Raw genomic sequence first — 72,089 nt, forward strand, 5'->3', positions numbered from 1 at the left:
ATTCCTAAAACCACAAAAGGAATAAAATCATTCCTTGGACTCTGCGGATTCTACCGTAAGTTCATTCCCAATTTTGCAAAAATAGCAAAACCTATGACGTCCAAATTAAAGAAAGGAACAGTAATTAACACAAAAGATAATGATTACATGTCCGCCTTCGAGAAACTAAAAGTACTCATCACATCCGACCCAATTCTAATATACCCCAACTTCGAAAAGAAATTTTCACTGACAACAGACGCTAGTAATATAGCCATAGGTGCTGTATTATCCCAAGAACATAAACCCATCTGCTATGCAAGCAGAACTCTAAACGAACATGAACTTAACTATTCGGCTATAGAAAAAGAACTATTAGCTATAGTATGGGCAACAAAATATTTAGATCCTACCTATTCGGTAGAAAGTTTGACATATTAAGTGATAGCCACTTGTATGGCTAAATAACATAAAAGATCCCAATATGAAATTACAGAGATGGAAGATAAAACTTAACGAATACGATTATAATATTCAATATCTACCCGGTAAAGAAAATCATGTAGCTGACGCTCTATCTAGAGTTCAAATTAAGGAAAACTTCCTAGGAGAAGATGACCCAGCTTCCCTGCTCACAACAGCTACTGTGCATAGTGCACAAGAAGACAACCAAAATCACATTTCAATAACAGAAAGACCTCTTAATTATTATAACAGACAATTCGAATTCATAAAAGACAATTTTGACGACGTCCAAATAATAAAATATTTCCATAAAACCAGAATTAAAATCAGTTATAAAGAAATGACTGATACCCTTGCTAAAAATATCATTAAAGAATATATTTGCACTAAGAAAAGTGTTATTTACTTTCCTGATGAGATCGACTTTCAAATATTTCAAAATGCGTATATTCAAATCATAAGTCCCGACAGTTTCACTAAAACTATGAAAACCAGCATAAAACTAATAGACATTCAAACATACGCCCAATTCAAGGAAATCATTCTCAAAACACATAAAGAATTATTACACCCGGTATAGAAAAACTCACACTTCAGTTCAAAGAACTTTACTATTACCCTGATTACCAAAAACTTATCCAAAACATCATAAACGAATGTGAAATCTGTAACATCGCTAAAACTGAACATAGAAACACAAAATTAATCCTTGAAACAACCCCAGAATCTTTTAGTCCCAGAGAAAAGTACGTCATGGATTTTTACTTAGTAAACAATAAACAATTCCTATCATGCATTGACATTTATTCTAAATACGCCTCCCTGATAGAAGTAAATAGTAGAGATTGGCTTGAAACTAAAAGAGCTATTTTACGCATATTCAACGATATGGGTAAACCCATAGAAATAAAAGCCGACAAAGACTCCGCCTTCATGTGCATTGCACTTAAAATTTGGTTAGAATCAGAAGGAGTAACTTTAAGTATAACAACAAGTAAAAATGGAATCTCTGACGTTGAGCGATTTCATAAAACCGTTAATGAAAAATTAAGAATAATAACAAGCGAAAATGAACCTGAAAACCAATTCACAAAATTTGAAAAAATACTTTACATTTACAATCACAAAACAAAACACAACACAACTGGTCGAACCCCAGCAGACATCTTCATTTTTGCAGGAACCCCGGCCTATAACACTCAACAAAATAAAGTAAACAAAATTGACAAACTCAATGAAAATAGACACGACTTTAACATAGACACAAACTTCAAAGAATCCCCTCTAGTTAGATCAAAAACGACTAACCCATTCAAAAAGACAGGAAACGTAAGACAAATAGATGATAAACATTTCGAAGAAACAAATAGAGGTAGAAATATAACACATTATAAGTCTAAGTTTAAAAAGAAAAAGAAAATTAATAAAAGTAAATATAATAACGATAATTCCAGGCTTACTCCCGAGCATGATATTCATGTTATGCCTCCTATCGACAATTAACACACAATACCTAGAAGTAACCCCTATCCAGGCCAAAAACGGTTACCTAATCTTTCAAACCGGATCAATAGATTTACCGATAAACCACGAATATCATCACTTATCTATTAACTTAACTAAAACAGAAAATACTTATGAAGAACTTATTAAACAAGCTCAACATTTTAATAACTCACCACAAATACAGTATCTAGTAGAAAAACTTAACAGAGAAATGAACGGTATACGAATTGTAAAACGTAGTAAACGCGGTCTTGTTAACTTTATGGGAACAATTTACAAATACTTATTCGGTACCTTAGATCAAGAAGATAAAGAAGAATTACAACAAAAAATAGCCGACATCTCTAAAAATAATGTACAAATAAGCGAACTTAACCACGTAATAGAAGTCATTAACCAAGGAATCGAATTGACCAACCATTTAAATAATAACTTTGAAGGAGAACAAATGATAAATCTAATAATTTTCAATTTACAACAATTCACTGAATACATTGAAGACATAGAGCTTGGTTTGCAACTGACACGCTTAGGTATCTTTAATCCAAAACTTTTAAAACACGACTCATTAATCCACGTCAATTCTGAAAAACTTCTTAATATTAAAACTTCAGCTTGGCTTAAATCTGATACGAACGAAATCCTGATAATATCCCACATTCCAAGAGAAATAACCAAAACACCCGTTTTTAAAATAATACCCTACCCAGACGGAAAAAGTTACATATTAACCGAAACAATACATGACAAATATTTTTCACACAATAATCAAACATACACGGCAAGTTCTCAAAGCTTAGTTGTAAATAAGTGTATAATTGGTATATTAAACCAGGTCCCAACACAATGTAGATTCAGTAAAACACATTCTGATTTTGAAATAAAATATGTAGAACCTAATATAATCACAACTTGGAACCTTCCCAAGACTATCCTAAACCAAAACTGTATCAATAGGGAAACTATAATAGAAGGCAATAACATGATAAAAGCATTTAATTGTTCGGTCCAATTAGAAGAAATATTAATTACCAACACAATGTTAGACTATACTCAAACTATCTATGTAAACAATAATGTAACAAAACTTGAACCACTCGAATACATCCAGGCAAAAGAAATAATCAAACAACACAATCAGACGAATAATATCTTTCAAATAATAACACTTGCAACATTAATCATGATAGTTATTATTGTAATATTGTACTTTATCTATAAATATAAAACTATACCTCAAAAGTTAATTGTAAAATTTAAAAATCAAACGCAAAAAAATGAAAATATTATAAGTCCTGAAAAAGACAATACTGCACCCCCCAATACCCCTGTATTGTACCCTACTCTAAACGCCTGAGGACAGGCTTTTTTCTTAAGGATGGGGAAGTAACATATCTACACCCACAACTCCCCAATCACAACCACACACACTATTGTAAACAATCACACACACACATTAATCTCTAAGTACGAAATGTATTCAAAGATCGAGAGCCCTTCGATTATGCTTAGCTTTCATCTACGCGCAGCAAAGTGCAAAAGTCCGAAGTCCAAAGTCTAGACTCTGGGGCGAGCCAATGTCCACGTCCCCTAAACATTCGATCACTTGGCGAGCCAACTGAAATAACAAAAACTTCCGCCCACACAATCGTCTCAGGATTCTCAAATTACTCCTATTTTTCGGGGCTCCTCTCTTAACGGGAGAATAGACACCTCTCTTTCCGGGAGAATAAACGTTGATAACCTTATTCTCTTAAACTTCGCTCTTAAGCTATCCCAATCCGCCTATATAAACCCAATCATGTCCCCATACATCAGTTCAGTTCTGAGTACGTTATCAATCGCGATAACACTGCTAAGCCCACTTCAACCTCGAAGTCCATTATCCAACCTAGTGATAATCCAAAGGCTCTAGTTCTTCCTTTACTGAAATAATAAAACGTTTAAAATAAATAAAATAACCTCCTGTGTTCTTTTTTTATTAAACACTCGGTCTGAATTCGTAAATATATATATATACATAAATCGTAAAACCCTTTATGAAATTTGAAAAAATTTGATTTAGTGTATTGAATAAGCCTCAAACAAATTTTTTCGTTAACAGTCTTTTTGCAGTTTTTTTTTTTATCTTTTTTATTTAATTTATTGCAGTAACGAAAAACCTAAAAGAAAGAAATAGATGTAAATGAAGTAAGTCAGCTATGCATAGTATATTAAAATGCTTTAACCCTACTTTGAAAAGAAATCAACGAATTTAAATTTAAATTTAATTTTAATTCGTATATTAAGGAAATCATCTGTTAATTTACATTAACTTATACCCTAGTTCTAATTGAAATTACTAAACGTTTTCTTACACATTTGAATATAATAGTATACTATTGTATATAATTTATCCAGATACTATCCCTTTATTAAATTTGTAATTTTTGCATACAATATAAACATTTATCTATTAACGCGAATAAGTGATTAAACAATAAAATTCTAAAACAGCAATAACATTATTTAGCTGATGTTACCGCGGTCGAAGGGTGTTTAAAGGGAAGGGAAGCCATGCTCTATCGGCAGGTGATCGTAGGTAGGGTGGGCTATAGGCGAACTCAACAGCATCTGTGTGCTTTACCGCCGAAGTGTGAAGACGTTTTTATCGAGCTCCGCACAAAATCGGTTGTTTTGAGTGAAGTAAACGCCAAATAAAGTAAACTAAATAAAAAATCCGAAAGCGAAAGAGACGCTCTATGCGATGCAAGATCGCTTAAATATATAGTGATTTGTTATCTTAAATTATAAAACTATGAGTCAGAACGACACTCGCGCTCAGCGACAGCGCGAGCAAGACGAACGTCGGCTCTCAATTCAACGCAACAACGCGTACTTCTCCTACGTCTCACCGACAATCCCAAACGCAGACATCGAGCGGTCAATAACCCATAGCCCAAGAAACCTTCTTCTACCAACAAATCAAGAAAGGGCGCGCTCCTGCTCCCCCGCTCTCTTAGCTCCGACAGAAGCCCCGCTACCTCCAACAACAACAGCTGGAGATAGACCGACAGCCCGCTCTACCTCGTCATCGGCTGCACCCGCTCACGCTCAGACTGAGTCAGCGAAAGCAAAACCGCAAGCAATAAACGGTACTGCTGCACTACCAAGACAAAACGAAAACGTAAACAAAAAAGCTGGGTCGACCTGGCAGACTGGAATGGACCGCTACATTACAATAAAGCGAAAGCTCAGCCCGGAAAATTCATTTGTTGAAAACAAGCCGAAAAATACACGCAACAACTCTACCTTGATCAAAAATGTAGCCCCTGCAAATACCAACAGATTTGCCTTGCTGGTAGATACCGCTGAGGACGTACCGCTGGGATCCGTTGATATCGAACCGAAGAAAACAAAACCTCCGCCAATATACATCCGCGAGAAGAGCACAAGCGGTTTTGTAAATACTTTGATTGGCCTTATTGGAAAAGATAGCTTTCATATAATTCCCCTCGTAAGAGGTACTATCAATGAAATCAAACTTCAGACGACAACTACAGAAAAGTCACAAACTATTTTACCGCACAAAAAATAGGCTTCTACACCTACCAGCTTAAAAGCAGCAAGGGCCTGCAAGTAGTACTGAAGGGCATTGAGTCTGATGTTACGCCCGAAGAGATAACTGAGGCGCTAAAGGAAAAGGGATTTTACGCCAAAAGCGTGTTCAATATCAAAAACAGAAACAGGCAGCCCCAACCACTCTTCAAGATTGAGCTTGAACCAAAAACAAGCCTCCTAGAAAAAACGAGGTTCACCCAATTTACAAACTCCAGCTCCTTCTGCACCGTAGGATCACGGTAGAAGAGCCGCACAAACGTAACGCCCCTGTACAATGTACAAACTGCCAAGAGTATGGCCACACGAGGTCGTATTGTACACTTCGCCCGGTGTGCGTAGTCTGTGGAGATCTCCACGACTCCAAACAGTGTCAAACTAACAAAAAAAATGCATGCGAGAAAAAATGCAATAACTGTGGGGGCAATCACACAGCAAACTACAGAGGCTGTCCAATCTACAAAGAGCTGAAAATCCGTCTTCACAAAAGAATGAACACGGCGCGGGCATACCAAGGAACAGCTACGCTGATACCATCAGAGACAAATCCTGAAGTAATTTTCTCGAAAGCAGCAAGTTTCGCTCCCTGGCCTACATCCAACACTAACAAGACAACATTTGCAAACGTTTTAAAATAAGGTATGACGCCTCCAACCCAAAATTCCCGAACTCCACATGAAGTGCACACAAAATTAGACACACAACAAAACTATAAACAAAAACTGAAGCTATGATGCAAGCCTTACAACAGAGCATGATGGAATTTATGACATTTATGAAGACCACCATTCAAGACATGATGCGTAATCAAAACCTTTTGATACAAATGCTTGTAGCCCAACAATCAAATAAATACGGGCTACCTTACGCATAGCTACGTGGAACGCCAAGGGCGTTTCACAGCGAAAACTTGAGCTAGCTCAATTCCTACATGAGAAGCATATCGACGAAATGCTTCTTTCGGAAACTCATCTCACAAGCAAATACAATTTTCAAATAAGAGACTACCATTTCTACGGTACAAATCATCCCGACGGAAAAGCACACGGTGGCACCGCCATACTCATAAGGAACCGTATGAAGCACCACTTTTACAAAGAATTTGCGGAAAATCATCTTCAGGCCACATCTATCAACATTCAGCTGGATGACAACACTCTCCTTACACTAGCGGCCGTATACTGTATATATACGGCCGTATATATACATCCAAAGAGACTTAAATATCCCATCAGTTACCAGCGCAATCACGGAACTTAAGGAAAAATACCATAGCAAGCTTTAAACGCACCCCAACCACCTAGCGCGAGGTCTAATCCAGCTCAGCAGCCGTTCCCGTCTCTGGCGGAAGGACCTACCAACCCAGCGAATAAATTATTAGGGCCGTTTAATCATAGAACAGTTGGAAAAATAATACAACTGTTCAAAAATACTTGTTATAGTTAAGATTCTTAAACTTATTGTTAGTTCTTATACAAGAAGATTCAATAAATAAAAAAAAGCAAAGTACAAAAAAAAAAAAAAAAACAGCATTTGTGGCTCTCCAAAAATTTTCCGCTGTTCTCTTTTCTTCTTATCCATTTCCTTGATCTTAATTCTGCACCCTATAATTTTTTAAATGCACTTTCTTTGAATGTATGTACGATTTCTTCCAGTTACGATAACTAGCACTCAAGTTTTGTCGAATGCACACTAAAATCTTAGTCTATTTTCATAGTAGTAGTTAGTTAGTGTAGTTAGTGTTAGGGCCAGCGAGCAAGACCTCCACCCCTTCAAGCAGTCGACCTTGGATTTGGATAGTGAAGACATCGAGGAATATCGGTTTAGGGAAGCCTATATAAGCAGTCTGAGCGCTGGAAGCAAAGTTGAGGATAATAAGAATGCATGTAAACGACTCGAAGCAACGTAAGCAGCTAGGGAGCTTAAGTCGCGAAAGCCAACAAGAAGCAAGATCGCTACGTCGAGACGTTAGTGTCGAGGCAAGTGACCGGATTTAGAAATAGGCAGATGAGGTCCATTAGGACAAAGCACGGTCAGGTTTAGACGCCTTGCTACACCATCCGTTAGTATTTGAACATTCGGTTCCAATTCTAGCAAGGAACAGGATGCGTGTTGGGATTCATCGGGCATTTGCCTAAAGAGTTCGTAAGAACCGAGCAGGCGTGGTTCCGGCCCGATCAGTCAAAGCAGTCGTGAGGCTAACGCGGTGTCGTTTCGCCTGACGATTACATAAAAGACGCAGCCGTTGGCTACCGTGAGTCCGCGTACGGTAGATATTCCTAGCCCAACAGCGCACACCTCACCGTACAGGACAACGAGAGCGGCAGGACTGTGAAAACACAGCCTTCGAGCAATTCATCTACTGATGCGTAAACCGGGTGAACACACGCCTTAGTGGTAACTTAGTGGAATGAGGTAATGTTGCATATGTTTGAAATACCTTTGCAAGTGGATCGGCAAAAGCCCTGATCTGATAATAATAATATTTGCTAAAAATAGGGAGGAAGGGTAGGACATTGTTTTGCGCTTAGTGTTAACGAAATTATAAAACTGATTCGGATCCTGTGCGAACTGGAACTTGCATCGGTTTAAATAGTTATTGTAACACTAAGCTGCACGGCCAAATTTAACCGAAGAAATCGGACTCATGCGAGACGGAATTCGCGGACAAAAAAAATCACCCGAAGTGAAAAGAAAAAAAAGTGAAAAAATTAAAATCACAAAAATAAAGATAGATCGAATCAAAAAAATCACCCGAAAGGAAAAAACACAAGTCCCAACTTTCAACAAAGTGGAAAAATCTAAATAACCACATATATAGGCAGCAGCGACATCGGCAGCGACGACAGCGGCAGTACTGGTGGCGAAAGAAAGCCGTCCGCAAAACACCTCGACAATAAAATGAATTTATTAACATGTGAGTAGGCTTTTTGTCCAAAAGTTCGCCAATAAGTAAAAAATATTTAACAAATTGTGAGCTTAAAACTTAATAAATAGAATAAATTCTCATGTGCTAGAAAATGCAAAATAAAAAAAAAATACTCCAAATAAATGATATCCAGCAAGTTGTGGAGTTGAAATTTTAGCAAATCACAAATTAATTTGATATTTAACTCTCGCTAGGAAATACAACAAATACTTATAATTAATATTCTACAAACTCTTGATTTAATTCTATAACACCTGCAAAATTGTTGTATCCTCTTATGCAATTAAAACATAAACGCAGGATTTAGCCTCTTCAGTTTATTCTGTACTTTACATTTCCAGCTTTAGCATTCGACTGACTCCCTCTCCGTTAGCGATCTGCATCTATGCTTGTTGCTACAGAGCCGATGTTGCTAAACAGAGAGAATGCCAACCGAAAGCGAACCATGACTTAATGTTTATACACTTAATGTTTATATACTATGTTGCTATACTAATCTTATGTATGCGTACCTCTAGCCTTTACATAAAAACTGTCTCATGTATAGGGATACTGGGAACATTTCCTGAGACGAAGAAGTCCTAGAACTTTTACACGGAAAAGTGCCAGTAAAAAATAGAACTGCGCACTTCAAAGGCAGGAAGAACTATTCGAAGCATAATTAACCACAATTATGGGGGAGTTAAGCTTACTTAAAGATAAAAACCCGAGTATCCGGACATAACAGGAAATCGAATTGAATCCAAAAATTAAGTGTAGTGAGCCTCTTGATATGGTCAAGTCTGTTCCAGAATGTGACGGTAAACATGAAAATTACTTTTCCTGGAGACAGGCCGCCACTGCAGCCTACAAAATATTTGCGCCTTTCGAAGGTAGCAGCCGACATTATCAGGCCGTCGGAATCCTTAAAAATAAAGTAAGACGGTATTTAATTTTCACGCCATAATAGCGCGATTAGACTTTACGTATGCGGACAAAACTCCGGCTGACGTAATAAAACAAGAATTATGTTTGTCGAGGCAGGAAGAATTACCCCTACTCAAATACTATGATGAGATAGAACGGAAGATAACGCTTCTTACAAACAAAACAGTAATGACACACGACGCAGCCGCAGCGGACGTCCTTAATGAGCACCACAGGGATGACGCTTTACATGCGTTCATATCTGGCTTAAAAAAAATCATTAAAAATTGCCGTTTTTCCGGCACAACCGCGGGACTTGCCATCAGCATTGGCGTTAGCTCAAGAAGCTGAGTCAAGTAACGACAGAAGTATTTTCGCGGCCACATTCTATATGCAACTTCATGCCGGAAGAAAACACCGACGAAGAAGATTATGACTCCGTTGCCCAGGCAAGCGCCATAGAAATACAGGACGAGCTGGATGCAGAGGACTCCTGCAATTTTTCCATCCAAGAAAGCAGTAGCGGAAACACCGATACCTTCCTTTGTGGGGGAAATCCTCCACATTGACATTTTTTCAACGGTTGGAACCCTTTTTCTGACGTGCATTGACAAATTCTCGAAGTTTGCCACGGTGCAGGCCATTGCATCGTGGACATAAAATCTCCTCTATTACACATAGTAAATTTTTTTCCAAAAATAAAAAGAATTTATTGCGATAACGAAAAATCATTTAATTTCGAAACCATTAAGACAATTTTGCTAAATCACTTCAATATTACCATTTCCAACGCCCCCCCTCTACACAGCACCTCAAACGGTCAAGTAGGGAGGTTTCATAGTACTCTGGCAGAAATAGCCAGATGCCTGAAACTAGAAACCAATTTAAACGACACTACCGAATGAATTCTTTTAGCAACTAACAAGTACAACAACTCAATCCACCCAGTAACGAATGAAAAACCAATAGAAATCGTACACTTAAAACCCGCGGAATTTGAAAGAGGAATTAGCAGAAAAATTAAACGGGCCCAGAGAAAACCTTTGATACCGTAAACAAAAATAGGGATTATAAAGACTACCAGGTTGGCGAAAAAATTTTTAAAAACCAACAAACGACTAGGAATCAAGCTTTCCCCATTTGCTCAGAAGAAACCATAGAGGCAGACCTTGGGACAACGGTCCTAATAAAGGGAGGGTGGTCCACAAGGACAATCTACGATAAACATCTTCGCAAGAGTCCTGACCCCGTTTCCAATCTTTTATTATATCTTTTTAGGTTACAGTTTCCCATTCTAATTTTTATACTAATAGCTGTTAAGACAGACGCGACGGTACGGCTTAACGACTATACGAACGCAGACTACATCCCAATAGAGGACAATGAAATAGTCATCTGGGAATCGTACGGATACTTGCAACACTCGACAAACATAACAACGTACGAGGACTACGCCGATCAGACAGCGACAATGACAAGGACATATACAGACGACCACCGGACACCAGTAATTATGACGGACTTGACACACATTCGCAAATTAGTAGCCACTCTAAGATTCCACCATAGGACTGATAGGAGTTTAAATTTGATCGGAACGGCACTTAAGGTCATTGCCGGTACCCCCGACTTTAACGATTGGGAAGAAATAAAATTCAATCAAGAGCAGTTAATAAGAACAGAAGAAAGCCAAACAGAATTAAATATCAAATTCCAAACACGATTGAATGAACTTGCAACAGCAATGAATCAAATTTCCAAAACTGAAACAGATAAAGAAACACACTTACTAGAGATCATTTTAGCTAAAAATAGAATTGTTATTACAGATTTAGAAAATATTCTTATGGGCTTAACCCTAGCAAAACTAAACATTGTAAGGACATCAATTTTAGACGAAACCGATATTGGCGAATTTAGAGACAGACAGCCTATTGACATTAGTCTAATAGAGCTTCTAGCTCTACTTTAGAAGTATCTAGCATAAGCGTATTCCAAAACTCAGAAATTTTACATTTTTAATTAAATTCCCTAACCCTAAGATTAAATGTAAGAAAATTACAATCTTCCCGGTCCAGCACAACAACAAGATCTTGAACTTCGACGACGGAAATCTGGTGGCGGAATGCAGATCCCGGAACATCAACATCGGGAACTGCAAGACGACGGTCGGCGCCACTTTCTGCAAAGAACTGCAGAATGGCACTTGCGCTCAGCAGATAATCTCCAGGGCCTTTGCACACTGTTCTACACTTCCCGGCCACCTGGATTCGGTGACCATTGTGTATCACGGCACTCTCATTGTGAATGATGCCAACGTGACCATAACCGACAGCCGAGGGAAAGACCAGAAAGTTTCGTGTACCTACCTGGTAACATACATCGAAAAGGTAGCCCTCAATGGGACTTGGTACATTAATCAGCTATGAAATTCACATAAAAAACCTGCTGTATCGGTCATCGCCGTTGTAAACGTCACGACTCATCAGAATAGGTTAAGCCTTCCACTTCTCCACGAACTAAGTCTGAGGACTCTTAGAGAGAAACTCACTTCGGGGTCCCTCCTCAGCAATTCCTTCGCCATACTTGCTGCCTTCCTATTGTGCTCCACCATTTGGTTGAGCTACCACCACCTAAAGACCAGGAGCCACACAAAGCCAGGAGCTAACAGTGATGTGGAGCAAGTGGTTCACCGGGACGGCGACCTGTTAAAAGGCGGAAAAGTTAACACAATGCAGTTCTCACGGAGTGAAACTGCTGAATTGCAGGCCATATCCGGTTGTCTGCACGCGCACTAAACAAACTGCTGATCGCGTACTCCAGGGGCATTTGCCCGGAGCCCGCACGGATCGCCCTGATGCAGAACTGCTGACCTGGCCTTCTGCCAGCAGTTCTGCTGCGGACCAGAGGCCTGGAGTTGAACCGGGACCGAATTCTTAAGTTAGTTTTTAATCATACTCAGAGTGCGCGTTCCAAAAAGTTTATTGGCAAGTCTATAGAAATTTACAAGACTAAGAAATATATAAAAAACTATCAAAAAAGGGTCAAAAATGTGGCCGTGGCAGTTTTGGTCGCTTTGTGGGCATAGTGTTGTGCGTGGCAAAATTGTTTTTTGGCAGATCGATAAAAATTGACAAGATTTATATAAATTTAAAAAAAAAAAATAACACAACATTTGCAAAGGTGTGAGCGATGCAAATCTGTATGGTTTGTAGGCGGTAGAGTGGGCGTGACAACACTTGAAAACAAACTTGAATCGATGCCTCTGGAAGATGCATGCTTAATCTAAAATGCATAGCTGTTATAGCTCCTGAGAATAGGGCGTTCGTACAGGCAAATCTCGCCGAAATGCCATCCAGGACCGGATGTGCCAACAATAACATCGACGACGCTGCGCCAGCCCAGTAACGCATTTCGCTTTAGCGAAAGCGGCGTGCAAGGGTCAGCGTAATGCGAGGCGGGCATGTGCGTGCTGGGTGACCGTTGAGGGCATGAAACTCCAGTTGGCAGTCAGAGCAGTTGGCTCTAATAAAAGAACCATTTAATAATACAAACGTATTCGGTTTAATTTACATACTTTTTATGGTCGGAAACGCTTCCTTCTCTTTGTTAGTATACCCTTTTACTCTACGAGTGACGGCTATAAAAAAGGTCTAATAAAGGGATCGTTGGGGAAACGGTCTTATATCGTTGATCTTCGTGTCGAACACGATTAAAAAAAAAAATATTCCAAATAATTGAAATTTATATCTTATTTATCCAATGTTGACCAATTGCATGAATTTCCTACATTTTCATTATTTTCTTTTTTAACAATGTAAATTGAAACGTACCGTCCTCTCTGTTTATCATGCTGTTGATGTGTCCACTTTCTAAAGCGATATTAGAATTTTCACTGTTAGTGAACTTTAACAAATCAAGCCCTTCGTTATGTTCTTCGTTCTCCTGTTGAATTTGATTTGCGAAATGCGTTTCCTGAAATCGTAACACTTCGTTTAGGCCCTTCTTGTGACTTGCTGGGTGCTTCCGCCGCGATTTTCCTGTTGTTTGCATGTAAGGTGTTGGTGTCGTAGTCAACTTTGGGGGCAGCCGTAGCTCTGCAAGACATTATGGAATGATTATTATAGGATGCAATAAAACAGCAAAGGTCATAGATATTGGGATTGGATCTCTTTGGTTATAGCTGACTAAATTTTTCGTAACAATGTGTAATACGTTTATTTTTTTGTTTTATTTTTTATTTCTGCTCGGATCTTATACACCGTTTAACTCACCATATTGGCTTTTGTAAATGAATTTTTTAATATTTTGGAATTTTCATATATATTATACTGTTATTATAAATTTCAAAATATTAAAGCCCCAAAAACACTTGAAAAGCGATCTATAATATATGACAAAATACCTGTTTACTGGAAAGACAGCCAATAAGTCACTTATGCTATGGTTTATTCCAAGATGCAGACTACCTAAGCAAAAGCTTGTCTACAAAATAAAATACAAGAGAGTATGATATAGTCGATTTCGATTTCTAGGACTATCAGATATCCGTTACTCAGCTGGTGAAAATACGACCGTTAAGTTTCAAAATTTTTTCTGTGATATCGATAGATATTGGGGAATAAAAAGGAGGGGCGTGACCAAACTGGTTTTGGTAAACTGATAGAAATTGGTAAGACAAACAATAAATCGAAGAAAAACCAAAACATTTTTCAAAAGTGTGGGCATGGTAGTTTTGGGCGGTTTCTGGTTGGTGGGCCTGCAGGAAGTAAGTTGTTTAGAGAGCTGCCAGAAGTCGTTTTGACAGAGCCATCAAACACGACCAGAAGCTTTGTGCTTGTGCTCTTCTACTTATGTACGCAATGGTAGCAAAAGATAATTGTGCTACCGATAGTTCCTTTTTTACAAGAGACATGTGGCCTAAATCTATATACTCCAGTTCAAGCGATATTAAGCACTAACACTCCGATAAAAGTTGCGACCGCGTGGGGTCACCAAATGTTTATGGGGAAGAAAAACAATATACGGGATATAACATAATGCATTTGTGATTTCTTCTACCAAGCAAAAGCAAGAAAAAACATCATTAAATTAAGTTTTACCACGAAGTCAACAAAACAGTGAACAAATAAAATACGCACGCACTTAACAAAACAAAATTTGGTGACTAAAACAGTAACAAAACAAATTGAATAAACCACCACAAAACTTAAAAAGAAATGAGAGAATTCTATAGTCGAGATCCCCGACTATCAGATACCCTTTACTCAGCTCACTTTTCTAGGATATCCGATAGATGTTGGGGAATAAAATAAGCAAAAAGTTTTTTGGCAAATCGATAGAAATTTAAACGACTAATATAATTAGAAAAAATATCCAATAATTAAAATATTCATACGGACAGACGGACATGGCCCGATCAAAGACACTAGAATAACAAGATGCGTAGCGGCCATACATTGGTTTGGCACTATGCAGCCACTTTTTTGGTTATGGTCAAAATTGCTCTTTGTCCGCTTGCTTATGCTGAGAGCGTAAGAAATCTAAAAATAGAATTTGCCTGCTTGTGTGAGTAAAAACAATGGACCAGAGCGTGTATATGTGTGCGTACTTGTGCTAGAAGACGATTTTCGGGCCGAAATAAATTCTGATCGAAGAAACGAATTTACATGTTTGGAGTTTTGGCAAATTTCGTAGCAATATATTGAAAGAAAATAATAAATAACAATTTATGCTGTGACTATTATAATTTTAAAGTTTTTTTAATTCGTTTGTTAAAATCGCCGCTCGAATCAGCTACCGTTTACATATTTATGTTGATAATTAATTATGTGTAATATATATAACATTCATTATTTACATAAAACTATAATGAGAAAGCACTACTTTCATTTGTGCACTTAATGCATTGTTAACTGTCTAAATATGTGTTTAGACATGATAAGTCGGCAAACTATAAATATGTTCTATTTATGGGCCGCAATAAACATGTCACTGGACAGCATAAGTGGCAACTACAGACAAGTACGATTGCAGCGGCCTTATGCCGAAGTGTTAAGAGATATGACCACGCGGGAGGTGACTAGCGCGGTCATAGGCCACAGACATAAATTTAAGAATAAAACTCAGCTGCATTTACCAACGCAGACTGTGTCGTCTTACAAGCGCTGCATTATATAATTAGATGATAAGAACCTATGTAAGAACGAATAAAAGGCGAAGCACTCGCAGCAGCGAGTCAGTTAGATTCAAACACCCGAATTAAACTCATTAAGTGTACGCAGAAGTTTAAAGTGTGAAAATTTTGGTCCTTCGAGAAGTTCTGTTGTTTTCCCCCACCAGTGGTAAGAAACACAGAAGAAAAAACCAGCGCTTCAAAGTAAAAAGAGCAAGGTTATTCGAGTGATTCTGTTGTTTCCCCACCAGAGGTAAGAAACACAGAATAAAAGACCACGCCTTAAAGTACTAGGACTATACGCTGCAACATTGTGTTTTTGCTTTTCCTTGCTGATCAATCAGCTGTGAGTCGAGGCACAGCTAGGTCAACTGGGCGACCAATCAAAAAATCCTCCAACGGATCACGCCATAGAATAAAGCAGAAAGCACAAAAAAGTCAAGTGATTGTTTCCAAGATGTGTCGGAAAGATCTGTGAAATTGATGCAAGAAAAGGAGAGCTGCAGAAAAATTACTGCAAGCCATCAAGGAAAAGCATCTATATCAGCAATAGATGTATTGGTAGTCCGATTTACTATAACAACAATGCGCTGGTAAAATTGGGAGTTGAGATCATCAATATTTAATGATAAAATATATTTTGAAAAATGGATGCTATCAAGGCCTACAAGAGTCACTATTAAGGTAGAACACCTTGAAGAAATAAATATACCAGCGGATCCAAATATTGATACCGCATCAGCTCGGAGCTCCAGTCAGTGATAATCTGGTTCAACTGGTGGATAGAAGAGCGGACAGGGTGAGGCAACAGATAGCACACAACCTAGATAGTTCAAGTGAGATTGAACTAGTCAAGCAGCTGGCAATATGAAAAGTCATTGGTCCAACGTGACGGACACACTGAAACTGCTAAAACAAGTATGACAGAACTGCCTTTGATCAAGATGAGGCCAGACATTCTGCAATCTGAAGTTGCCGGCCTAGAGATGGTACTTCAAAGAAGTTGGAACAGTCAAAGTTCCAACTACGACGTGCCAGAATCCCAAAATGGACCTCCAACGTTCAATGGAAATGCGAAGGAATGGCCAACATTTACGAGCTGTTCTCTGAGCTAATAGACAGCAGGAAGGATCTCAGCAACACAAGGAAGCTGGATATTTAAGAGCCTGCTTAAAAGGAGAAGCTCAAATGGTGGTTAGCCATTTGATAACGGGATCAGCGGCTAGCTATACAGCAGCGTGGGAGCTTATCTGCAAACGCTATGAGAATAGCAGAAAAATATTCTCCCAACACTTCAACATATTAATGGAACTGCAGTGCTGCCCCATGATGAGAAAAACTTAAGGAAGTTTTTGGATACTGCGACTGAGAGCATATTCATCATAAAGGAAAAAGGAAAAATAGAAAGCTCTGCTGACGTAATTTTAGCAGAAATTCTACTGCGGAAATTTTCGCCAGAAGCCTTACAGCTCTATGAACAGCACGTAAAAAAGGCAAGAGCTATACAGTCCTTGCAAGACGTACTGGAGTTTATTGAGCAACAAAACAACTCAGTAAATGCCATTACGAAAAATACCGCTCAGCTTGCTACAAGAAAAGTGCAAGCTAGATCGTGTGCCTTTTGCTCTAAGGATGGCCACGATATGATAAAGTGTCTCATATTCAGAGCACAATCAATCAAAAAGAAAAGAATTCGTTCAAAAGAACAGCATGTGCTTTAGATGCTTTGGAAAGCATAATGCTACCGACTGCAGAAAGGAAATTACATGCAATCGATGCTCCAAAGGACACAACAGCCTTCTTCACGAAGACACAAAACGCAGTATCAACAGGAATAGCCTCAAGCAAGGCCAAGACACACTATTGGCTACAGCTGTTGTTTTAGTGAAAAACAAAGCTGGAGGTTACAACGAGTTGGGGGTGCTTATTGACGGTGGATCCCAGAAGACGCTGATTTCAGAGGAAGCAGCAAATATTAAGGATTCCCAGAATAAGGAGTCAATTATCCAAAAATAGCGTCCACCTGACGATCAAACCAAAAATTCCCAGCAGCTTTAAAACATCAACGAAAGCACCAACACTCCATAGAACCTTCCCAGCAAAAAGTTTGATATTGATATCAACAAAGAGTGGAAGGGCTACAGGCTAGCAGATCCACAATTCAACGAGCCAAGCTGAATTGACATGGTGATAGGTGTGGATCTATTCCCCTGAGTATAATGGAGAAAATAAAAACCAGATTTGGATGGATTGTGTCCGGAAATATAACTCGAGCTGCAAAGCAAAAAATAATAAGTGCCACTACAACAATAAATCTAAAGGACCTGGACGCTTTTGGAAATTGGAAGATGAAGCCGAGGATACGATTACAGACAATGCAGAATGCGAAAGAAAATTCAAAGAAACAACTGTCACCAACGAGGAAGGCAGATTTGTGGTTTCAATTCCATTCCACAAAGAGGCAAAGCTGGGAGACTCTTGCGAACAGGCAATGGCAAGGCTTATGGAAATGGAAAATAAGTTTCAAAGAAACCCAAAGAACTGGGCTGCATACAACGAATTCATGAAAGAATACCTTAAGATGGGACATATGGAATCTGTAAAGACAACGGGCAAAGGTAAATACTATTTACCCCATCAAGCAATCATCAGGCCTGGAAGCTTAACTACGAAGCTACGAGTAGTTTTTGACGCATCCGCAAAGGCGACAAATGGACTAAGCCTAAATGACGTTATTATAGCTGGTCCTAAGATTCAAAAGGATATATTCGATATTCTAATTAAATGGCGCAAGTGGCAATATGTTATGGTAGCTGACATTGAAAAAATGTGTCGCCAAATAAAGGTTGCTGAGAAAGACCAAGAATACCAATATATCCTATGGAGAGATGATCCAAAATTGCCGATCAGTGAGTTTAAGCTAACAACCGTAACTTATGGCACATCGGCAGCACCTTTCTTAGCAGTCCGATGTCTACGAGAGTTGGCAGATCGCTTTTGCCAAGAGGATAGCGTCTTAGCATAAACAATTAGAGACGACTTTTATATGGATGACTTCATAACTGGAGCAGACACAGTCAACGAGTGCTATAAACTTCAAAGGAAATTGAGACAAGTGATGGTGAAGGCCGGCATTCATCTGCGAAAATGGGTTGCAAATGACGAACGTATTTTAGCCGACATTCAGAACGACGGTGCTACGGAGAAAATCTGCATTGAGGAGAATGAAACTTCAATGGGATACGAAGAAGGATACGTTTACGTTTTCGGCAGAAAACCCAATGCTAACACGCATAACAAAGCGGTTAGTGTTATCACAGCTGTTCAGAATATTCGACCCACTAGGATGGTTGGCACCTGTAACGATTCAAGGCAAATGTTTCATTCAGGAACTGTGGAAGTTACCGATGACTTGGGACGTTGAATTGGAATCCAACTTAGCTAACTGGTGGATGGAATATGCTAAAGGTCTATCATGTTTAGAAGAGCTACATGGACTCCGCGATGCATCAGAGAAAGCATATGCAGCGGCTGTATATACAAAAGTAGGCGGCAGAGTTACTTTGCTAGCAGCAAAAGGCTAAGTAAATCCTATAAAAAACAGGAAAACAATTCCAAAGTTGGAATTATGTGCTGCGCATTTATTAAAATTAAAAATAAAGTTATTAGCGAAGGTGCTGGCTATATGGAGCAACAAGATCACAACGCATGCATGGAGTGATTCGCAAATTACTGTTGCTTGGATACAGAACAAGCGCAGCAAGGATAAGTTCGTCAGAACTAGAGTAGAAGAAATCAAGAAACTAATTCCCAATGTCAAATGGAATTACGTTAAATCGGAAGACAATCCAGCAGACGTGGCTTCAAGAGGGATATCACCGCAAGCTCTTAAAATCTGTGAAATTTGGTGGTGAGGGCCGAATGGGCTAGCTATAGATGCACAACACTGGCCCATTCAAATGGAATCGGAAATTGTTGTGGTATCCGCATTGATAAAATCCGATTATCTTCAAAATCATCTTTTATCGAAGTATTCATCGATCGGCAAACTTCTTAGAGTAGTGGCGTATGTATTACGCTTCATAACAAAGCTGAGAGGAAAATCGCAGCAGCCGTCACATCTTACGGTGGAGGAATTAAAGCTAGCAAAGATTGCCGTGGTAAAGATACAACAACAGCTGGATTTTGGACACGAAGTCAGACTACTCAAAAACAAAAGACCATTAGACCCAAAGAGCTAAATCCGTTTTTGGATAGTTATGGCGTACTTCGAGTTGGTGGACGATTGCAAAACGCAATGATACCCTATAATGTAAAACATCCAATTATACTGGATAAGTCACATTTGACTTGGTTAATTGCAAAGGATGCTCATAAAGAAACTCTGCATGGCGGAATTAACATTATGAGAACTTATATTCAGAGGGAGTTCTAGATATTTGGCATACAAAATTCCTTAAAGAAATATTTAAGGGAATGTATTGTATGCAAGTTATCCAACCCATGAACATAGATCCCTTCCACAGTTTATAAACAAATTTCAATTTTCAATCTCGTCGGCATTTCCTTTGTCTTTGTTTTTGTGATTGCCTTTGCCAGCACTCAGCTACCCGCTAATATAAGCAACCCAAACTTAACGTAAACACAGCTTCCGCTTGGAGACCAAACCACGGCCAACTTATTGCGCATAAATCAAAAACTGTTTCGACCAGCATAATTGAATTTCACAATGCAGTGAAATAATTTCAGCATAAAGCTTTTATCGAAAGTTTGGTAATTTTCCAAAGAAAAGCTTCTGGCCGAGGTTGATTGGATTAGGACTTAGAATTTGAAGATCAGTCTGAATCGGGACGAGATCGTCAACAGCTTGAAGCTAAAGATAAGCTACCAACAAAGTGTCTCGTAATAGTATAAGTGAAAAAGTTTATCACCGAATAAAAGTTAAATAATAAAAAATAAAATTTATTTTTTAAATAAATAAAGAGTAACAATTTTAATTTGCATACGATACAAGCAAGAGATGTCCAGTCAACTGATGGGAAGTTTACCAGTTTATCGAGAAACGGCTGATTACTCGTTTCAAAATACTGGAATCGACTACGCCGGACCGTTCCAGATTCGCTGCTCAAAGGGAAGAGATCAAAAAACGTATAAAGGATTCATTTGTGTATTTGTTTGTATGGCAACAAAAGCGATACATCTGGAAGCTGTTAGCGACCTTTCCTCAGACAAATTCTTGGAGACTCTTCGACGGTTCTTTGCAAGACAAGGCAAGAGTGAGAACCTATACTCAGATAATGGATCAAACTTCGTGGGAGCTTCAAGAGTGTTGGACAAAGAATTTGTAGCTGCCATTAAAAACAATAATGAGTTAGCACCTACACTAGAAAATGAAGGCATCAAGGCACTTTATTCCCCGGGAAGCCCCCACATGGGAGGTTTATGGGAAGCCGGTGTAAGATCAGTGAAGCATCACCTTAAGCGAGTTATTGGTGAAAACAGCTTTACATATGAAGAATTCGCATCGCTGCTATGTCAAATCGAAGCAGTGCTAAACTCGCGTCCATTCACGTCACTGTAAAGAGCGAAAACGATGGTGAGGACATATTAACGCCGGGTTATTTACCTCTAATTGGAGCTCCTGAACATTTTGACGAAAGTAAGACAATCAGCTCTTTGAGATGATTGGAAGTTTATTCAACGCTTCAGAGATGATTTTTGGAAGAAATGGAAAGAGGAGTATCTGGTGTCATTGCAACAGCGAACTAAATGGCGCCAGGAAAAGCCGAATCTAAAAGAGGAACAGCTGGTTCTTATAAAACATGAGAACACTCACAAACAAAATGGCCAATGGGAAGAATCATTAGTACAACTAAAGGACAAGACGATAAAGTCCGGGTAGTCACGGGTAGTCACGGTTAAAACAAACGATGGGGAAGTAAAAAGATCGCTAAACAAGATCTGTCAACTTCCTGTTAGCGAAGCAAAACCATATGGAGCTGCAACGCCATCTATAACGCAGTCAACGCATAAATGAGAGACGACTACTGGCCGTACACTTTTCCACCCGGAGAATGTCTAAATATGTGTTTAGACATGGTAAGTAGGAAAACTATAAATATGTTATATTTATGGGCTGCAATAAACATGTCACGGGACAGCATAAGTGGCAACTACAGACAAGTACGATTGCAGCGGCCTATTGCCGAAGTGTTAAGAGATATGACCACGCGGGAGGTGATTAGCGCGGTCATAGGCCACAGACATAGATTTAAGAATAAAACTCAGCTGCATTTACCAACGCAGACTGCGGCGTCTTACAAGCGCTGCATTATATAATTAGATGATAAGAACCTATGTAAGAATGAATAAAAGACGAAGCACTCGCAGCAGCCAGTAAGTTCGATTCAAACACCCGAATTGAACTCATTAAGTGTACGCACAAGTTTATAGTGTGAACATTAACAATAAATTTTTTAAAACACATTTGTTTTTATTATTTTTTAATATAATTCAAAAACTTTTATGTGTATTTTACAAATATTAAAAAAAAAAGATCAGATGGTGCCCTTAGGTTCCCGAATTCCGAGTCTATTGAGTAATACAAAATAAAAAAATTGCGCACTTTTTAAAAATATCAAATTGGAATATAACAAAATAATTCAACTGAATCTAATTTGAATGTTAAATAATAAAAATGACTTAATAAATAAGTTAACTCCAAAGGAGTTTCAATTAAATAAAAAAAATATTTTTTTATTTGTGTTAGGACCGTAAGGTCTTTATTAATTGATTGCAAAAACAGAACTGATTTTAGTTTGACCTAACTTCGCCTACCCACCTATGCTGCCGGCGTCGGTGCTGCGCTGCTTTGATTTTTGCTGTACTCGCTGGCTCGCTGATTCTCACGGAAATTGGGCAGACGCTACGTCTGCACTTTTATGTTATGCAGGTGCAACGTATGTTTCGCAACCGGACGGTCGTGCGACCCCAAGTACCTCTGTTGACGAGTGTTGAGCAAGCGGATACGCGTGCAGCTCCAGATGTTCTTATCAAAACATTTGTGGTGTTAACTCTCCCACCTTCTTCAGTAAACTTATAGTCTTCATGTTTTTGGCATTTAATTCTTTCATCAGCTCCAATGATAATTTCTCTTCGACTTTAGTGATGGCCACTTCAGGTTGCAAGATTGCTGGCATTGGCTTCGCGTAGACGGCATCTTTTGCTTCGAATTTTTAACCCTTTGCTTCTATGGTGGAATTGTTGTAGGTTACGAGGGACGTACCGTTAAGGCTGGTGGTCTTCCCGTCAATATTAATTGTGCCCGGAAAGCTGTTCAGCAAGATGGTCCCTGGTAGCAGATCTTCCAACTTTGGGACGTGTTGGTTATTTGTTCTGGTGCAGTTGGCAGGTTTCCCTTTTAGTAAGTTTGGTAGGCAGGGCGAATTGCTTATTTCTCTTATATTTCTATGTTTACAGATGGTTATTTCATTGTATTTATTACAGTATAAAATTTTGGAGAAAAGTTTTTCCTTACATTTAATTATATTTTCGCTTTCTATTTTATTGACATATTGTTCGATTCTAATTGGCTTAATAAATATATCGCTGCAAAGTTCGGAATTTGTTATGGGAATTTTTATGAAGTATATTAACATTGGACCATTGCTCGCTGTACTTATCTCCGCTATATGCATTGATTCTTCGAAATTGACATATGGCATTTGATCTGTTTCTAGTACCTTCTTTATCTGTCTAATTTCCTCATCGCCTAATATCAGAGGACTGGTTATTTCGGCGATTGCACATTGCACCGCATGGTTGAGATTCAGCATTTCTTCCTTCAACATTTGGGTCTGGAACATAATGGTGGTACTCATGTCTCTTTGCGCATTTCCCTCATATTTTAGACTGTTGGTAATGCTATTGGTAGCCTGAGTAATGTTATTTATCTTTTCTATAATGGCTCTGTTTAAAATAACTTGGTTATTATTATTTGTCAATACTCCATTAATCTTCTCCTGTATTATATCGAAATCCCTGCTATCTGGAGATCCCGCTAACCATTTCCATGCTTGGTTCCCAATCTTTGTTGTTCTTTACGTAAATTTCGTCGACTGCCTTATAGGTTTTTACAAAGTCTTTTGTTTCGTTGTGGAATTCTAAATCTTTCTCCTGTTTATTTATAAGTTTTTCAATGGTTTCTTGTCTTTCTTCTTGTTGTAGGTTAGGATCATTTGCTACTTTCCTACCAAAAAATAGATCTACTGGTTTTCTGTTAGAAGTGGAGAGAATGGAGTAATTGTATTTAATTATAGATCTGCCTATAAGATCTCTTATGGAACTATGTAGTGAATGAAAACGTTCGATTTGTCCGTTTGCCGCGCTATGGTAGGGTGGATCATTCTCCTGCATCATTCTCATTATTGGACCTGAACTTAGCGATTTTTCGTTATCTATTACCACGATTTTTGGTATACCAAAATTCCTTAGTACTTCCTCTAGAGGTTGTTTCACATGTTGGGTCGCCCTGGACTTTACGATTTTCGCTTGCGCATATTTAGAAAACTTTTCAATCGCGGTTAGGACAACTTATTTACAGGTCAAGTACAGGTCGATATGGACAATATGACCTGGATATTGGGGTATAGGTGTTCTCTGTATTTCGGGCTTATTCGGATGTCTCTCGTATTTGTGTTCTTTACAGACGCTGCATTCTTTTACGATTTTCTCAATTTTAGCTCTAATTTGTGGGAAATAGAAGTTTTCTAATATTTGCTGTTTATTTTCTTTTGTACTACGATGAGCTCTTTTGTTTTCGTTAGGTCAGTTACCATTTTTGATGCAAATCTGGTCCTGAATTTACTAAAATGCTGCGGGTATACTTCTTGTAGGAGGCCTAAAGTGCGTTCGTCCGAGTGAAGTCCATTTATAACAGAAGGGTTTAGTCGTTTTATTAAGATATCAACAAGTTTTCCAAAATCGAATGAGGGTTTCTCTATGGTATGTCTATGATAGCTTGGAAAAATTATTTTAAATTTATAAGAGGCCTTGTTTCCTATTTTCAGTATTATTTGATTCTTGAAGACGTTTATTCTTCAAGGATTGCTTTCCAGCGCTTCATTTGGTCATTCCTACTTTTGGGACTTGTGGCATACGTGAGTGATTCGTGGTCTGTGAAAATCTTTACTTTAGTGGTAATTGGTAATTGCGAAGTGTCTGTACCGCCCATATGATGGCAAGCATCTCCTTTTTGTGAAATAAACATTATGGGTTTATCTTCTTGGGACAATACTGCTCCTATCGCATAGTCTGAGGCTTCCGTTGTCGGTTGGAATTCCTTTTTAAAGTCAGGGTGAATTAACATAACTTCCTCAGATGCAAGAGTTTTCATTAGCTTCATAAAAGCGTCCATTGCATTTTTATCGATACTTATTAGAGACTGCTTCAAGTCTTGGAGATTCGGCCTCGGCCCTCCTCCCCTCTTAAAGGGGCTTAGCCAGTTTTGCGTAGTCTTTTATGAAACGCCGATAAAACCCTGAAAGTCCCAAAAAGGATCGAAGGTCTTTAAGTGTCTTGGGAGTAGGGAATTCTGCGATAGCTCTTAATTTTTCTGGATTTGTTTTAATTCCACCGTCTGCTATAAAAAATCCCAGGAATTCTACCTCCTTGTCCAACTGAACCTTCATATTTGCCTCTTCTAAAGTTCGGAAAATTTTACTAATGTCGCTTGCATGCTGTTCTTCTGTTTTGCTAAATATGATGATGTCGTCTATATAGACGAAGCATCTTACACCGACGTTGTCTCCGTTTTTGAGCCGAAATGGTAATCTCGTAAACTCATATTTACTCTGCTTCACTGAAAAAGCAGTTTTCTCTATGTCGGATTTCCTTAAGGGAATCTGATGGAAACCGCTTTTTAAATCTATAACGGAAAAGAACCTGTTTTTTCCTAACTGTGCAAGGGCAAAATTAATGTCTGGGATCTGGTACCTATCGGGAATGGTGGCCATATTCAACTTCCTATAATCAATCACCATTCTGAATTTTTTTTTGGCCCGATGCATCTACCTTCTTAGGTACGATCCATATCGGAGAGTTGTAGGACGATCGTGATGGTCTTATGACCCCATTTTCGAGTAACTCCTGTAGTTGTTTTCCTACTTCTTTCCTGAGTGCTTCTGGACAAGAATAGTGTCTTGAATAAATAGGGTCGGTGGTAGTACCTCTAATCGTTGCTACCACTTTTGTTGTAAACGTTAATTTCTCGTTTGGGTCGCAGAAGAGTTTTTGGAATTCTGAGCAGATCTTTTTCATGATTTTTTTTGAATGTTATTGGCGTGTTCTAGTTGGAGATTGTTTACTTCTCGTGTGGGTTGTTGATTTAATTTAATTTTTAGTTTGTTTGCTATCATTATGAATCCCTTGAAAATATGTCTATTCCTATTTCTCTTATTGTGTCATTTCCTATTAGCGCCTCAAAGGACTCGAGTGCTGGCAAAAGGAAAAATTTGAGATTACTGTTTTTGAACCCGAACGGGTTGGCTATTACGTGGTGAGTCACTAAAACGGTGCCAGCAACAGATCTTACATGGAAATGTTTTTTTTTTTTTATTTATTGCATATTTTGGGTGTATGTAATTTTTATTGGAGCCTGTGTCTATAAGCATTTTGATCATTCCTCGCTCACAGATTCTGCAGTTTAAGTACTGTAAGGAGGAGGATGTTACTCTAAAAAATTAAGATCAACGAAGTCGGATTCCAATGGTTCGTTGTTGTATTCTTGTGCCTCACTATGTTCGGAAGCTGATACTTCCTCAACTTCAGATACATATTGTTCTGCGTTTTCCAGGTATTGCTGTTCGTCCCCAGTTGTCACATGGAAGTTTCTTTGTCTTTTGTCAGTCTGTCCAAATGTCTGCTGTGCCAATGGTATTTTAGTTATGGTGTCGTTAAAAAGTCTGTTCATGTAGTTTATGCGTCTTGTCTGCATACTTTGATCTATATCCATTGGTTCCGGCCGCGCTTGGGGCTTTGGAGCCGATGGGCGTGGAGGGGGTGCCGAAAAGTGGTTTCCCTTTGGTTGGTTACTACTTCTGTAATATTGCTGTTGTTTCTGTGGTGGGTTATTAACCCACCGAGGAGTTTGCGGCATATAGGCCAATTGGGGTATGTTTCTTCTTGGCAAGGGTGGTGCTGGTCCAGGAGGACCGTTGAATTTTCTTGAATTGGCGTGATTATTATTGGCGTAATTGATTCTGAACTTTTGATTTTCTAACTTCTCACATAACTGGAGAGCCGATGGTAAGTCATCTGGTTCTCTGGATCCCAATAATCTTGGTAAATCGCAGTTGAGACTTTTGACAAAGGTGTCCAAGGCCTTGTCTCTATAGGACTTAGCAAAAAGATCTATTAAATCTCTGCTCATTTCCGTACAGGTAATTTTATTCAAAATTAGCGACAAGGGAGTATAGACGCGTTGATAAAATTCTGATACCGTCTGGTTGCCCTGTATTAGAGACGTCATTTGGTACTCGAGTGTTGTAACATCTCGTTTGTCAGTGTAATGAGCCGTCAAGCATTTCGAGAAAGCCGTCCAGTTTAAGGGGGTTTGATATGATTCTAAAACCGAATCAGCATTTCCCACGATCTTGTTCCTGATGACGTTCAGAATCCCATAGTACATAGGTGAGCCGGCTGTTGTTGAATAAATTTGCAAGATTCTTTCTACACTTTTTTTCCAAGAACTGAATTCTCCTGCTTGCCCTGAAAATTCCCTAAGGCACTTTACTACATCTAGAATTCTGTCCAGTTCGTTCATGTTGTTCCCCTCGATGTTTACTGGTTGGTCCACTAATTGAGGGATCCCTGGGTTTAACCTATCTTCTATCATTCTCTGTACCATTACTCGTTTTTCTTCCTGCAGACCAGCCATATTGATGGGAAGGACTTGATTCTGCTGCTGGATTGCAGGTGTGATCAAGTTGGGGGTCTTACAAGGTTATTTGGATTAGCCATTTTATCTTTTTTAAATTTTAGTTCTGCAGTAGCAAAAATAAGTTAGCGGAATTGGCAAAAATGAAGAAATAATTATATTATAGGTTTCGATTGCTTCGCAATATGATAATGATTTTTATAAGTTCTTTTTCTTTTTATTTTTTTATAATTTGTAATTTCTGTAAATTGTTTTTAATTAAATTAAATTTAATTTAATTAAAAATGTTTGATTTTAATTATTTCAAATTGACTTTTTTTCCTAATTTTTATTTTAAGGTTAATTCCTTTTGTTTTTAAAATTTTAATTGTTTAACTTGATTATCTATTTCTTTTCGATTTTGATTTCACTTAACTATTGTGTGTCTGCGACCAACGTCTGCAGGCCGATGTAAGTGAGTTCGCTTGCTTCTTGGACTTGATTGCTTCGGTGGAACAGCCAATTGGTTGCGTTCATCAGCGGCGGTTCGTTTTAATCCTTGGCAGCCAAATGGGTGCACGTATGGGATTTTTTTTTTCCGGTTTCTCAGTTCACTACAGATATGATGAAAAGCTTTCTTCGAACGTGATCACAATAACCAAGACAGCCAATTGGGTGCACTTACAGGTTGCGCGTACTTCGCTTTGCTTAACATGATTTCATAACCGCGCACAAGCACTTTTTAACGTTGGGCGCCAGTTAGTGCACTCTTGGGGAGTGCACTCTTGGGGATATAGCATGCGCTTATAAGTTGGAAACACAGATAGAGGATACCATCGAAAACATTCTCCTTACAGCCATAAAGTACAACGGATCAATCCATTCATCGATAAACGAGAGACGTAATTCACGCAGTCTCCAGTGCGGATTAGGGAAAAAATCGCATCAGCACAGCAAAGGGCACATGACCAAATAAACTTGACCAAAAAATAGTTATAGTAGAGATCCCCCGACTATCAGATACCCGTTACTTGGGTAGTGGAAATGCGAAAGCGAAATTCTAGCATTTTTTGGATAAAGATAGATATTCAATATCAAATGAGAACAAATTTTAAAATTGTTCAAAAGTGTGGGCGTGACAGCTTTGGGCGTTTTTTAGTTGTAAGAAAGAGCGTGGCCAAGGTGTTTTTGGTATAACAATCGAAATCAAGAGATTTTTTAGAAGGGTCTGCGAGGCAGTTTTAGGTGAATCGATAGAAATTTATAAAAGACAATAATATATACACTTTATATGGTCGGAAGCGCTTAAGTCTTACCTACTTTTCGACGAATCTCGTATACTCTACGAGAACGAGATATAATTACTTAGAGAGAAAATAGCAGTGCCTTCAGATTCAGAATACAATCCACCATTATTTGTTCCAAAAAAGTCATTACCAAAAAACAAAACTAAAATGGTGCTTAGTAACCGAATACCGCCAAATTGAAAACAAAATTTTAAAAAATTTACATTTCCAAAAATGTCGGGTTTTCATCGAATAGAACGTAAAGAAAATTCCATAAAGTAATGTAAAATGTAAAAATGTTTTTTTCAATGCAGAAAACACAATTTTTAGGACCCAAGCTCAGTGGTTGCGCTTGTATAAAGCAGCGGCCATAAATACTTCCAGTATACCTAAAAGCCTAAGATTTTGTTTCAGGCATCTAATAGAGCTTATGAAAACATGCGAAAAAGATTTTTGAGATTGGGGCCATCCAACCCCATTTTTTCGGCAAATATTCCCTCCGTAAAAGTATGCAGCATTTTGTTAAGTCAATTATAACATGACCATACATCATAGAAGACTGATAAAATCGTAACTTATGGTCTAAAAAAATATTTTTAAAATTTACCACATTTGAACAAACATGAATATGATTTGGCGTTATATACCTCCCCCAGGGAACCCCAAACTCCAACATAACCAGAAACAAATATAAACAAAAGTGAGGAAATATTAAATTGTTGCAATTATTATTAATTTAAGGTAATGATAATAAACAGTATAATAACAATTAATTAATAATGAAGTTTAGATAAACCAAATTCAAAAAATTTAGTTTTACGTCTTTACTCGTACATTTTGCCAAGTTATTCATTTCTGTGGGACTTGCTCCACATAAGTAACATTTCATAGGCGAAGATTCACTTAAGGCGTTGCATATTTTCCCATCCACCATGGTTAGGTATTAGCTATGTTTAACATTTATCTTTTTATCATTTTTAAATACATCAGTTGGATTCAGAAGTTTGGTTGTCTCTTTGTTAAATTGATATTGTACTGGCCTGCAGTAACGTGTTGACGATGGTCTGTAGTTTTTCCAAATTATTTGTTGGTTATCTTTTGAAATTAGTTGGAGAGGTACGTAGGATGTAACAAATAAAATTGTATCCTGTAAATCATTATTGGAAAACTTTTGATTATATTCGCTATGACCGGTACTTCCATTAAATCTCCACTTTCCAATTAGTAAAAATATTTTTAAAACACAATCATCACACAATCGACTACCTCGGCTTGAAGCTCAAATATACTTGACAAATTTTTTCAACACATTCAGTTCATTCAGTTACTATAGGCATGTGTCCGCTATTTTCAATATTACATTGTACTGATGACTTCTTGTATTTCTTTCCGTGGGTACCCTTCTTTGTGCACCATAAATCTAAAATATATAGGTGTGGAAACACACAGAGCTCTGAATCGTCTTCCATAAGCAAAAATAAATTTAAACCAATCAATATAATTACTTGTTTAATATAATAAAAGTTAAATTAACATGGAAGATTATACACAAACACAAAAGACAAAACGACACAAACTTAACCCAAAAATAACAAATATAGGCGTTTAGTAGATTCAATATTACAAGCACATCCGCAAGTTTCCGCAGCTAAGCTCAACACTTTTATTATCTTAGAACTATGCTTAATTTAATATATAATGAGTCTAGCTCTGCATTTATGAGGAACACAACTAAAAGTTTAAGTAAACATGAAATACCCATAAGAAAAGACAATAAAAAGGCCAACCGGTTTAACAACCGAGTTAATTATTAGTTTTTGTATACAAAGATAATACCTTCTACTTTAAAATCCATTTTAAATTATTTAAATCGAAGCTCCTCACTGAAAGTATGTTACCTTTGAAGTTTGCTTTTGGAATGCAGAAATTACAATGCATGCAATTTCGCTTCACAAACATCGGATAGCATCGGATCAGCCAATAGCCGATCTATTTGCTAGGTTTCTTCAAGCATCTTATTCTACGTTACCTCATTCTGAACAGCCATACTCTTACGCGCTATCAAAGTTGAATCTAATATTTTGTCCCACTCTAAACAGAAGATCACTGCTTTACGGTCTTCAGCGTGTTAAACCGGTCTACTCGCCAGGTTCCGATGGAATCCCTGGCTGTGTGCTCAGATTCTGTGCGGAAGCCTTGTGCACGCCTCTACTGAAATTTTACCTTATCTTATCTTTAGAATCTTCACAGTTCCCCCATATATGGAAGGAGTCCTTTTTGATTCCTTTTCATAAAAAAGGTAACAAATTGGATGCAAGCCATTGCATAGGAATCTCTTAATAGTCGGCTATCCCTAAGCCTTTTGAAAATGTTATCACTCCTCATTTGCAGAACCTTTACCTTTGCCCGTTACTCAGCTAGTGTGAATGCAAACGCGAATTTTCATCATTTTTCTGGGATATCGATAGATAGATATCAACAAACTTGTTCTGCGTCTTTAGAATCTGTATGCTTAATCTCAACATTCTAGCTTTTATAGTACCTAAGATCTCCACGTTCATATGGAATCCAGTATAACATTTTACTCCACGAGGAACGGGTATAAATATTAAAAAACTTTCTTTAAACGTGTGTGCGTAAATCATTAAATCATTGTAGATCTAATTATGAGTTGCATGACCCTTACAGAGTATTATGTTCTGACTATAATAGACTTTATCCTAGTATCTGTAATCTTGACTATCTGCCGCTCTTAAAGCAATCAATTCTAACTTTTTTAGTACATATTTAGATCCTACTAACACTAATATTTATTATAGTTAATTTACATTATATTCATTTCCTCGTTTCCATTCTCTTTTCTTCTCGCGAATCGAGCCGTACGATACACGGCAGCGACCCTCGGTCGGTTGGGGGAGGTGTGGCCGTGTGACCCGTGCGAAAAAAAAGTTTTGAGTGGCTTATTGGCGTTCTACATTCTTATTCGGAACTTTCTAGCTCTAAAAGTACCTGAGATCTGTGCGATTTGAGTTAACCCTTTATATGCTATCGCAATTATTTGGCAACGGAATTCCTGTAGCAAAGGCCTGATCCTGGCAAACAGAGTATTTTTCGATAAAATACCACAAGGAATCCCCGAGTTGGATTGTGGCAAGCTACAGTCACATTGTATCTTTTTACTTCCGTTCCCCTTTCTGGAAGGCGTTATCGCTAGCAGTCGTCTTTTCACATCGTTTCGATCGGACAAGAGCCTTCAAGGCAAATAATGCCAATATCTAGCGCCTCACTTTGCTGACCATCTCACTTTTTGGAGGTAGAAGTCTTATTGGCAGCAACGACAAAGCGGCTTACATTGTTTTTTCCTTTACGCTAAATATGCATCACCTGAAGCAGAAAACACACGAATGATCGTGACCAAGCTTGAGTACTTAAAATAGTTTTGCATATATGTATGTGTTAATACATATCTACACCCACAGCTCCCCAACCATAACCACACACACTATTGTAAACAATCACACACACATTATTGTCTAAGTACGAAATGTAATCAAAGATCGAGAGCCCTTCGATTAAGCTTAGCTGTCATTTACGCACAGCAAAATGCAAAAGTCCGAAGTCCAAAGTCTAGACTCTGTGGCGAGCAAACGTCCACGTCCCATAAATATTCGATCACTTGGCGAGCCAACTGAAAAACCAGAAACCTCCGCCCACACAATCGTCTGAGGATTCTTTTATTACTCGTATTTTTCGGGAGCTCCTCTCTTTACGAGAGAATAGACACCCCTTTTTACAGGAGAACATACGTTGATAACTTTATTCTCTTGAACTTCGCTCTAACCTACTACTCTACTCTACTACCCTACTCTAACCTGCTAAGCCCACTTCAACTTCGAAGTCCATTATCCAACCTAGTGATAATCCAAAGGCTCTAGTTCTTCCTTTATTGGAAATAATAAAAACCTTTAATAATACATAAAAAACTGTGTTCTTTTTTTTCTTAAACTCTCGGTCTGAATTCGTAAATGGCGCAGTCGGTTGGATAAATAGAAAAAGTTGTGCGAATTGTTTACAAATATCAATCTAGTGACAAAAGATCCTTATACGACCAAGCGTATCTTTTAAGATTGAACCACGCAAATCGGCGCTAAAGTGAACATAATATCGTAATACAATTAACTCTTTTATCCGCAAAAGAACTACGTATAATCGGTGGTTGACACACAATAGTCAAACCTACTGCATACGGTCAATAAAAGTGTAAAAACAAAAATAAAAATAAATTCATCAACCAAGGCAAACGAGCAAGTCAAACTGTTATCGGAATCCCATCTGAATCAAGCCTAAAGCCAAATTAGGCAAATACCAACATTCTGCGGTAATACCCAAGAACTCAGTGCCTTTATCCGAAGGATCGAGTTCATACTTCAGCTCTATCCATCAACCGACACCAGGCAAAGGCATGTATTCTTCAGCGCAATTGAGATGCAACTGGCAGAAGATGTTCAACGAGTATCCCAGTTATCCGGAGCAACAACCTGGCCAACCCTAATGAATGCGCTCATCAGCGAATATAAAACCCAAACACCATGTGAAGAACTACTCCGTCGTCTTTACGACACACCCTTCAGTAAAAGTATCCGTAAGTTCGTCGAAGAGTTAGAAATGAAATCATTCACAATATCGAATAAACTTAAATGATATCAATAATGCCGTATTAAACACAAATGCTTTAAATAATACAATCAAAGATGTAATCATGGAAAATGTCCCGATAGGTTATTTATGACTCTTGCTAGATCTGACATTACAACAGTATCTAAACTCAAACAAATAGCACAACAAAAAGGTGTATATGAAATATCTTTCGGTGACAGAACAAGACCCCAAAATAATTCCAATCTTAACACAATCCAACTTCAAACCTCTAAGAATAAGGGAAACCATAAAAATTTCGTGAACAATGCTATGCATAACACAATTAAGTCAAATCCAAGTACTACTCCGAAACCCTGCGAACCAAATCCAAGGTTAGCAAGAGAACTCACACAACAATTAAATACAGGTAGAGTCCAAAATTCATTAAATTTTCAACAAAGAAGTAATAGTGCCCCAAACCCTCCCGTCAAACGGCAGAGAGAAAGTGATAGAGCCCAATACAGAATGGATACAGGATGCGAAAATTTTCTTCAAACAGCCTCGGAATCAGAAAGTGATTCAGAGGAGGAGGAAACCCATTCTTAATAATTACAATGAATAATATTACTCTCAAATGCTTAGTAGACTCTGGTTCGTGAATTAATATTATGAAGCAAAATTTCTTTAATTTCACAATCAAACCTTCTAAAGTAAAATTCGAAACTATAAATGGCATTATAACGTTGAACCAAAGCGATTCATTGCAGTGAAGCAAACTTTGTCCCATTAAACAAACATTCTATATTCACAACTTTTCAGAAAACTATGACTTACTATTAGGCAGAAACTATTTAGAACCAACTAACACTCAAATTAATTATTCAACACAAACAGTCACTATAAATGTAGTAAGTTTATATTATATTGTGTTACTTTATTATGTTTGATGACAATAGTTTTTGCTTATTATATATTAATTGTTTGATGACAATTGTTTGGCTCTAGTTGCGTAAGTATATAGCGCGATTGAAAAACTTGCGACTGCTCTCGTTCACCATTCTACTCCAAGTCCCCTCTTTGTTCTTTTCGTTAATAAGCGTTGCCACTGCGCGTTACTCTCTTGCTCTCTGTGTTATCGATCATTTTAGTTCGCTGATCCCACAATCGGCCCTCCATCATTTCGACCGAATGAATTTCCCACGGCTTCATATATTTGCGACTGTCGATGTCCTAAAAGGGGTCCATAGCCGTCTCCAAGTTTTTCTACGTCATACCTTCCGTGCTTGTTTACTTAAAATTTTGTAAGGTCCTAGAAATTTTCCTTTCAACTTTTAACCCAGTTCCGTACTGAGTACGCTTAATAGCTACTAGATCATCTATCTTATAAATTATTTCACCTTGCGCTTTAATCGAAAACCCTTTATTTCTGTCTGCACTGTTTTTTTTTTCGGGTTTTGCTGGCACCACTCCTCTCTCTTCATGGATTTTATTAAAATTAAGCTGATCATTCGGAAGACGCATTTCAGTGCCAGTCAAGATTTTAAAAGGCGACACTAAAGTGCTTCTAGGCTTCTAGGCTTCTAGGTGTACTATTAATTATTTGCTGCACTTTACTGACATGCTTATACCATCTCCTGCACTTTCATGACTTAGCTTCGACAACATCGACACTACTGTCTTATGACTCTCTCAACCTGACATTTCCACGTGGTACACCTGTTGTAATCACTAGATGCTGAATTTTCTGCTCCTCACAATACAACTTAAATGCCTGTGCAGTGAACGCAGTTCCCCTATCAGAGATAATCCGTAAAGGATTTCCAAAATTAGTAGCCTGACGCTCTAGACACCTTATAACTTCCTCTGCTCCTGTGCTACGGGTGGGATACAACCATACAAATTTCGAAAAACCGTCAACTATAGCTAAATGTGGTTGTAGCGCTTGCTCGTCATCTCCATTGGCCCAACATGGTCAATGTGATACGTATAACGGTCTATCTCCCTTTTCAATCGGGGTCAAGAAACTTCTTTCTTCCAGCTTTCGAATTAAATATAATACACTCCACACAACTATCCACAACACGAACAACCTTTTCTTTAAGTTTTGTTATGAAGTAAGATTTCTCAATAAATCTTGCGTTTTCTTGCAGCAAAATGTCCTTGCTTATGAGCAATCGTAATTATTTCATTTTCCATCTGCGACGGTACAACAAAAGCTCGCGATTAGGATCTTTAAAAAAGTATTTGATTTTCTATATAAAATCTTCATACCCTTTATTTCTACAAGGCTTCTCACTACTTTCGTCCATTTCATCGAGTAATTGTGCTTGTTTCAAGCGATGTACAACAGTATCGCTCAGCATAAAACACGATACTTACTCAACCATCAACATGTCTCATTTCTCGTCCCTGAGCGATGTTCTATTTGATAATCAAAGTCTTGAAGGTATAATGCCACCTAGCTACCCTCAAAGGAACGTCCTTCTTTTTCATCGTCATAGTGAACGCGTTGCAGTCAGTCACAATCTTAAATTTCAAACCCAACACATACACACGCCACTTCATTAATGCACCGATAACTGCAAGAACCTCAAGCTCATAAGAATGATACTTTTCTTCGCATTGGTTAGTCTTACGACTCATGTATTGAACCAGATGAAACAAACAATCTTCTGGGTCTTTTTGTAATAATACACCACCGAAACCATATTTTGTATCGATTTCCGTTTCAAATTTAGGATTGTACAATTTCAATACGGGATTAGAAGTTAAGGCTACTTTCAACTGTTCAAACGCTACCTTCTGCAGCACATCAAATTTAAACTTAGTATTTTGCCTTAAAAGGTCCGACAAAGGCTTAGCAGTCACTGCAAAATCTTTAACAAATCTACGAAAATACGACGTCAATCCTAAGAATCTTTGAACACCTTTTTTATCATTTGGCAACGGAAAATTAACGATAGCACTTGTCTTCTCTCCAGAAGGCTTAATAGTACCACACTCAACTATATACCCCAAAAAGTTTACTTTATTTTGCAACACCTGACATTTCGACCAATTTATTTTTAATCCATTTTCACTGGCAACACTTAACACCTTCCCCAGCTTTACCAATCCTTCACACACTGGGCACAATCACATCGTCCATGTATACTACTACATCTCCACTGTTGATTAGTTCCCTTAAGACTGCCATTATGAATCGAGTAAAAACTGCAGGTGAGTTTGTAATACCAAAGGGCACATACAGAAATTCGTACTGTCCCTTTTGTGTTATAAAGGAGATATATTTCTGGTATTCCAACTCAACGGGCACATGAAAGAAACCGTTAGTTAAATCCAAAGTCGTATACACCAAAGCACTCTGAAGCTTTTCGATAACAACGTCAACCTGCGGCATTGGAAAGTGATCATGAAATATCTTTTCTTTTAATTTCCGATAGTCACAACACAATCGTTTTTTCTCATTCTTTTTCGAAACAAGCACCACTGGTGATGCGTATTCCTACACACTCGTCTTTATAATCTTGTCTCGCAACTATTCCTGAACTTGATCATCCACAATCTTTTGTTCACACTCCGCCAAACGTCTTGGTTGTTGGAATACTGGTAAATCATCGGTTAACAGTATTTTAATCTTCACTGGTGTCGAACAATTTCGAATTGGCTTAGACTTAAAGCTTTTTCTTTTTGCACACTACTCAAATGTGATAAATCAACCTCATCAAATATGTCAGCCTGCTCCATCCCCAACATGCACATACTTTTGAATTCAACAAACAACTCAGCACATGATCATTTGTCCAATGGCTGGATTCTCTGATTCTCAACCTTTTTTTGGTTTACAATTCGACTGATAAACTCTGTGCCACCTTTGGTTACTTTCATATCAACGCTGCTTAAGATTTTTCTTCCTAAAATCGAATCAAAACCCATATCCTCATCAGGAACTACGTGAAATTCAACTTGCATGTCTATACCATCTACCTCAACCGAAATTGCAAAGCTACCGAATGTAAGCACCTGGCTATCACCTATGCCAGTCAAACACTTCGCTAAGCCTGTCGTCAACTTATTTCTGCCCAACTTAGTATAAACACTTCTGCGTATAGGACAAAGGTCAGCACCTGTATCAACTAATCCTTGGAACATCATTGACTTATACTGCACAGTTTTCAACTCTAATCCTGAAGGAGTGAAAATGCTTAATGGCTTTAACTCTTCCTTCCTATCTTGTACGACATTTGTATTTTGATCCTGCCTAACTTTTCCATCTATTTTACACTCTGATGCGCGATGTCCTGGTTGGTTACACTTAAAACAAACAAAATCTTTCTTCCTACAATCTTTTAGCAAATGGGTATCATCACCGCACTTAAAACATTTACGTGTCTTGTTGTCACTGTTAATCTTCTTGGACTCAGAACTCTGCTTATCAACGAATGATCCAGGCTTGTTTAATGGCTTGCTTGAACTACAAACCTTTTTGTAAACATCCAAACTAAGTTTTAGTTCTTTTAATGTTTTTGCTTGATACAGCACTACTTTGTTTGCAGGGGAATCCTGAATGCCACTAATGAAATAATCTGTAATACTCTCATCTTCAAGCTTTGCTGGCTTAGCTATTTCCATCATTGCGTACAAGAATTCATGTAAACTCTCATTTTTTTCTTTTGCCGTCTATTTAATCTTCGATGTATTTCTGCTGATGAGACTTTAACTTCAAACTCATCTAGCAATACAGTTTTCAATATTTCCCAACTTCGAATGTTTTGTTGACTTTTGACAAACGATCTAGCAGCACCTCAGCAGCACTAACATTTGTAATTGGTTCCACTGAACTGTACTCCCACATTCTTTTAGCTCATTTATCCACTGATCAACATCAACACTACCTATAGTACCTGAGAATTCAGAAATACTACCTTCGACGTCTTTTAGAGTAAACCATATTTTCATTTGTCATCATTGGTGCAGTTGCTACTGACTCATCGTCCGAAATGTTTTGTTGTTCATTGTTTAATCTGTAGTGAGCAAGGAGCCGCTGTTGCAGCATGCTTTTAGTACCACTTGTCTGCAAATTTAACTCAGACAGCTTATTTCGTAGGTCATCAACGCGCAACGCAAGAATTTGAATCCGATCCATTCTAAATAATATAAAATTTATCAGTTCAAAATTCTTAATACGAAATAAAATCAACTGTATATTCTTTGCGTCAAGCTGCAAAACTACTTAACATACCCTCTCTTTAAAGTTTTCAAAACTACTTAACCAACTCTGTTAAATCTATGTTAACAGCAAACGATACAAAACTTGCCGCGTCGTTTTCTCCTCTTCGTTGTCCTCGCCTCTTTCGTTCCTACAGCCTCGCCTCTTTCTCTGTTGCTTCGTCTCTCTCGTCGCTGTTGCCGCTCGATCGCCTTCGTATATGTGGCGGCATATTTCGTTGCGCCGTTATTTTTCTTCTGCTTCCTCTGCCACTGAAGCGACCGTCGTTTTTCTGATTGCTTCACCGTTCTTCTTCTCCTGATACACCGTAACCGTCGTTTTGCCGTTCTTCTTCTATTGTCTGCTTGCAAATTCTACGGCGTGGCCTTCAACTATTGGACACCGCCGTTGCTCTTTGAATAAACACAGCGTCTCCAACACCTTTGGCTGCTGCCGTTTTCTTCAATAGCCTGCTTGCAATTTCTACGGCGTGGCCTTCAACTATTGGTCACCGCCGTTGCACTTTTGAATAAACACAGCGTCTCCAACACCTTTGGCTGCTGCCGTTTTTCTTCGAGCACTAGATACGGAATCTCCAACACCTTTCGGCCTCCGTCTTCTGAAGTCTTCCAATGGACACTGCGTCACAAACGCCTTTTGCTCGCCGTCGTCGATTGACTTCCAATTGCTTCAGCTTCACCGCGACTCCTTTTGCGTCGTTGTCGTTTTCCTTTTAATCGATGCGGCGTCACGTTCTGTGTCGTTCGCACTCATTAAATTCGCACTTATGCGTACACAACTTGGGCCTTCTCGGACGAGCCCCCAAATTGTAGTAAGTTTCTATTATATTGTGTTACTTTATTATGTTTGATGACAATAGTTTTTGCTTATTATATTTTAATTGTTTGATGACAATTGTTTGGCTCTAGTTGCGTAAGTATATAGCGCGATTGAAAAACTTGCGACTGCTCTCGTTCACCATTCTACTCCAAGTCCCCTCTTTGTTCTTTTCGTTAATAAGCGTTGCCACTGCGCGTTACTCTCTTGCTCTCTGTGTTATCGATCATTTTAGTTCGCTGATCTGGTTCATTTCCCACATAAATGGCTACACATTTAAACTGTGGTACGACCACATCCAAACAGATGAGCCCTAGGCTACCAATGATTGCCCAAGGTCGTTTAACCCAGAGGAAACCCCTCTACAAACACCAAAAAAGAAGAAAACCCTCCTGAAAATTAAGCGGAAACCCCACTGTTTGGGAACGAGACACCCTGTATACGCGAACAAGTCACCCTTTATCTTTATTTACATTCTTATTTGTCTGCAGCTTCAGCGGAGCTTATCAGCGGAATCAATGTAAGCATCGCACCGCTGTAATTGTCCGCGAGCTTGCCCAGTACTTTTCCAAACTTCTAACTCCCTTCTAACTGTAACTTGTTTACGTCTTATGCTAGACTAATCGTATGGCGTGATTACAGCCAAAGCTGAATTCAGTCACAATTTTGATCTGCGAGAAACGTACGCATCGGTGTCGAAATAATTAATATTAAGTGTCTGAACTCAACCAATAAATTAAAATTAACAGTAACACTGGCGGTTTTATTTATAAACATAAAAATTGGTCCTTCGAGAGCCGGATAACCGGAAGTGCGTTTCTTTCGGGCATTTGATTTTGATTATTGGCCTTTTGGCAAACGATGATCTATAGATTCCTACATCGTGTAGAATCGTTCCCTTCTTTCGACCACCATGCGGAGTGTGATTCAACAACGGGGCTTCTGCAAAAGCCAAATTACTCGTGCGCATAATAATGCCTTAAAATTTGTTGATGACATTCAATCAGTGCAAACAATAGTTGTCCGCCTGGCGCAACTACAGGAAAATTATTTGCGGTTCGTACGGCTCTCGGAAGAGCTGTATGCATTTAAATCGGAAGCCGATTGGGAGAACCCTGACGAGGATTTTGACGCATATGAGGACAAACATTATGCTACACATGCTATTCTCAGCAATACTTTGGAGGAGTTGAGACGGGATGTCACCTCAAACAGTATTGATGTCACAGTTCAAGCCGCAGGCACATCCCAGAGAAGTCATGTCGATTTTCAGTTCGAGAGAATTAAACTTCCGACTTTTTCTGGAAATTATGAGGACTGGAAACATTTTTCGGACATGTTTATTGGATCGATTGCTTCCAATTCGAGCCTGACGGATTGCCAACGATTTCATTATTTAAAATCGTACCTTGCCGGAGACGCGCTTGCATTAGTTAAACATATTCCAGTTACTAATGACAACTATCGGGAAGCATGGGAGCGGCTGGAACAGCGATATAACAAACAATCGCTAATTATTCGATCGTTCTTAAACAGTTTCATGAGCCTTCCGAGTGCTATAAATTCAAATATCGGCACAGTGCGGAAAATTGCCGATGGTGCAGACGAAGTTATTCGTGGTCTACGAGCTCTTAATTGCGAAGAGAGGGATCCCTGGCTAATTTTCATTTTACTTTCAAAATTAGATAGCGATACCCGCCAAGCCTGGGCTCAGTGCGCAGAATCCGAGGAAAAAGGTGTGACCATCAACCGATTCTTGAAATTTCTCACATCACGCTGCGATACGTTGGAGGCTTTTGAATTAACTCGATCAACCCAAGCTCGACGCGCAGCTACCACGCACCACGCAGACACGCATCCAAGACGGGAAGAGCCGAAGTGCACATCGTGCCAGCAGAATCACCAACTGTTTAAGTGTCCTCAATTCATCGCACTCGACATTGCATCTCGCCGAGACTTCCTCAAATCAAGAAAGCTCTGTTTCAATTGCCTCAGCCCGGCTCATATGGTGGGCAACTGTACATCGAGGCATACTTGTCGGATCTGCCGCCGCAAGCATCATACTTTGGTTCATGGCTCGTCGCAGCCAATTCAAAATGGCAACAACATTGACACAGCAAGTGTTGACAGCCGCGATCGACCAGCAGTCTCACATGCGGGATCTACAATTGGCCACAATCAACCGCTAGCTCGAGAAGGTCATCGCTTGGGAAGCGAGACTCCCGCGGAAAACAACTTTACGCATCATACTCTGGAGAATATTCCGGCGGCTGGTTCTCAGACTCTGTTGCCAACCATCCTTGCTGACGTCATCGACGCCTGGGGAAACACTACAACCTGCAGGCTGCTCCTGGACACTGGATCTACAATAACCTTGGCATCGGAATCATTTGTTCAGCGAATAGGCGTGCGTCGAACGCACGCACGGATTTCTATTCTCGGTCTCGCCGCCAACAGCGCGGGCGTTACCCGAGGACGCGCACATATCAAGCTGCGCTCTCGTCATTCGGGCCAAACTGTCGAATTGGTCTCGTTCATTCTCACCTCGCTGACGTCATCACTTCCTGCCCAAGTTATTGACACCTCATCCTCTACGTGGAGGCAAATCTGCGAGCTTCCTTTGGCAGACCCAACGTTCTGCACACCTGGAGCAATCGATGTCATTGTTGGATCGGATCAACTTTGGTCTCTATACACAGGAGATCGGAAACACTTTGGTAACGACTTTCCTATCGCTCTCAATACTGTATTTGGTTGGATTCTTGCAGGCTCTTACTCTGCATTCGATGATCACCCTACTTCTGCGGTTACTCATCACGCGGACCTAGGACGCCAGCGATCCCACAGAGCGTCATTTTGCTGCCACACACAAGCGCTCGACGGACGGGGTGTACGTCGTCGAGTATCCCTTCAAGGAGAAGGCACCGCCTATTGATTCGACCTTGCAACAGGCCATCAATCGCTTCTTCTCGCTGGAACGCAAATTTCGTCGGTATCCAGAATTGAAGCAGCAGTACGAAGCTTTCCTGGACGACTACTTGCAACGTGGACATATGGAACAACTGACCTCGGCTCAGGTTGAAGAGTCCCCAGACACCTGCTTCTATTTGCCGCACCACGCTGTCATCAAACTGGACAGTCTGACTACCAAATGTCGTGTAGTTTTTGATGGATCAGGAAAGGACAGCTCTGGAGTATCGCTCAATGACAGACTACATATTGGTCCACCGATTCAACGCGATCTTTTTGGCGTTTGTCTACGCTTCCGGCAGCACCAATATGTTTTATGTGCAGATGTCGAAAAGATGTTTCGAGGCATTAAAGTCTTTAAGCCACACACCAATTTTCAGCGCATTGTTTGGCGCACGACTGAGAATGAACCTCTGCTTCATTTTCGCCTGCTGACGGTTACCTACGGATTGGCACCGTCACCATTTCTGGCTGTTCGAGTTCTAAAGCAACTTGCCGACGATCATGGCCATGAATACCCTGCAGCAGCTCACGCTCTTCTGCACGATGCCTATGTGGACGATATCCCTACAGGCGCCAACACATTCGAGGAGCTTATGATTCTCAAGGACGAGCTTATAGCCCTCTTGGATAAGGGAAAATTCAAGCTACGCAAATGGAGCTCTAATAGTTGGCGTCTTCTGAAATCATTACCAGAGGAAGATAGATGTTTTGAACCTATCCAGCTCCTCAACAAATCAGCTGCGGATTCACCTGTCAAAGTTCTTGGTATCCAATGGAACCCTGGGAAGGACGTCCTGTATCTCAACCTAAAGGGATGCGATGCGACCATTTCTCCGACGAAAAGGAACTCTTGTCTCAGCTATCAAGAATTTATGATCCGCTTGGACTGGTAGCGCCGGTCACAGTTCTACTCAAGCTAATCTTCCAAGAAAGCTGGACAAGTGTCCTGCAGTGGGACGACCCCATACCTGAAAGTCTACGTACGCGCTGGAGAGCCTTAGTAGAGGATTTGCCAGCACTTACGCAATGCCAAGTACCACGGTATATTGCGTCACCATTTCGAGATGTTCAACTACACGGATTCGCCGACGCATCCTCGCACGCCTACGGTGCGGTAGTTTACGCTCGAGTTGCAGTTGGATGCAGCTTTCAAGTAACTCTGGTTGCCGCCAAAACACGGGTGGCCCCGATCAAGCCCGTATCAATTCCACGTTTGGAGCTAAACGCTGCGTTACTTCTATCTCGATTGCTTTCTATTGTCAAAACATCACTAACAATTCCTCTTTTCAGCACGAGCTGCTGGACAGATTCAGAAATTGTGCTACACTGGCTTTCAGCTCCCCCTCGACGGTGGAACACCTACGTCTGCAACCGAACTTCTGAGATATTGAGCGACTTTCCCCGTAGCTGCTGGAACCATGTTCGCACGGAAGACAATCCTGCAGATTGTGCTTCCCGAGGACTTCATCCGTCAAAGCTTCTGGAGCATCGACTGTGGTGGAAAGGTCCGTCCTGGCTGGCCACACCCACCTCTGAGTGGCCACCTTCTACAAGCAAGTTCAGCGTATCTTCAAGTTTCGATGTCAACACCGAAGAACGAGCCATAAAGCCCACGACTCTACATAACTTTCCTGATGAAAGTATACACGAGTTCCTCATCCACAAATTCTCAACCTGGACGCGTCTTATAAGGGTATCTAGCTACTGTCATCGCTTTATTCACACTCTTCGATCCCATCATAGGAATTCGGCACCATTCCTTACGTCTGAAGAGTTGCTGGACGCACAGCGCCGACTTATTCGACATGTGCAACAAAAATCCTTTGCCAGAGAATATGAGCAGCTAGAGAATCGACGCCAGCTTAACGCTAAATCGCATCTTATCCGGTTTTCTCCGTTTCTGGATGATTATGGAGTAATGCGAGTCGGTGGGAGAATCGAGCAATCTACACTCAACTATAACGCCAAGCACCCGATTCTGATACCTAAAGATACTCCACTAGCTGGACTCCTGGTTCGACATTTTCATGTCTCCTATCTGCACACTGGAGTTGATGCAACGTTCACCAATCTTCGTCAGCAGTACTGGATTCTGGGAGCCCGCAATCTCGTCAGAAAGGCAGTCTTCCAATGCAAATCCTGTTTTCTTCAACGAAAGGGCACAAGCAACCAGATCATGGGAGAGCTACCAATTCCTCGAGTTCAAGCTAGCCGCTGCTTTCAACACACAGGGCTGGACTACGCTGGACCGATCGCAATCAAGGAATCAAAGGGAAGAACTCCACGCATCGGAAAGGCATGGTTTTCTATTTTCGTGTGCCTCACTACAAAGGCACTTCACATCGAGGTTGTTAGTGAGCTAACTACACAGGCTTTCATCGCAGCCTTTCAACGATTCATTGCCCGCCGAGCGAAGCCTACTGACCTGTATTCGGATAATGGAACAACATTTCATGGAGGCAAGCAAACTTTGGATGACATGAGACGTCTGGCCATTCAACAAGCCAAAGATGAGGAATTAGCAGGATTCTTTGCCAATGAAGGGATTTCTTGGCACTTTATACCCCCGTCTGCTCCACATTTTGGAGGGATGTGGGAAGCTGGAGTTCGCTCAATTAAACTCCATATGAAACGAATACTTGGATCAAAGGCTTTAACGTTTGAGGAGCTCTCTACTGTCCTGACCCAAATTGAAGCTATCCTGAATTCACGCCCGCTGTGCCCAACTGGGGATAATTCTTTGGATCCACTGACGCCTGCTCATTTTTTGACTGGATCTCCGTATACTGCATTGCCTGAACCCTGTCGTCTGGATATGCAAGTCAATCGATTGGAGAGGTGGAATCAGCTGCAAGCCATGGTTCAAGGCTTTTGGAAAAGGTGGCATATGGAATACCTGACATCTCTTCATGAGCGGACAAAGTGGCATCTGGAAACCGAGAATCTGAAGATCGACACACTGGTAGTACTCAAGGAGCCCAATCTACCGCCCTCTAAATGGATTCTTGGCCGCATCACAGCAGTGCACGCAGGAATCGACAACAAGGTCCGAGTCGTTCCAGTGAAGACTGCTCACGGATTATACAAACGCCCAATTGCCAAAATCGCTGTACTGCCTCTCTGCTGAACAACCGTTCAGGGGGGCCGGTATGTTTGGGAACGAGACACCCTGTATACGCGAACAAGTCACCCTTTATCTTTATTTACATTCTTATTTGTCTGCAGCTTCAGCGGAGCTTATCAGCGGAATCAATGTAAGCATCGCACCGCTGTAATTGTCCGCGAGCTTGCCCAGTACTTTTCCAAACTTCTAACTCCCTTCTAACTGTAACTTGTTTACGTCTTATGCTAGACTAATCGTATGGCGTGATTACAGCCAAAGCTGAATTCAGTCACAATTTTGATCTGCGAGAAACGTACGCATCGGTGTCGAAATAATTAATATTAAGTGTCTGAACTTAACCAATAAATTAAAATTAACAGTAACACTGGCGGTTTTATTTATAAACACCCACTTAAAATCAGATGAGTCAAAGGTCTCCAATGAGTGCCCCAGGTCTAACCCAGAAGAGTCCAAGATTACCCATGAGTGTCCCAAGACTTCTAAATCTGAGGAAAATTCTCTTATTACCCCATACATAGAAGAAGCCCTTCTAGTAACATCCTCTATCTACGCCTTAGATTACGAGTTAAGAGAATCTATCGTATTCAGATTAGAACATCTAAATACAGAAGAAAGGGAGCAACTTTCCCACGTTTTTCTTGAATACCGTGATATTCAGTACAAAGAAGGTGCAACTTTGACCTTCACAAGTACGATTAAACATTCTGTTGGGTCATGCAGCCGCCAAAACTGTACAGTAGACTAATCACATTCTTTAATATTATAAGTCAAATTAATCAGTGGTAGCAGTTGCGATGCCCATAGTGCAAACCGCTGCTCTCGCACGCATTTATCTGTACGGCGCTCATTCCTTGTTTGTTGTTGTTAGCCACCTACGTTAAGCGTGGGCGCTGCATTTCGGCTGCCTGCCGCCAGTTGCCAATTCTTCGTGTTTCGGAAAAGACTAAACTTACGCTTTCGATTATCGCTATCGTAGAAGATAAAATTTCGCAAAATAAAAACTGTCGTTATAAAAGCAAACTTTCTTGGTTTTAGTATTCGCAACAGCTATTGAAAAAGCTCAATAGCTAAACATTTGGTGACCCCGACGTGATTTTGTTATTTGCATGCATTAATTAATGCACTTATCCGTTAATAAATAAATATAATATATTAAATCGCAATCGGTTGGACAAGTGAGTGAGATTTCGGTGATAGTGGCTGTGTTTAAGCGAGCTAGAATTGCATATATACATACATTGCTACATATATCGTTGCGTGCATTGACCCGCTTGCATTTTCGGCATCTATTTTGTGCTCATCTTCCGCTGAACCGAATCAAAGGCGATTTGTTGCTATGCCCGCTGAAGGTGAAAAAAACAGGGTGACCTTTTTAAAGCGCAAAGCCAATGCGCTGTTCAGCAGGTTGCAGAGGCTACAAACGTCGCTGTCTAATGAGACGCTAAGCGGATACGACGAACCCACTCTTACGGTGAGGCTGGAGCAGATTGATGAGCTGCAAAGTGCCTTCAATGTTCTGCATACAGAACTGGAGGAATTGGATTTCGACGAAATTGGCAGTGAAATGAGCGAGTCTTTTGATGAATTCATCGTTGAATTCAAGGCTAGTGTGCGCGCGGAAATAGCCAAACGCAATGTGCATTTCGCGCCGCACTCAACGCTTGCGGAAGGTATTGTGCCCCACCAGTGTAGCGGTCCTCAAACGCAGCCGCGGCCGAGGCCGATGCCGTTGCCGCCTGTGCAGCTGCCAACGTTTGGCGGAGGCTACGCAAACTGGGCGGATTTTTACTCCGTATTCACGAGCATAATCGACAGCCATCCGGACCTCTCCAACATTGAGAAATTTCAACATCTGCGGTCATGTTTGAGGGATTCAGCGCTGGAAACTATCCGATCATTGGAGATGTCAAACAGCAATTACGAAGCGGCTTTAGAGTTGCTTCAAAAAAGGTTTGATAATCGGCGTCTCGTTTTTCAGGCGCACATCACCGAGATTCTGGGTTTAAAGGTAGTACGGAATGGTTCAGTGGCATCGCTTCGGGAATTGTCGGACAAATTTAACGCTCACATGCGTGCGTTGAAGGGTTTGGGCACCACTGAGCAAATCGCTGGCTGCATCATAGTTCAAGTGCTGCTGCAAAAGCTGGATGCGGCGAGCCAAGCTAAGTGGGAGGAGCACTTGGAGGATCCGGTCATTGCCAACCTTATTCCGTCGTGGGAATCGATGGCTGCATTCCTGGATCAGCGATGTAGGACTTTGGAGGCCGTGGATTGCGCCATGGCAACCTATGCGCCAGGCGTTCAGGTGGACAGAAATCGTTCGACGCTAGTTGCTACCACCCAAAATTCTCTTGGTTGCATGCTGTGCCATAGTGCAGAGCATGCCATATATCATTGCCAGCAATTTAGAGACTTAGCGCCAGTAGATCGTCTGCGCGAGGCAAAGAGACTAGCACTATGCCTAAATTGCCTAAAGGCTGGTCATCAGCTACGGCAATGCAGCTCGAGCCGCTGCCGCACCTGTGGAATCAGGCATCATACGCTGCTCCATCTGGATGGTCGGCCTTCCTCGCAGCCACGTGTTCCGGTGTCTTCAAGCTCCCACACTGAGCCTTCTGCCCGCTTTCGAACTCTTCTACTCTAATTGCCCAGGATCTCGGTAGTGACCTTGTGCTGCTAGCCACTTAAACCGTTCTAGTGCAGAATCGATCGGGACTGTTCGTTCCCTGCAGTGCCTTGTTAGATTCTGGCTCTCAACTGCACTTGGTCACCTCTCGGTTTGCAAATCAATTGCAACTTAAGAGGTCGAGGTCGTCCGGCTCCGTCACTGGAATCGGGCATTCCAATTTCGCGACTGATGGATTCTCGGTAGAAATTGCGGTTCGGTCTGTCACTTCGGACTTCTCAACGAGCATAACAGCAGTTATCGCTCCCAATATCACGGATCGCCAGCCAAGTGCTAATGTGGACATTGGGGACTGGAAGATTCCAGAAAACCTGCAGCTCGCCGACCCGGAATTTCATAAAGCTCAGCGTGTTGACATGTTAATAGGAGCTAGCCTGTTTTATGAGCTGCTGTGCGTAGGTCAGATAAAGTTGTTGCCAGGACTGCCCCTGCTTCAAAAAACTCGCCTGGGCTGGGTTGTGTCTGGAGGCTGCGCGCGCCCTTGCGGTAGCGCCTTAATAGCTTCACGCGTTCCTTCTTCAGCCAGCAAGGAAAACATATTTGTGGAAAATAGGGTTGCTGCCATTCAGGAGCTGACAGATGTCACGGCTTGGCGTTACGTTCCAACAGCTTTAAATCCGGCTGACATCTTATCCAGAGGATCCCTGCCGTCTGAGCCTAGCGAATCGTCACTCTGGGCGCATGGACCCGCCTATCTTACGGAGCCTGCAAGAGATTGGCCAACAGCTGTTTGTCCTGACAAAACAATTATTTCGCATTACCATGAAAGCGATCTTCATGCCGAACCTCGAGCTCTTCTGGATGCAAGTCGATCCCAATATTGGCCTATTGGGGGGAGGAAGACGGTTACCAAGGCAGTGAACTAGCTGTGTCTGCTTCCCCTTGAGGACTCTGTTGGAAGCCAAGCTTCCAATGGGGGGAGATGTTGGGTCATGCAGCCGCCAAAACTGTGCAGTAGACTAATCATATTTTTAATATTATAAGTCAAATTAATCAGTGGTAGCAGTTGCGATGCCCATAGTGCAAACCGCTGCTCTCGCACGCATTTATCTGTACGGCGCTCATTCCTTGTTTGTTGTTGTTAGCCACCTACGTTAAGCTTGGGCGCTGCATTTCGGCTGCCTGCCCGCCAGTTGCCAATTCTTCGTGTTTCGGAAAAGACTAAACTTACGCTTTCGATTATCGCTTCGTAGAAGAATAACATTCGCAAAATAAAAACTGTCGTTATAAAAGCAAACTTTCTTTCGTTTTATTATCGCAACAGCTATTGAAAAAGCTCAATAGCTAAACACATTCTATTCATACAAAACACGAAGACCCTATCTATAAAAAACCATATAAATACCCCAAGCGTTTGATCAAGAAGTCAACAGGCAAATCAACGAAATGATACAACAAAAATAATTAGGAAATCTAAATCCCCCTATTGTTCTCCAATTTAAATTGTGCCAAAGAAAAGTGATGCTTCTGGTAAACCAAAATATCGATTAGTCATAGACTATCGTAGTCTCAATGAAATAACCATTGACGACAAATTCGATATTCCAGTAATGGACGAAATATTAGACAAGCTTGAACGCTGTTAATACTTACAACCATTGATCGAGCTAAAGGCTTCCATCAAATTCAAATGGACCAGCAATCAATATCCAAAACAGCATTTTCAACAAAACATGGACATTACGAATATACTCGTATGCCTTTTGGTCTGAAAAATGCACCAGCAACATTTCAACGCTGCATGAACAACCTTCTGAAGACTTGATTTATGTTTAGTTTATTTTGATGATATTATCATTTATTCCACTTCATTGGAAGAACACATAATGTCACTAAAAAGGGTATTTGATAAGCTAGATAGCTAATCTAAAATTGCAACTTGAAATGTGAATTTCTGAAGAAAGAAACAGAATTTCTCGGTCACATTATCACAACAGACGGTATAAAACCAAACCTAAAAAATAAATGCATTATTAATTTTCCTATTCCTAAAACCACAAAAGGAATAAAATCATTCCTTGGACTCTGCGGATTCTACCGCAAGTTCATTCCCAATTTCGCAAAAATAGCAGTAATTAACAAAAAAGATAATGGTTACATGTCCGCCTTCGAGAAACTAAAAGTACTCATCACGTCCGATCCAATCCTAATAACCCCAACTTCGAAAAGAAATTTTATGGCCTATAGCCATAGGTGCTAAACTCATCTGCTATGCAAACATAACATTAAACGAACACGAACTTAACTATTCGGCAAGAGAAAAAGAACTATTAGCTATAGTATGGGCAACAAAATATTTCAGTTTTACCTATTCGGTAGAAAGTTCGACATATTAAGCGAATAGGCTTGCACTTGTATGGCTAAGTAACATAAAAGACCCAATATGAAATTACAGAGATGGAAGATAAAACTTAACGAATACGATTATAATATTCAATATCTACCCGGTAAAGAAAATCATGTAGCTGACGCTCTATCTAGAGTCAATTCAGGAAAACTTCCTAGGAGAAGATGACCCAGCTTCCCTTCCCACAGCAGCTACTGTGCATAGTGCACAAAACGACACATATCAATAACAGAAAGACCTCTTAATTATTATAACAGACAATTCGAATTCATAAAAGACAATTTTGACGGCGTGCAAATAATAAAATATTTCTATAAAACCAGAACAAAAATCAGTTATAAAGAAGTGACTGATACCATTGCTAAGGATCAATTAAAGAATACTTCTGCACTAAGAAAAGTGTTATTTACTTCCTGATGAATCGACTTTCAAATATTTCAAAATGCGTATATTCAAATCATAAGTCCCGATAGTTTCACTAAAACTATGAAAACTATTAGTAAATTAATAGACATTCAAACATACGCCCAATTCAAGAAATCATTCTCGAAACACATAAAGAATTATTACACGCTGGTATAGAAAAGCTCACCTTCAGTTCAAAGAACTTTACTATTACCTGATTATCAAAAACTTATCGAAAACATCATAAACGAATGTGAAATCTGTAACATCGCTAAAACTGAACATAGAAACACCAAATTAACCTTGAAACAACCCCAGAACCTTTAGTCCCAGAGAAAAGTATGTCATGGATTTTTACTTAGCAAACAATAAACAATTCCTATCATGTATTGACATTTATTCTAAATATGCCTCCCTGATATAAGTAAACAGTAGAGATTGGCTTGAAACTAAAACAGCTACTTTACGCATATTCAACGATATGGGTAAACCCATAGAAATAAAAACCCGACAAAGACTCCGCCTTCATGTGCATTGCACTTAAACTTTGGTAAGAATCAGAAGGAGTAACTCTAACATAACAACAAGTAAAAATGGAATCTCTGACATTGAGCGATTTCATAAAACCGTTAATGAAAAATTAAGAATAATAACAATCGAAAATAAACCTGAAAACCAATTCAAAACATTTGAAAAAATACTTTACATTTACAATCACAAAACAAACACAACTGGTCGAGCCCCAGCAGACATCTTCATTTTTGCAGGAACCCCTGCCTATAACACTCAACAAAATAAAGTAACAAAATTTACAAACTCAATGAAAATAGACACGACTTTAACATAGACACAAACTTCAAGGAATCTAGTTAGATCAAAAACGACTAACCCATTCAAAAAGACTGGAAATTTAAGACAAATAGATGATAAACATTTCGAAGAAACAAATAGAGGTAGAATAGAGAAAGATATACACTATAAATTTAAATTTTAAAGAAAAATAAATTTAAAAGTAAATATAATAACGATAATTCCAGGCTACTCCCGAGCATGATACTGATGTTATTATATCGACAATTAACACACAATACCTAGAAGTAACCCCTATCCAGGCCAAAAACGGCTACCTTCTTTTAAACCGGATCAATAGATTTATCGATAAACCACGAATATCATTACTTATCTATTAACTTAACTAAAACAGAAAATACTTATGGAGAACTTATTAAACAAACTCAACATTTTACTAACTCACCACAAATACAGTATCTAGTAGAAAAACTTAACAGTGAAATGAACGGCATACGAATTGTAAAACGTAGTAAACGCGGTCTTGTTAACTTTATGGGAACAATTTACAAATACTTATTCGGTACTTTAGATCAAGAAGATAAAGAAGAATTACAACAAAAAATAGCCGACATCTCTAAAAATAATGTACAAATAAGCGAACTTAACCACGTAATAGAAGTCATTAAGCAAGGAATCGAATTGACCAACCATTTAAATAATAACTTTGAAGGAGAACAAATAAAGCCTGACCTAAGCAGATTTGACTGCCCTCTTTCAACACTTCCTAATCTTAAGAACCCAAGAGCGAGGCTCTCCCGAAATACAAATATTGTTTAAATACTGAGGCTTCTCCTCAATCCAATTTGCATTTGATTTTTAGTCTTAAGCTGAGATCCAAAGAATAAAGTCGTGAAACTATTTCTCCTAAAAACTAATTTTTTATTTCTTGGCGTTGTCCTTAGTCAACTGACGGGACATTAGTTCGATTCAAAAAAAAACAACAATTTTACTTTATATATTTATTATATATATAATAAAAATAACATATATATATTGTGAGGAGTCTTAAAACTCCCCACAAATCTCGTGTAGGGGAGTGGTCCAGCAACAGCCGCGATGCAATGCGGCCAGGGCAAAGCGGAGAGACCGTGAATTAACGGTACCCCGTTAGGTCTTGGACTCGAGCGGGCCAAGGGCACAGGGGTCGAACGGTAACGGTGCGGATGTCGGACAGGCACAAAGAAGACGCACCGTGAACTAACGGTACCGCTCTGGACTTTGGACTCGAGTTGACCAAGGGCACCGAGGTCGACCGGTACCGTGAACTAACGATACAACTGTTGGACCTTGTACCCGAGCGGGCCGTGCGCAAAAGAGGAAATAACGGGATCCCCGCGGCCTATAAAAGGACGGCGCAAGTGCAGCTCGAGGCAGTCAGTCTCAACACGTGAGGAGTACGTACGCGAGGATAGTCGAGGAGAGTACCGGCGCAGGTCGCGCGGTCAGCGCGCAGTCGGAACGGGGTCTGAAGGCGGAGGAGTAGGAGACAGTTAGTGAGACAGCGAGATCGCGTACGGAAGAAGGCCGAGCGTGGGAGTGTTAACGGAAGGATCTCGGAAGTGTGAACGCGCGGTCAAGTCAGAAGGAAAGGAGCAGTGCAAGCATCGGGCGGCAAGAAGCCCGAAGGACGCGGAAGGACGATCACCACAAGCAAGTGGAGATCCTGGGAGTGGAGGAGAAGGATCTGGCGTATCGCAAGGTTCAGTGGAGTCAGTGGCCAGCAAAGGTCGTCCCAGGACGAGCGTTTCCTCGCCCAAGGACGATACACCCTACCCCATAACATCCTAGCCCTAGAAAATAACGAACTAAATAATCATTTTTATATAAACGCAATGAACATTACAGTAAAAGATGTAATTACTAAAAAACTCCCAGACAGACTCTACGTGCAATTAGCTAGGTTTGACATAACAACAGTTAGTAAATTAAAGCAAATTGTCTAGCAAGAAGGTTGTTATGATGATATATGGTCCGATCGCCCAAAATTCCAAAACACTCAAAATACCCTAAATAAAAATTACTTTAGTCCAAAATAGAACAACGCTTCAAAGAATCAAAATAGAAGTCAAAACTATAACCAAGCATCAACTAGCCAAAATAAAAACCAATATAACAACCAAAATAGTATCAGCTATGACCAATCTTAAAACCACCTATATAAAGAATTTAGACAAAAACTCGGCCAGGCACAGGCACAAAATCCTGTAAACTATTAACAAAGACCAGTTTCTTCAACTGCTCCGAATCAGGCAATAAAAAGACAAAGAGCTAGAACCAGCGGCCATTCAAAAATGGATACGTCTGAAAATTTTCATCTACATGCCTCGGACGAAGAAGAAGACACAATTCCTTCATAAATATTGTTTTAAACAATATACAGCTCCGATGTATCATAGACACTGGGTCTACAATAAACATCATAAGAGCAAACATTTTTAATTCTGTAATTAAAAGTACTAATTTACAAGTTCACACCATCAACGGTGCAATAATTTTAAAAGAAGGTATAATTTTCAAACAAAGTAAGCTTTGCCCCACTAAACAAGCTTTTTATATTCATAATTTTTCAGAAAAATATGATATGATATTGGGTACAGAATTCTTACAAGACGCAAAAGCCCAAATAAAATTTGGTGAAGCAAGCGTAAAGTTGAACAATAACAACTTTCTAATGAAGTACACACCAGAACGAGAAGGTAGCCTAGAAGAAAATATTGACTGCCTGAGTTGTCTAGAACCGTAATTTTTCACAAATGATGACGCCACAAGTTACGCAATAGGAAACGAACTAAACGAATCAAATGAATTCAGGCTTGACCATCTAAATAAGGAAGAGTCACATGCCCTTACTAAAATTCTTCACGAGTTTAGGGACACAAAAAACCGAGAAGGCGAAAAATTGACCTTCACAAGTACTGTAAAGCATGTCTTCAAAACTAAACATGAAGACCCAATCTATAAAAAACCTAACCAATCTAAATAAATACCCACAAGCCTACGACAATGAAGTCGAATTACAAATCAAAGAAATGATTCAACAAGGCATCGTTCGGAAATCGAACTCACCTTATTGTTCACCCATCTGGATAGTACCGGTAAAAAAAGTTTAGGATAGTAATCGACTATCGCAAGCTAAACGAAATTACTATTGATGACAAATACCCAATTCGAGTTATGTATGAAATACTAGATAAGCTCGGTAGGTCTCAATATTTTACTACCATAGATTTAGCAAAAGGTTTTCATCAGATCCAAATGAAGAAAGCTCGATTCCGAAAAGAGCTTTTTCCACAAAAAATGGTCATTACGAATACACTCGAATGCCATTCGGATTGAAAAGTGCACCTGCAACATTTCAACGTTGCATCAACAATCTATTAGAAGTCCTAATTTACAAAGATTGTTTAGTTTACATGGACGATATAATAGTTTTTTCCACTTCATTGGTAGAACACTTGTTATCTCTACGTAAAGTATTTGCTAAACTACAAGAAGCTAATCTAAAGTTACAACTCGACAAATGTGAGTTTATGAAAAAAGAAACAGAATTCTTAGGTCATATTGTAACTACCGAAGGCATAAATCGCAACCCAAATAAGATAAAAGCAATACAAAAATTCCCATTACCTAAAACTAATAAAGAAATAAAAAATTAAAAAAGAAAAGAAAAGAAAAAGAAATTCGAAAAATTAAAATTTTTAATCATGTCCGAACCAATATTAATTTATCCAAATTTCGAAATAACATTCTCATTAACCACAGACGACAGCAATGTTGCTTTAGGTGCTGTATTATCAGAGGATCATAAACCTGTTTGCTACGCTAGCCGTACTCTCAATGAACATGAACTTAACTATTCGGCAATAGAAAAAGAACTTTTAGCTATTGTCTGGGCCACTAAATACTTCAGGTCCTATCTTTTTGGTCGAAAATTTCAGATCCTTAGTGATCATAAACCTTTAGTTTGGCTCGATAATATCAAAGAACCAAATATGAAACTCTAAAGATAGAAAATAAGACTAAACGAATTTGATTACCAGATAAAATATGTACCAGGAAAAGAAAACCATGTCGCCGACGCACTTTCACGTGTAAAAGTAGAAAACTTCTACGGCGAATATCCCACTTCTGCTGCTACCATACATAGTAATGATCAACAGGACTCCACAACTGATCAGCTGTCCATCGCAGCAAATCCGCATATGTTGCTAAGATCGGCAGCTTAAAAATATTCGGAGCAGTCCGATCAATCAGCTGTGGATGGACCCCACCCTGTGATTTCTAAAAATTCCGAATTGTCTGCACTGGTTTCTCAACCAGTGATTCCACCTGTCTCAATAAGTTTACCACCACAAGGGAACATTGAGTCCGGACTACCGGCACAAGTTGGCACTTCAGAAATACAATCTGCAGGGCCAAAACCCCTCGCAGTGGTTCCACTAAAGAAACAAATTTTCGTTTCTCGGCTTTCCCCTGATCAAACATCGTCGGATGTATTGTCTTATAATAATATAAAAGTGGAAAAATTTAACTTCTCTTACGCTAGGGACATATCATCTTTCAAGATAACTGTCCCAAACGAGCTCTTTTCGTCCATATGTTCGGGTGATTTTTGGCCGGATAGTATGGTGGTAAAAGAGTTCGAAGCTAAGATCAAAAATAAGAAAAGGGGCCCGTGGTAATTAAACTTCCCTCACGTGGCCAGACCACTGCACCATCCGCCTCTTCATCTTCTTGCTCTTCAAAAAACTAACAACAAATCTTACTATCTCCTATAAAAATGTTCTTTCATTTGCATCCCATATTATAGTGCTCATAGAGACTTGGTTAAAGCCGGAGATACTTAACTCCGAAGTCTTCCCAGGTATGTACACTATATATAGGTATGACCGTCCCTCCAGACGGCGAGGTGGAGTCTTAATTGCGGTTAGATCCACCCTCGCGTCGGAGGAGTTACTTTTGGACGATTCCCGTAACTCGGAATTCGTATGCTGTCTTTATCCGACAGATCAGTTTATATTACGTGCTCCTATATTCCGCCATCTTCTGAATTTCCAGAATATCAGAATCATCTGTCCGCTATCCAGTCCATCTTGAATAAACTTTCTGACAGGGACCAATTGGTAGTTCTAGGTGATTTTAATATACCTGGCACAATGTGGTCCCCAGAAAAACAATCGAATATCCTCCCTTTAGCACAACGTGACTTTATTGGCGGCTTGCTCGACTTATCGCTGTCGCAAGTTAATTATATTCCAAATTCTCTTGGTCGACTTTTGGATCTATGTTTTGTAACAAGTCCTGAAAGTGTGTTTCTGTCCAGGGTAGTACCTCTTACGCTACCTGAAGATCCATATCATCCTACTTTCGAGGTGGCAGTCGGCATAGGTACGGTATTAATGAATTTACTCAGAGAAGTCAACAAAGCGAATTCACTGTTTTCGCAAGGCAAATTTTCGGAGGCTAAACAATTTTATAGCTGGCTTTAATTGGTCCGATCTTTACTCCTGCAACATAATGGCGGATGCGGTTAATATGTTTTATCGTCATTTTTTGACTCTTGTGTGATGTACTATCCGTCAATCTCTAAACCTCCTTGGTTTAATAAGGAGTTGATACACCTAAGAAATGTAAAGTCCAGACTCTATATAAAATTTAAAAAATTTTAAAAAATTTAAAAATAAAAGTCCATCTTTTGTAAATATTTAAGCGCTCGGTTAATGCTCAGTGTGCTTAATGCTCAGTGCTACAAAAATTATTTACACCGTTGTAAGTTCCATTTTGCACAGGATCCGAAACAGTTTTATAATTTCGTTAGCACTTAGCGAAAAACAAGTTCCTACCCTTCCTCGCTATTTTTTGAAAACACTACGGTTACATCGGATCAGGCAATAGGCGATCTATTCGCCAAGTTTTTTCAAACAACATATTCAACTTTACCTCATTCCGAACAGCCATTCTCTTATGCGGTATCTAAGTCGAATCTAATATTTTGCCCCACTATAAACGAAAGCTCACTGCTAAACGATCTTCAGCGTGTTAAACCGGTCTATTCCCAAGGTTCCGATGGAATCCCTGGCTGTGTGCTCAGATTCTGTGCGGAAGCCTTGTGCAAGCCTCTACTGAAACTGTTTACCTTATCTTTGGAATCTTCACAATTCCCTCATATATGGAAGGAGTCCTTTGTGATTCCTCTTCACAAAAAAGGTAGCAAACTGGATGCAAGCAATTACAGAGGAATCTCCAAATTGTCGGCTATCCCAAAACTTTTCGAAAATGTTATCACTCCTCAATTGCAGCACCTTTGTAGATCAATCATATCACCGTGTCAACACGGTTTTATGAAACGCAGATCTAAAACCACTAACCTCTTGGAGCTAACTTCTTTCGTAATACAGGGTTTCAAAAATAATCTTAAAACAAATGTCATCTACACTGATTTTAGTAAAGCATTTGACTCTGTAAATCATTTCCTTCTTGTAAGAAAACTTGATCTTATAGGTTTCCCTGTTGATCTTCTAAATTGGATTTCAAGCTATCTGAATGGCAACCGACAAATTGAATTTATTAAGGGTAATTCTGATGACATTAAAGTAATAAAATATTTTCATAAGAAAATAATAAATATTACGTATAAAGAAATGACACCCGATAACGCAAACAATGGATAAAAGAGAATATATGCACAAAAGAATCTGTAGTATATTTTAGTGATGAACAAGACTTCACAGTATTCCAAAATGCTTATTTAGAAATAGGCAGTCCGAATAATTTAACAAAAGTTATGAGATCTACAAAAAATTAATAAATATTATTACATATGCACAATTCAAGGAAATCATACTTAAAAGTCATAAAGAGCTCTTGCACCCAGGAATAGAAAAAACAATCAGCGTTTTCAAAGAAAAATAAACTACCATGATCATCAAAAATTAATTCAAAATATTATAAACGAATGCGAAATATGCAACATTGCAAAAACAGAACATAGAAACACCAAATTAGCATTTGAAATAACTCCGGAAACATTTAACCCAAGAGAAAAATACGTAATGGACTTTTACATGATAGACAATAAGCAATTATTATCCTGCATTGGCGTTTATTCAAAATTCGCCTCTTTAATAGAAATTAATAGCAGAGATTGGCTCGAATCCAAGCGAGCTATACTTTTAGTGTTTACCAATATGGGTAAACCAGTTCAAATCAAGGCAGATGAAGATTCAGCATTTATGTGGGCAGCTTTACAGCTTTGGTTACAATCAGAAGGCGGAAAAATTGTCATAACTACCAGTAAAAATGGAATTTCTGACGTTGAGAGGTTTCATAAAACAATAAATGAGAAACTAAGGATAATTCACACAGAAAATAACCCAGAAACTAAGTTAACCAAATTCGAAACCATACTTTATATATACAATCATAAAATAAAGCATAACACAACTGGAAGAACTCCAGCCGATATTTTTATGTATGAAGGTACACCTGCATACGATATCCAGAAGAATAAAATAGACATACTTAAGTTAAATGAATCACGAAACGAATTCGAAGTAGATACAAGATATAGACAAGCACCATTAGTAAAAACTAAGGCAACAAACCCATTAAAAAAAACAGGAGAAATTACACAAATAGACGATAGCACTTTGAAGAAAAGAACCGAGGAAGAAATATTACTCACTATAAATCAAAATATAAAAAGAAAATTAATGAAACCAAATATGATAATAATTCCAGCGCAACCCCAAACGATCAAGATAATCAAACATAAACACACATTCTTGATGATCATTTACTACTTGTTACTATGTTCTACCCGATATGCCCAAGGACAAAGCCTTGAAGTAAACCCAATTAAAGCCAAGAAAGGCTACCTAATATTTAAGAATGGATCAATAAGCTTACCAACTAATTACGAGTATCATTACTTATCTGTCAATATAACAAAAACAGAACAAACTTATAATAACTTAATAAAACAATCAGAAGAACATGAAATTCTACCCCAAGTTCAATATTTAGTAGAAAAATTAAAAAGATAAATGAATGGCATGAGAATAGCAAAACGCAGCAAGCGCGGCCTTTATTATTTTATGGGCACAATGTATAAATACCTTTTTGGAACATTATATCAAGCAGATAAAGAAGAATTAGAATTAAAAATTTACAATTTGTCCGAAAATAGCGTCCAAGCTAATGAACTCAACGAAGTCATAAAAACAGTAAATAAAGGCATAAAATTAACCAATTCATTAAATGCGAAAAATAAAGGGGATCAAAGATTAAATATCTTATTATTCAACTTGCAACAGTTTACCGAATATATAGAAGATATAGAACTTGGAATGCAGTTAACAAGACTCGGCATTTTTAATCCTAAATTACTAAAACATGATTACTTAACGACTATAAATTCCGAAAAACTTTTACATATTAAAACTTCAACTTGGTTAAAAACAGATACAAATGAAATCCTTATAATTTCCCATATTCCAAAAGAATTAAGTAAAACCCCAATCTTTTTAATAATTCCATATCCAGACAATGATCAAAACATTTTAATAGAAAATGTACAAAATAAATTTTATGTTCAAAATAATTAAACTTACTTAGCACCCTCAAAAACTTTGATAACAAATAAATGTTTAACTGGCATACTAAATCAATTCAATACAGAATGTAGATACCACCTTGATCAAAAAGTTCCCGGAATCACCACCGTGTGGCGCTTTCAGTCACCCGATTTTAGTTCTCTTTTTTTTTTTAGGTTGGCACAACCCTCATTGACATTCTATAAAATTTTCAGCTTGATAGTGTGACATTTGTAAAAGTGACGCCGTATTGAGTACATCTACGATTGTGCGTGTTCTCGATTTTGTACTATTTTGAAAATGGAATTGGAATGGAATGGAATCGCACAATGCCATCATTATCCGTTAACATTTGGCTAAAAACGGAACGAATACCATTCAACAACCACCGAATTCTCCTGACTTGGCTCCCTGCGACTTTTTCCTATTCGGTCGACTCAAGAAACCGCTCCGTGGAACACGTTTCAGCACCCGGGATGAAATCATGGAAAAATCGAAGATGGCTTGATGGCCATACCGCAAATTGAATATGAAAAATGTTTCAAGGATTGATCAAGCGCTGGCAATAAGTGCGTTGCAGTCGATGGGGAGTACTTTGAAGGGGACAATATCGATTTTGATGTATAATCTTGTATTTTTAATTTTCTGAATAAATTCCGGAACTTTTTGATCAAGGTAGTATGTAAAAACTCACAAGAAATTTGAAATCAGTTTTGTCGAACCTAATATAATATTAACCTAGAACTACCAAAAACCATGCTCAACCAAATTGCATAAATAGAGATATAATAATAGAGGGAGATAACATAATAAAAGCTTTTAATTGTTCTATTCAAATCGACGACATCTCAATATCAAACACAATGTTAGACTACACTCAAACCGTTTATGTCAATAACAATATAACTAAATTAGAAGCTCTTTCTTATATGCAAGCTAAAGATATTTTTGAAACCCATAATAAAACAAATAACACATTTCAAATAATTACAATCACTATTATAATAATCTTAGTTGTCATAATAATTTTTCATTATATTATAAATATTAGAAGGACCGAGTCTACATCGCTGTGAAGGCGGACGTCTTAAATTAACGCTGCGCGAAATACTCGAAATTATAGAAGTTGTGTCGGCCGGTGCGTGCGGCAAACTGACATAACCACACGGTGGAGTCGCGCCATAGTTTGCGCTGCAATCACCGAGTTAATTGTGCGACTGTTTGAGGTAAATAGGTAATTTATTAGCTTGCGATTGTTGCAGCGGATAAAACAGCCGATAGCGCTGCCAACTTGGCGCAGTAGGGCGAAAGTAGGGCGCGAAATTCAAAATTAAATTTAAAATTAAACCCTTGAAATTTAATTTTAATTTAATTTTGTTACTGGTTACTGGGAGCGCACAAGTCGTTAAGAAAGCGGAAAAGGCACAGAGGTCGCGCACAGACCAAATATCATCCTCTCACCGTGCTGGTGCCTAAGCAGAGGCTCTGGTGTCCGAGTCGAGGCGGTACAAACCTCCATCCGTAAAAGCCAGGGGAAATCCGTGGCCTACGTGGGAACCCCTTTCTAAGGCTGGTGCTTCGCCTAGTAACCTTAGGCCATTCTTCAGTTGATGACACCTCAGTGGGGGGCAGTCCCCCTGATCGCAACGACCCGTTCAGGAGGAGCTCCCGACTTTCGAGATCCCCCAGCAGAGGAGTCGGTAACCCGACCCATGGTGACGGAATCTCAGTCCCGTCGGTGGCGAGGGGTGAGAATGCAGGCTCCCTGCCGCTGTTGACTAGCGACTGCAGCGATGCTGTAGAGGTGGAGAACTTGGCTCCTACAGCATCTACGACCGCGACAAGTCAGAAGACAATGGACCACATCGCCGTGCCATCGCAAAAGACGGGAGGGAAGTCCCCAGCTGGTTCCCCTCATCGGTCTTCGGACCTGACCACGGCTCTCCAGAACGGGGACCTGAGGGGCATTCTCACCAGGATAAATGGCAAGATCAACATCCTGCTATCCGCTTTCGAGACCCAACGGCACGTGACACGAGAGACAAAGGGCATAGCTTCCGAACTCTCAGCCCTTAACAACAGGGCGATAGAGCTGTACGAAGGTACTTCTAGCGAGCACCGCTTGAAGAGCAGTGCTACCCAGAAGGAGGTACAACAGCCTTCCAAAAAGGCTCCTCAAAAGGCGCAGGTACCCAAGGTGCAAGTGCCAAACGCCCAGGCGCCCAAGCTGAGCAACCCTACGTTGGGTGGTAACGGTGAAGAAAAGGCGCCATCCAGACCTAACAAGTCCAAGCCAGGCAGCTACGCATCTGTCGCCAAGAATGCTAGCACGGGTGCAGAGTGGACCAAGGTGAAGCCTACGCGCCTGCGTAAAAAACCTGAGGCACTCATCGTAAAAAAGACAGGAGAGGCTTCGTACGCAGAGATGCTTTGGAAGCTAAGATCGGACCCGAGCCTTAGCAAACTGGGCAGCCACGTACGAAAAATCCGGAGAACGCAGAAAGGTGAGCTGTTGCTTGAGGTAGAGGGGAAAGCTTCGGAAAGCGTTCCCAAGTTTAAGAGCGAACTGGAAGCGGCGCTCAATGACTTGGCCTCTGTGCGCACGGGAGCGCAAAGAATAGCTCTATCTTGCAGCGGATTGGACGAGGCTACGACAGCAGATGAGCTCCACAGCTGCATGGTCGCCCAATTCCAGGGTCTGCAGATAAATCCTGAAGATATCAGGGGCCTTCGCAGAATGCGGGATGGCACGCAGATAGCCTCAGTGCTGCTCAACGCGAACGTGGCGATACCAGTCCTTAAACAGGGCACCTTAATCGTTGGATGGTCAAGATGTCGCTTCACCCAGGACGTCCGACCCACGAGATGCTACAGGTGTCTGGGCTATGGTCATCGATCAGCAACATGCAAGGACACCGACAGGGCAGACTGCTGTCTTAGATGCGGTGAGCGTGGGCACAAGGCAAAGGGGTGCGTTGCAGCACCAAAATGCCTGATCTGCAGCAGCGAGGTGGACAGAAACCACCCGACGGGTAGCTTTGCGTGCCCGACCTACAGAGCGACCCTAAAAGAAGCCAAGAGCCACCTTAATGCACGCCCATATTAGCGTAGTACAGCTCAATGTCAATCATTACGCAGCAGCTCAGAGCGTCCTGGCCCAGACTTCGATTGAGCGCAATGTAGACATCATGCTCCTGCGAACCCTACGTCTCTGGTAGTAGACAATCATCCATGATCCTTGACGAGACAGGTAAAGCAGCTATCAAATGCTGCAGCTCTCTCCACGACCAGGAACTGGCTGCTTTACCTATGCGGGGTATCGCTTATGCGAAGCTAAAACACGTGCACATGTACAGCTGCTACGCTCCGCCGAGCGACACCCCCGATCAGTTCGAGGAGTTTCTGGAGGCGCTCGTGGACCATGCGAGAGGGCGAAGCCCGATGGTCGTTTCCGGCGACTTTAATGCCTGGGCAGTGGAATGGGGCAGCAGGACATCCAACGCCAGAGGCCGAGCTGTGATTGACGCCATGGGAATGCTGGACCTTATACTGCTGAACGCCGGAGGGAAGCCGACGTTCAACAACGATAGGGGAACGTCCTTTATTGACGTTATCTTTGTCAGCAGAGGGCTAGTGGATATCAACAACTGGATGGTCCATGACGTCATGACGCTGAGCGACAACGCCCTGATCTTCTCAGTCTCTCCCGGACGGCATGCCCAGGAGACGGCAGAGTAGAACAGCCGGGAAAGCATGGGACACCAAGAAGATCGATGAGGCCATGCTGGCCTATCAGATCAATTCCCTGGAAATCCCAAATGGGGACGCAGAGAGTATGGCGGCAGGCCTTATGAAGAATCTGGGAAGAATCTGCGACGCAACCATGCCAAGGAAAAATAGGGCACAGCGCAAACCACCCATTTACTGGTGGAGTGCCTCCCTAAGCCAACTGCGGTCTGATTGCCTCAGGGCTAGGAGAACGGCGCAACGAGCCAGAGGCAGTACCCACCACGCGGAACTCTTGGAGGCTTTCAGAAGGAAACGCCTAGAGTTCAAGCACGGCATAGCGGCTGCCAAAGCGCGGTCGTTAAAAGAGCTGCAGGATGGCGTAGACAGCGATATCTGGGGCCTCGCCTACAAGCTTGTTACCAACAAGCTAAGGAGGAGAGCGGCAACCCCATCTGACCCGGGGTCCTGGCTAAAATAGTAGGGGAGCTATTTTCAAAGCAGACCACACTATGGAGGCCAACAGAGGCAGCCCCTGCCCCAGATTTCCCGTGCGTCACAGAACGTGAAGGCGTCGAGGCATCCAAGCGCATCAAACCCAACAAAGCCCCTGGACTAGATGGTATTCCTTGAGCTGCTATAAAAGCAGTGGCGCTGGGTAGACCTGAAATCTTCAGGGCCACCTTCCAGTAATGTCTTCTGGACGGAATCTTTCCAACAAGGCGGAAAAGCCAAAAGCTAGTCCTGTTGCCGAAAGGCAAGGGAACAGCACATGCTGCAAACATCCACCGCCCTCTATGCCTACTGGAGATAGTAGGAAAACTGTTCGAACGTATCCTGTATACAAGAATAGAGGCAATCACCGAGAGCGTCAGCGGCATGGGGATCCCGGAGTACCTAAGGATAGTCGTTGGCAGCTACTTTAGGGACCGGTCCTATGGTACGATACGGAAGATAGCCCAAAAAGATACCGAGTTTCGGCAGGTGTTCCCCAAGGATCGGTACTTGGACCAATCCTATGGAACATTATGTACGATGGGATCTTGGGCATCAACAGGCCCGTAGGAGTAGAGCTGCACTGTTTTGCTGATGTGGCAATCACAGCTGTCTCAAAAAAAAATAGCAGGGTTGGAAGACAAATGCAACTCTACGATCGGTGCTGCCATCCTCTGGCACGAGAAAGCCGGGCTAGCAATAGCGGCTCACAAGACCGAAGCAGTCCTACTAAGCAGCATGAAAAAGGTGGAGAACACGCTGGTCTCCGTCAATGGCACACAGGTGACCTCTCAAGAGTCCCTAAAGTACCTAGTACCTGATAGATCGCAGACTATCGTTCAAGGATCACGCGAGCTACGCCAGCAAGAAGGCAGCAGTCACAGCCTCTTCATTGGCTAGGCTTATGCCCAACTTCGGAGGCCCAAGACACCCGGCCAGGAAACTGCTGGTGTCAGTAGCAAAGGCTTCGCTGCTATACGCTGCACCAATGTGGAGCAATTCCACTTGCAGGGGCTCATACCTGAAAGGAGCTCGTTCGGTGCTACGGTCAATGGCCCTCAGGCTCATTAGAGGATTCAGGACCATATCCGAAGCCGCGGCGCTAGCGCTGCCAGGCCTGTCGCCAACTGATCTGGAGATCAAGGCTCTCAGCCTAATGCGGAGTGGCTCTTCCAGACAAGAGGCACACGAGTGGCTAATTGGTGAATGGCAGAGCAGAAGGCAAACGTCGCAACGGGGGAGGTGGACTTATCAGCTCATCCCAGAGATGACGATTTGGGCAGAGTGCCAACACAAATGCTTGGACTACCACCTAACCCAGTTCCTCACGGACCATGGCTGCCTCCGGTTCCGTCACGTAGAGTCAGCCCAATGCTTGTTCTGCGTCGACGGTGAAGGAACAGCAGAACATGTGTTAATGCACTGCTCCAGGTTCACGGCGGAGAGGGAGCAGCTAATGACGCTGTCAGGTACCCCGTTCAGACCTAGTGGCTTGTTCGCGGCTATGCTGGCGAACAGCGGGGCTTGGGAGCTGGGACACAGCCTTATCATTAATATGATGAAGCCTGTCCGATCAGACAAGATGTTTAAGCCCAAACTGACGTCCTGGGTTACGGCGGGCGAAGAATTCTACCTCAGCGTTCCCGGCTCGTCGTAAAAGGCGACTAAAGGGTGGAAGGAGGAGCCCCCATGGACTACACTGAAGGGAGGGAGTGCGACCTGGCCTCACATCCTGCTCACCGAAGTCATACCTTGATTGGCAGTCCCGGTGAGCGAGCAAGGATTGAAGAGCACGCGGAGGTTTTTGTTTTAGTACGTAGGCATAATTCCAATAGGGCTTATGAATCGTGCATGCCACCTACGGACGGTAGGTGGTATATTTAAAAGATTTTAATTTTCCTACCTTAAGTCGAATAATAAAAAAATAAAAGAGAAAATAAAAAATAGCAACAGCCATACACAAAATCATAGAATGCCTTAGGATATAAGTCATAAATTCAAGTATAACATAACAACCCCAATTTCGGTGACAATAACAAATCCAGCCTGCCCTAATGTAAACATTAACATCCGCTGCCGAATCCGTTATTCCCACCAAAGGGTCAAAACCGCTTACGCAGCTCAAGTTCTCGGCTGATCAGTACCCATTAGCGATCCACTCAAGAGGGCACTCAATCCAACAGACATAAACATCCGCAGCCGCATTCGCGACTCCCACCAGAGGATCAAACCCGCTTACGCAGCTCAAATCCTTGGCTTATCCAGTATCCATGCGCGATCCACTCAAGATAGCGCTCAATTTTTAGAAATACATAAGAGAGCCTCTTTTAGCTCAACACATAAAGAAGTAAATAAGTCTCAGCCAAAGGTTTGCTAAGCGTTCGCTTCGCAACTTAAGATTAGATTTAATTCTTTCGCTCTACGAATAAGACGTGAATTGTCTCCGCTTCCACACTTGTAATTTTATTGAATAAAGATTATATTTTTTTATCTAATAAATTACCGTGGATTCGTTATTATATATATAGACTTTGTATATGCGGCAGCATAATTTCCTTTTTTCAGAACTCAATGAACACTATGATAGGCATCGAAAAATATTTATTTGTTTATTTTATATTTATATTTATTTATTTTATATAATGTGGGTACATGTCTAAAGTTTTTATTTATATTTTTTGAAGATTAAATCTGATAGGGTACTCTTGTTAGCATAGGTTTTCAAATCTTGTAGAGTTCTTGGACGGTTCTCATAAACACGGGACTTCAAAATACCCCACAAAAAAAATCACAAGGGGACAGATAGGGACAGCGTGCCGTCCATTCCAAATCGCCTCTAATTGAGATAAGGCGCTCTAGAAAGTGTTCCCTCAAAACAGCCACCGATGTTCTTGAAGTGTGTGCTGTTGCACAATCTTGTTGGGACCAAGTGTCACCCAAACCGAACTCTTCGAGTCGTGGAAAAAAATAAAATAAAGCGAATCCGAAATGCACGCTGTGTTTTAATAACCGAACATCCACTTGCAAAGTAGGCCTCAAATTTTGAAATCTAAATCAAGAACTGCAACTAGTTCTAATTCCCACGGAGCGCTTGTGACCAACAAGCCATAGTCCCCCCTATTATATCAGATGGTCAGAACAGGGGGGGGGGGGGGGTTGAGCCCACGAGGGCTGACTCCAAACCGGAAAGTTATGCGTCTGTCGCCAAGGACGCTAACGAGGACGAAGAATGGGCTAAGGTGAAGCCCAAGCGCCTGCGCAAAAAACCTGAGGCGCTAATCCTGAAGAAAACAGGTGAGGCTACGGATATGCTTCGGAAGTTGAAAGCAGAACCGAGAATTCGGCAAGCACGTGCGTAAAATAAGGAGAACGCAACAGAGAGAACTACTTCTGGAATAGGTATAATAATAATAAATAATTCTGGTCACGTTGCCGCATAACCCAAGACATTCGCCCAATAAGATGCTTCAGATGCCTCGAATTCGACCACCGGGCTCCCAATTGCAAGCCAGTCGATCGCTCTGACTGCTGCCTACGGTGCGGCGAGCATGGGCATACGGCAAAGGGCTGCGTAGCTCCACCAAGATGCCTGATCTGCAGCAGTGACATGGACAAGAACCATGCGATGGGTGTTTTTGCATGCCCCACCTACAAAGCTAACACCAAAGGAGCTAATAGCCGTCAAAATGATGCCAGAAGAAATTAACATCATTCAGCTCAACGTCAACCATTGCGCAGCTGCACAGAACCTCCTGACTCAAACAGCGAAGGAGCGCAATGCGGACGGCAATGATTCTAAGTGAACCATACCTTACTGGTGTGGACAACTCAGGAGTGCTACTAGATGAGACAGGCAAGGCGGCCATTAAATGTACATCCAGTCTACTGGTAGAGGAGTGGAAAACCGTACCAATGCGCGGCATAGCATACGCGAAAATTAGAGGAATCAATTTCTACAGCTGCTATGCTCCACCTAGCGACACTCCCGAACAATTCGAGGATATGCTCGAAAAGCTGGTCAACCATGCAAGTGGGCGCAGACCAACAGTCATCGGAGGTGACCTCAATGCCTGGGCTACAGAATGGGGCAGTCGAATCTCTAACACAAGAGGTCGAGCAGTGATCGATGCCATGAACCTGCTAGATCTCGTATTGCTAAACGACGGACTCAAACCGACGTTTAATAATGACAGAGGTACGTCTTTCATTGATGTCACCTTTGTTAGCAGAGTTCTAGTGGCTAGCTCGAACTGGATGGTTCATGAGGACATAACGCTGAGCGACCACAACTTGATCACGTTCGGTGCCCGAACAATGAGGCCGATACCCAAACAGCGAAGATGGGCGCTAGGACCGGTATGGGACATTAGGAAACTGGATGAAGACATGCTTGCATACCAGATCGAGAGCATGGAGTCTATAAATGGACACGCGGAGACCATGGTGACAGCGCTCATGGATAGGCTCAGTGCAACGTGTGATGCGGTGATGCCGAGGAAAGTGAACACGAAACGAAAGCCCCCTGTCTACTGGTGGAGTGACTCTTTGCAGCTTCGGACGGAATGCCTCACGGCGAGGAGACAAGCGCAGCGATCTAGAGTGCAACCGAACCACGCCCAGTGCATTGAGTTATATAAAGCGAAGCGAACTGAGCTTAAGAACGGCATATCAGCAGCAAAAGCGAATGCATTTAAGGACCTGATTGCTAGCGTAGACGACGACTCCTGGGGTCTCGCCTACAAAATCGTAAGGAAAATACTCAATTCCGCTGGTGCAGGATCTCCGCAGGACCCAGCCGCCCTGGCTAACATCGTGTCGGAACTATTTCCAAGCCAACATACGTTATGGCAACCCGCTGTTGACCCCCGCCTCTGACTTCCCGTGCATCACGACATGCGAAGTCGTCGAAGCAGCAAGGAGGATCAGATCTAACAAAGCACCGGGCATTGATGGTATCCCGGGCGCGATCGTCAAAGCAGCCGCCACCTCAAGACCTGAGGTCTTCAGGGATACATTTCAACAATGTCTGCTTGACGGAGTCTTCTCCGCTGGAAAAAGTGAAGCTGGTTCTTCTGCCGAAAGGCAAGGGGCCCGTAAATACACCTCGCAGTTACCGACCGTTGTGTCTGTTGGACATTGTTGGCAAGCTCTTTGAGCGCATACTCTACGCGCGCATTGAGCTAATCACTGAAAGTCCCACAGGCCTTCAGAGCCAACAGTATGGCTTCCGGAAGGGGAAAAGTACGTTCGACGCTCTCAAAGCCGTAACAGACGCTGCCAGGAAAGCACTCGACGGTCACCGTTGGTAAGGCGGCAGTTAGGAGTACCGTGCCATCATCACGCTAGACGTCAAGAACGCATTATATACAGCGAGATGGCCCAATATCCTCGGCGCAATGCGCAACTTGAGCATTTCGACTATATACGAGGTGTAATTGGCAACTACTTCAGGGACCGTGTGTTATGGTACGAAACAGAAGCTGGTCCAAGGAGCCACCAAGTCTCCGCAGGTGTTCCCCAAGGGTCGGTACTAGGACCGATCTTGTGGAACATTATGTATGATGGAATACTGAGCATTAGCAAGCCCAGAGGTATAGAGCTGCACTGCTTCGCCGACGACGTTGCGGTAACAGCGGTCGCCAAGACAATACCGGAGCTCCAGGACAAAAGTAACGAGGCAATCAGGGCGGTCATAGAATGGCTCGAGAAAGTCGGACTTAGAATAGCTGCGCATAAGACCGAAGTAGTCCTGTTGAGCAGCAGAAAGTCCGTTGAGTGCATGCGTGTCGAAGTCAAAGGAGTCGAAATCCCCTCAGCAGAAACGCTGAAATACCTTGGGGTTCTAATAGACCGAAGGCTCTCGTTCAAGGCTCACGCAATGTATGCCAGCAAAAAAGCGCTGGCATCATCATCAATATGATGACTATATGATGAGCTTTTTAGTTTATCTCTGTCTTCACCAACAAGATCAGTATTTAACTCAGAAAATTTCTCATCATTAGAACAATAGTTTACAGTTTTTGCTCTGACAATTTCAAATTTACCAGGTGATATTATAACATTAAATTCTGGAAACAATACTTCACGACCAATAATTATGTGATTTTTCAAATATATGTCATTCAAGACATGAAACAATATTTCGATACAATGATTGTTAATTATTACGTTACTAAGTATCTGCAATGTGCTACAAATACTACCATTGCCAATACCTTTCAACATCACTACATTGTTAATTCTTTTACCAACTAATTTGCTACTTAGCTTTTGTTTAATTAAAGAACATTCCGCTCCAGAGTCAAACGTTGTTGAAAATGTCTCGCTTTGATGAATCATCTCTCCCTTGGGTTCGACAACCTCGCACAGCTCCAACCTTTTCACTTGATGCGTGCCTTTGTCCTTTTTGGGCTTGCTGCAGTGTGTTGAAATATGACCGCGCTCGCCACAATTAAAACAAGTCACATCCGATTTTTGACGGTGACCAAAAGGGTTCCTGTCGTTGCTGTCCTTGGCATTAGACGAAAATTGCTGCTGCTGTTTAGCTCTACATTCGATCATCTTGTGACCGAGTTTTCCACAGAAATGGCATCTCATTGTTGAAAGTCGCTGGCGCTTTATGTCAGCTGGAGGCATTTCTTCTTGCGGAGTTTTCTTTCGTTTATTAAACGTAAATGCTTTAAGCTCAGTTTGTAATTCACTTCTTGTGCGCACATTTGAAGTAAATGTTAATCGTTGCAGCCTGCTATCTACTTGAGCCAACTTAGCAAGCGTCACAGAAACAGCTTTTTCCTCCGCATCCATCTCACGCCACATCGTAATAAGCGACGTCATCATGCGACTAGCATAATTGGAGGGACATTCGCCGTCAGTTGGACAACCTGCTAGCATTGCTAAAAACATAGCCGCTGGAGTTTCCACACTAGCAAAACGTTGCACAAAAAGTTCCTTAAACTCGGCCCAAGTTATTTCCGGATAGCATATTTGAGCAAACCACTGCGACGCGCTTCCTTCCATCGCTGCACTTAAAGCCATAACTAACGCGCTGCCTTTTATAGTTGATTCAGCCAAGATAATATTTGCCGTAGAGCACCATGCCGTTGCGTCTGCGCCATCAAGGTCCGCGTTGAATTTAGGTAACACCACATTATTTTTGTTTGTTGTTTCGGATGCCGTTGATTTTATTGCTTTAACAAGTTCGATCAAGTTTTTATTTTGCATTTCCATTAAAACGCGCCACGGCCCATCTATGGTGTTAGGCAGCGAGACAGATCCCACTTCTGGTGTCGGAGCACAATTATTATTCTCCATTTCGCGCAGCGAGTTTCGAACGCACCGAAGATCTGCACACAATTAAATTGTGTCACTCACTTCTTCTCCGTGCTACCCTTCGAACCACACTCGGCGACAGCGACCACACGCTGCCGCCGCGCTGTAACGGGAGAT

General features: G+C 40.7%; 1 protein-coding gene across 1 annotated transcript; it reads left to right on the forward strand.

Annotated features, from left to right (window-relative positions):
* Window positions 1-16,501: 16,501 nt before the first annotated feature.
* LOC123327380 lies at window positions 16,502-45,541 on the forward strand. The gene is made up of 5 exons (XM_044923763.1): window positions 16,502-16,617; window positions 40,978-42,187; window positions 42,270-43,080; window positions 43,137-43,644; window positions 43,705-45,541. The coding sequence occupies exons 1-5, from the start codon at window positions 16,502-16,504 to the stop codon at window positions 45,539-45,541; spliced, it is 4,482 nt and encodes a 1,493-aa protein (XP_044779698.1).
* Window positions 45,542-72,089: the final 26,548 nt, after the last annotated feature.

Source organism: Drosophila simulans, chromosome 2L (genome assembly GCF_016746395.2).
Source record: "Drosophila simulans strain w501 chromosome 2L, Prin_Dsim_3.1, whole genome shotgun sequence".
NCBI lineage: Eukaryota > Metazoa > Arthropoda > Insecta > Diptera > Drosophilidae > Drosophila > Drosophila simulans.

Excerpts from the sequence above, each read along its gene's own strand:
- LOC123327380 (XM_044923763.1), top strand. The coding sequence starts at position 16,502 with ATGAGGCCAGACATTCTGCAATCTGAAGTTGCCGGCCTAGAGATGGTA. Across the intron at positions 43,081-43,136 it reads ACGCAAATGGAGCTCTAATA|CTCCTCAACAAATCAGCTGC; the intron begins GTTGGCGTCTTC and ends GAACCTATCCAG. Across the intron at positions 43,645-43,704 it reads CGTTTGGAGCTAAACGCTGC|CACGAGCTGCTGGACAGATT; the intron begins GTTACTTCTATC and ends TCCTCTTTTCAG.